Consider the following 60,948-nt stretch of genomic DNA (forward strand, 5'->3'; position numbering starts at 1 on the left):
GAATGGATAAAGATGTGGTACATATATAAAATGGAATATTACTCAGCCATACAAAGGAACGAAATTAGGTCATTTGTAGAGACGTGGATGAATCTAGAGACTGTGATACAGAGTGAAGTAAGTCAGAAAGAGAAAAACAAATATCGTATATTAACGCATAGATGTGGAACCTAGAAAAATGGTAGACATGAACTGGTTTGCAGGGCAGAAATTGAGACACAGATATAGAGAACAAATGTATGGACACCAAGGGGGGAAAGCCGTGGGGGATGGGGGGTGATGAATTGGGCAAAAAAAAAAAAAAAAAAGAATGAGGTAATTTTGGTAACACAAACATTTGAAGCATGGGTTTGAAGATCAGGTGATCAGCAAAACATCATAAAATTGATGTTGTTTGTCATCAACATCAGGGCATTTTTTAATTTAATTAATTAGTTTATTTATTTAAAAAAAGAAGAAGAAGAAAGCAGTCCTGTGAAAGGGTCAAAAGAGTCCCAAGAGAAATTGGAAGAAGGGAGAAGCTGTCTGCCACTGTTAGCTCCTCAGCTAGAGGTCCAGAGATACTGAACTCCAGTTCCAGACCACTGCGATAAAGCTACGCACACGAATTTTTGGGTTTCTCAGTGAATATTAAAGTTATGCTTTTACTATACTGTAGTCTATTAAGTGTGCAATAACATTATGTCTAAAAAGAACAATGTTCATACCTTAGTTAAAAGTGCTTTACTGCTAAAAAAAATGCTAACCATCATCTAACAATGCAGGGTTGCCACAAACCTTGAATTTATAAAATAAAAAAAAAATACTCAGCATCTGCACGGTGCAATAAACAAGTGTGCCTATAGTATTGCATCATCATTGCTGTTATTGCTAATGGGGAACATATAGCCCCAGAGTCTGTATCCCATAGGTTAAACACTGGGTGTTAACAGTTGGCACCCTTCTAAGAGTTCACCTTAAAAATTCTTGCACACCATGACCCAAGAAAGCCCAGTCACAAAAGGCTCAGAACACCCAGAAGACATGTCTCTATTCTGCAGTTTTGGCCTTATTTTTAATTTCCCTTTCCAAAGATAGAACGTTAGCCCTTTCCAAAGATAGAACGTTAGCCCATAAGAATCTGCTGGACTCCTCCATTGGGGATAGCAATTGTTTATCCATCAGCTGTTCTCTTCTCTATGCTGAGAGAGATCGAGCTCCAGTATAATCTACCCAACTTCCACTTGTTTCTTTTACTAATCTAGTCATTCTAATGGATATAATAATGGATCACAGATTTGTGATACCATTGCTTAGCTATTTTTATTAGTTAACAATAAGTTTCTTTAAGTTTTCACCATATTGTAAATGTTCTGAAGTTTCCTTGAATTATAAATGTAATTATTGTACCAAACGGCCTCTTTCTCTAGGCTTCTCTTGAAACATTCTTTTGGTCTCTTCTGTATAACTTTCCCCTTTGGGGCCACTGGCCTTTGATCCCCTTTGTAAATCCCCAGGCTTTGGAGGATAGACTGAGGTATATTCATTAACTTCTTCCCTTGTTTCTACCTATTTAACTGAACACTCAAGTTCGTATCCAACTCCACCTGTTCCAGGAAGCCTCCCCTAATCACCCAGCTCTGCCTTAAGCTATTCTTGGGAAGCAAGTGATAGTTTTTTGATCTTCGGTTGGTTTTGTTTGAGCTCGTATCCCAGAAATGGAGACTTTTCCTCTTTTGTAGCAGAGCTGCCTTTACTATTGGTGGCTATGGAATTGAGTAGGCAACTACTCTTAAGGACAGATTCATTAATTTCCATAATTGATATGTGTCTAAAAAGATAAGACAAGCAAAATTCCAGAATAGATATATAAAATAGTTAATGATATAAAAATGTTATAGATTGAATACAGCTTTCCATTAAGGCAGTCTATCATTAAGAAATTTTAATGCCCACATGTCTATATCTTCCCTACTTTCCCTTTTTATTTTTCCACTGAATGTCCATTGTGCGAGGCAGTTGGCAACATTGGCTATTTACTTTTCAAAGAAGGAGAAAGTGAGGCTAGAGAAGTGGGGGTAATTTCCCAAAGTGAAAAAACTGATAAATAACAGAGTTAGGATTAGACTCTTGGTGTGTCTGATTCCAAAGCCAAGGTTCTTTGTAATATGAATAATATATATATATGTGTATATATATGTATATATATATTTTTTTTTTTTTACAAATAAGATTATTTCTTCTAATAATTCCACCTGAATTTCCAAGATCTTCACATATTTTTTCTAGTGATACTAAAAATAAGTAGGGAATATGAATTCTTTCAGACCTTGTTTCCTAGCTTATTATTTGAATTTTGGAATTTTACCACAGTATCTCTTTCTGGGGGTAATTTAGGGACTGTGACCCTTCACTGGGACCCCGAGCTTTTGTGCAGAGCCTGCCCTACCCGTAATGGACAGCAGAGGGAGCTGTTAGCCCTCCCTCACTGAAAGACTGGTGGCTGCAAGTTGCATGCTGCCCTTCCTTCCAGTTTCAAAAGCACATACCTCAAAAAGAATATTGAAGGAGACAGGGAGGGAGAAGGAGGTGGAAGAGAATACTTGGACACTCCAGAGAGAAAAGTGCTGTGATCACTGGGGCTTGGTGTGGGGAGCAGGGAAGCAGCATGTGTGAAAACAACAGTGTCTGCAAAAGCGGCAGTGGGATGTGCAGTGGGGATGGCTCCAGACAGGATGCCTATTTTAGTCACATCTGCCTCTTACTCCCGAAGTTATTGTGGAAAAAGATGCTAAATCTACCTGAACCTCCGTTTTCTCATCTGTAAGACAGCAATAATATCTGCCCTGCCAATTTCATAGAATTGTAAGGATAAAATAAGATATTTAGTGGGTACAAAGGGCATGCAAAACCGGTAATGAAGGTAATATCTGGCATACACTGAGTGCTTATCCTGTGCCACATAAGAGCTTTACATGTATGAAAACACCTAAGATAATAATACGAGGTCCAGAGACACGGAGGATTTATGGACCGTCTGCTCTGCCAAGTCACCCAGATGAAAGCAGTGCTGTACCATTTTTAGTAAAAGAAAGAAGTAAAAATTACTGGCTTTGGAGATGGTCCTGCCGTTAACTGCACGGATCTGTTACTTCATATTTCTAAGTCTTACTTGCCTTTCAGTAAAATGGGAGTAACAATACCTACTGTGATTCACAGATTAGGAGAGGGAAACTAATTCCTTCCTCATTTTTCCATATCTTCTTTTGGCTCCCAGTAGTTTCTTACACACTTTTGATAGCACTGAGAACACAACTCCAGTCTCTGGAGTGCAGCCTCAGGCACTACAACCTCATCCTAGGGGGGACCATGGCCAGCCACTGATCCACAATTCCTTGTGGGGTCTAACAGCATTAATTCCTCAGCATGTCCATTTCCCTGCTTACATGAATCCCCAAGCATTGCACACACTCCAAACAAAAAACTTCTTAACCAGGAAACTGTTTTAAAAGAAAAACTAATGATTAGATTCAAAAAGTCTATATCCTTATACGGAGCATCATTCACAATTGTCTGCAAGTCTTGATTCCAAATAAGCTGCCTTACTGTTGATCCACTCTCATCTCCCAACTTGTCGTATTGGATGTTCGGATTTGGGGATTGAAAAATGAGGTCGCGCTATTATTTTTATCATTGGAAATCCCTCCCTCTGAAAAATTCTAAATTAATAAGTAGAAATCACTTTAAGATTAATTCGGTCTATGTCACTGTTAAGAAAAAACTTGGAAATAAGGCAGAAGGAGAACTGTGTGCCCTTTCAGTGTCATACTGGAGCTTCGTCTCACAGACCTACTCAAAAAGTGTCTAATTCTCTAGCAGACTTACCTTTGTTTGACTTGCTATTATTGATTGGGACCAAGATTCTTTGAGGTTAGAAGATAACTCGCAGATTTTCATCAGGTAGAACTGTAAATAATTTCTCTACTATGGAAAAGTGAACCACAAAGCTGTGGTTTTATTGGCCAGAATGATACTAACCAGGTTTGCGTCTAACCTGGTAGTCGACATTCTAAAAGTCATGATGTGCCTAAAAGTTCTTCAATTGCTCTTGACACCAACTTTACTACTGATTCCCTTGTTAATGCATTTAATAACTCTTTGATGTGTGTTCATTCCATATTTGTATAAAAATATAATTTTTAATTATTACTAAGTTATTCTTTGACATCCTTCTCCCTTCCCTACTCTCTACCACTGCATCACTGAATGGTAAGATAAAATTCCTGATTGTGTATCAAGAGCCAGAAGTGGCTGCAAAATACAAATGGTCTTACTCTCTAACAACTGCCACAAAACAAAAACAAAACTACTCTATACTGAAATGAAATGTATTATCCTTAGGACAAGCAATCTTCACAATCTAATAGATGTACAACAAGTAACTACTTTCTGAAGGTCAGCTTGTCCTGTTAGCTGAGGGTATATTCTTCAGATCTACATTCTAGTGTATATATTATGAGGCAGAGTTGCTTATGATGTCTTCGTCCATTCGACATTAATTGATTGAGTGCCTACTACTTGCCAAGTACTCTTCTGGCTGCCAGCAATGCAGCAATTAACAAAATAGACCAAGCCCATGCACCTATGGAACTTACATTCCAGTGGGAAAGCAGATGATAAGTAAGTTAATATAAAGGAAGGATGTCAGATAAATATAAAGAAGAAAATAAAGCAGACTACAAGAGATAGAAGATGTGGAATATGAGGAAGTAGCTGTTTTTTAAATGGTAGTCATGGGAGGTCTCATTTAGATGGTGACATTCAAATGGAGGCCTGAGGGAGTGAAAAAGAATTTTCCAGGGAAAAGGACAAGCAACTGCCAAGATTTTGAAGGAGGAATGCATACAGTGTGTTTGAGGAATGGCAAAGAGACCAATGTGGAGTGAATAGGAGGTAAGTAGGAGATAAGATCAAAAATATGTCAGGAGCAAGGCTTTCCTGGTGGCACAGTGGTTAAGAATCTGCCTGCCAATGAAGGGGCCATGGGTTCAAGCCCTGGCCCGGGAAGATCCCACATGCCACGGAGTAACTAAGCCCGTGAGCCACAACTACTGAGCCTGTGTGCCACAACTACTGAAGCCCACGCGCCTAGAGCCCGTGCTCTGCAACAAGAGAAGCCACCGCAATGAGAAGCCCGTGCACCGCATCGAAGGGTAGTCCCTGCTCATCGCAACTAGAGAAAGCCCACGCGCAGCAACGCAGACCCAAGATAGCCAAAAATTAATTAAGTAAATTTAAAAAATATATGGCAGGAACATAAAGACCTTAAAAGACACAGTAATGACTTTGGATTTTACAACGGTGATTGGAGGAGTTTGAGCAGAGGGGAAGACTTGCCTTTTAAAAATTCTCTAGGTGCTGTGTTGAGAACAGACTGTAGAGGAGAAAAGTGGAAGCATGACGACCAGCTATGAGGTTATCAGCAATAACCTAGGTAACGGTTGCTGGTGGTTCACTTCAGGTGGAGGAGGAACGACTAGGGATATATTTTGAAGGTACAGCCTACAGGATTTCCAAATGAATTAAAAGAAAAACACAGGAATCAAGAATAACTTGGCCAGAGAAACTGTTAGGATGGAACTGTTACTTGGTAAGATGGGAACAATAGAATAATAATTTGAGAGTAATATAGGATTTAAAGTTTGGACTGATTTAGTTTAAGATGCCTGTTAGACATACAAATAAGTATATTTGGTAGACAGCTGAGTGTGAGCTTGTAGTTATGTTCCAAGCTGGAACATAAATGTGGGTCTCATCTCAAATGTGGGAATTTAAAGCCAGGGGACCAGACTGAATAAGGAAATGAGTATAGAAAGAGAAATCTAAGAAATGAACTCTGAGGCATTCAAATGTTCAAAAGTGTGGCAGGTAAGAACGACAAAGAAATATGAGAAGAAGCAGTTAGTGAAATAAGAGAAAAAACATCCTGGAAGAAGGGGTTTTAAAAAGAAAGACATACAGGGACTCAAACAGATACTTGTGTACCAATCTTCATACCAGCATTTTCCACAATAACCAAAAGGTAAAGGCAACCCAAATGTCCATCAACTGATGAATGGATAACAAAATTTGGCATATACATAGAATGTAATATTATTTGCCTTAAAAACAAGGAAACTCTGATACATGCTACAACATGGATGAAACTTGAAGCCTTTATGCTAAGTGAAATAAGCCAGGAACAAAAGGAAAAATATATGATTCTACTTATATGAAGTACCTAAACTAGGCAAATTCATAGAAACAGAAAGTAAAATGATGGTTGTCAGGGAATAGGGGAGGGGGAAATGGGAAGTTATTATTTAATGGGTACAGAATTTTTGTTTGGGATGATGAAAAAGTTCTGGAAATGAATAGTGGTAATGATTTTACACGTGAATGCTTTTAATGTAACTGAGTTATGCACTTAAAATGTTTTTAAGTTGGTAAGTTTTATGTTATGTATATTTTACCATAATTTGAAAAATATATACATATAGAAGCATGATCAACTTTGTCAAATGCTGCTAATTAGTTGAGCATATCAGCTGTCTATTATACATTAAAAGCACCCCAAAACCTTGTGACTTAATCATTTTCTGCTTATGATTCTGTAGGTCAGTAATTTGGACTGGGCTCAGTAGGCAGTATTTTGGATTTTTTTACTTTAGGTTTATTGAGAAATAATTAACATATAATACTGTGTAAGGCATACAATGTGTTGGCTTGATAGACTTCTATATTGCAAAATGGTTACCACCATATTGTTAGCTAACACCTGCATCATGTCACATAATTACCATTTCTTTTTTGTAGTGAGAACATTTAAGATCTACTCTTTTAGCAGCTTGCAAGCGTATAATACAGTATTAACTATAATCATCATGTTGCACGTTAGATTTCCAAAATGTATTCATCTTGGAAAGAAGTTTATACTCTTTGACCAGCATCTCCCCTTTTCCCCCACTCCTTAGTCCCTGGTAACCTTCACACCATCATTTTAGTTTCTATTTCTTTAAGTTGGGCTTTTTAAAATTCCACATAAGTGATATTATGCAGTGTTTGTCTGATCCATCCATGTTGTTGCAAGTGGCAGGATCTTCTTCTTTCTCATGGCTATATACGATTCCATTATACGTATATCCATTCATCCACTGATGGACAGTTAGGTTGTTTCCTTATCTGGACTATTGTGAATAATGCTACACTAAACATGGGTGTGCAGATATCTCTTCTAACTCCTGCTTTCATTTCCTTTGAATATATCCCTTTGAAGTGGGATTGCTGGGTCCTGTGGTAGTTGTATTTTAATTTCTTAAAGGAGCTTCCATACTGTTTTCCATAGAGGCCGAACCAACTTCCATTCCTACCAACAGTGTACAAAGGTTCCCTTTTCTCCACATACTTGCCAGCACTTATTTTTTGTCTTTCTGATGATAGCCATTCTAATAGGTATGAGGGGATATCTCACCGTAGTTTTGATTTGCATTTCGCTGATGACTAGTGACACTGAGCATTTTTTCAGGCACCTGTTGGTCATTTGTATGCACTCTTTAGAAAAATGCCTATCAGCTTATCCACTTATCTTTAATCAGATTGTTTGGGGTTTTGTTGTTGGTGGTGTTATTGAGTTGTATGAATTCTTTATATATCATGGATATTAACACCTTATTCGATATATGACTTACAAATATTTTCTCCTGTTCTGTAGGTTGATTTTCATATTCTTTGTTTCTTTTGCTGTGCAGAAGCTTTTTTGTTTGATGTAGTCCCCCTTGTTGATTTTTTCTTTTATTAGTTGTGGTTTTGGTGTCATATCAAAAAATTATTACCCAATCCAACATCAAGGAGTTTCTTCTTTAGGTTTTCTTCTAGGAATTTTATAGTATCAGGTTTTATGTTTAAGTTTTTAATTCATTTTGAGTTAATTTTTGTGAGTGGTGCAAGATCAGGATCCAATTTCATTGCTCTGCATGTGGTTATCCAGTTTTTCCAGCATCATTTATTAAAGAGACTATCCCTTCTCCATTAAATATTCCTGGCTCCTTTGTCAAATATTAGTTGACCATATACATGAGGGTTGATTTCTGGGCTCTCTATTGTGTTCCATTGGTCTATTTGTCTATTTTTATGCCAGTACAATATTTTGTAAATTACTATAGCTTTGTAATATACTTTGAAATGAAGATATGTGATGTCTCTGGCTTTGTTCTTCTTTCTCGTGAATGCTTTGGCTAGTCTAGTTTCTGTAGTTCCATACAAGTTTTAGGATTGTGTTTTCTATTTCTGTGAAAAATGCCATTGGAATTTTGAGAGGGATTGCATTAAATCTATAGATCACTTTAGGTAGTGTGGCCATTTTAGCAATATTAATTCTTCTGATCCACGAACACGGGATATCTTTCCATCTGTTTGCGCCTTCTTCAATGTTTTTCATTAGGCCATGTCGTTTTCATTGTACAGATCTTTCAGCTCCTTGTTTAAATTTATTCCTAAGTATTTTATTTTTGATTCAATCGTGAATGAGATCGTTTACTTCATTTTTTTTTAGATGTTTTGTTGTTAGTGTATAGAAATGTAACGGATTTCTGAATGTTAATTTTACATCCTGCAACTTCCCTGAATTCATTCATTAGTTCCAACAGTTTTTTGGCTGAGTCTTTAGGATTTTCTTCATGTAAAATCATATCATCTGTAAACAAAGACAATTTTACTTCTTCCTTTCTTATTTGCATGTCTTTTATGTCTTTGTCTTGCCTAATTGCTCTAGCTAAGACTTCCAGTACTATGTTGAATAAGAGTGGTAAGAATGGGTACCCTTGTTCCTGATCTTAGAGGAAAAGCTTTCAACTATTCACCGTTGAGTATAATGTTAGCTGTGAGTTTGTTATATAGAGCCTTTGTTATGTTGAGGTATGTTCCCTCTTTACCTAATTTTTTGAAAGTTTTAATCATGCTGTATTTTGTCAAATGCTTTTTCCTCATCTATTGAGATAATCATAAGATTGTTATCTTTCGTTCTATTAACGTGGTCTATCACGTTATTAATTTGCCTATGTTGAACCATCCTTGCATCCCAGGGATAAATCCTACTTGCTTATGGTGTATAATCCTTTTAATGTGTTGTTGAGTTCAGTTTGCTAATATTTGGTTGAGAATTTTTGCATCAGGTGTGTTAGAGTAATTCTGGTCTCATAAAATGGGTTTGGAAGTGTTCCCTCCCCTTCAATCTTTTGGAAGAGTTTGAGAAGGATTGGTATTAATTTTTCTTTAATGTTTGGTAGAATTCACTAGTGAACCCAACTGGTACTGGAATTTTCTGTGTTGGGAGGGTTTTCATTACTTATTCAATCTCCTTATTCATTATTGGTTTATTAAGATTTTGTATTTCTTCCTGATTCAGTCCTGGTAGGTTATGTGTTTCTAGGAATTTATCCATTTCTTCTAGGTTATCCAGTGTGTTGGCATGTAATTATCCATAAGCGTCTCTTATGATGCTTTATATCTCTGTATTATTAGTTGTAATGTCTCCTCCTTCATTTCTGATTTTATGTATTTGAGTGCATAAAATCAGGGTTTAAAATTGGGGTTTAATCTGTCTCTGTACCTGCTCCAGTCTTCTTGCTCCCTCTTGTGGCAGGATTCTTAAGCTGCTATGTCTTCTCTGGTTCCTACCAGTCACTAGGCTAGCTAGTTGAAACCTCTCTTTTGTTTTCCAGAAGATGGCGCTATAGCTCAAGTTTATGGTTTCTCCTTGCCCACAGATAGTGGCTTGTTTTCTGAATGCTCCCAGTCTACTGGGGCTCTCTATCGATGCCTCGTGTGGAAGTGCACAGCAGGTGTCGGTGCAGAGTTGGGGAAGGTGTGGGTTTAGCACTTGGGGCCTTGGAGGTGCCCACGGATCTGATAGATTCCTGGGTTCGGTATTCCCAGAGGCTTGTGGGCAGACTTCCTGCTGAGTGCAATCAGCAGGAATGAAGTCCCTTCTCTGCTTCTTTCCCAATATCCTCTGTCCCCCTTGTCATGGAGGTCCCACCTCAAGGGGTGGGGGACCTGGGAAAGTTTCTCTTACCCCCACCTCCACTGCAATCAAACTCATTTTTTTTTCCTAGAATAGTGTGCTGGAATCTCTCCTTGGGAAAGCTGGACTTTTGCAAATTCTCCTTCATCCAGGGCATGGATATCTACCCAGGGCAGCACTCTCCAGGTTTTTTCCTGACTGTGCTGAGAGAGGTCTGGGCAGGTTTGCTGGCTCCCCGTTTCCACAGCCTATACCAAGGTCTGTCTGCCTATTACTGAAATCACCGGGGACAAGACTTCTCCCAGATTCCTTGGCATGTGGTGCTAGATCCCACAACACCCACAGAGGCCCTTATGTTCATGGATGGATACCTATTTCATTGTTTAAAAGGGGGGGATACAAAGGAGAACTGTCTTACACCACCGTGATGCAGACACCACTCCTAGGCAGCACTTCTAATGGTCTTGCTTAGGGACGCTTAAGCAGCTGCAGTCAGACAACAGGTTGGCTGGGAGTTGACTCTTTCCCGAGGGCCTCATTGATAGATCTGGTGGTCAGTCTGGCCTGCCACATCTTGATTCTCCTCCACATCACCTCTCCAGCAGGAGAGCACAGACTTGTTTCCTTGGCAACTGGGCTCCAAGAGAGCCAGTATCAATGCACAAATGCTTATCAAGCCTCTGCTTGCTTCAGACTTGCTGATGACTCATTGGTCAACACAAGCCCCATGGCCAGGTCCAGAGTAGATGTGGAAGGACATCACATGGGGGTGGAGCCTGAGACACATGACCTTTTGGGGACAGTAATGTAACAATGTACCATAGTCTAGTAAGATGCAGATTGAGAACTGGGGAGGGAAATAATCAACTCCAGCCCTGTCTTCCTGTCTCACTTAAGGAAGAAGGAGGGGGAAGCATGTAACATGCTTTTATGCTGATAGAAAAGACCAATAGATGATTCATGGAACTACTGTTTCTCCATAACCTCTATAGGACAACTAGTAACATCTGCCTGAAAGTTTTTCAAGGCAAAAATTATTCAGTACTTTACCATGCTTGAGGTTTAGAACTTTAAGGATTCCACCCAGCATGGGCTGAAACGGATCTAAAATTACTTTCATAAAGAAAAGTCTGGCTTTGCCCGCAGGTACCCTTCTATCCAGGTCACTTAATTTTTGTAATTTTGTCACTGAATGTCAACTCTGTCCCACCCTGCCCTTCCCCGGTGATGTGGATTCCTAAGCACATGGAGTCTTCCTGTGGGCAATATAAAACACCAGCGTTTCTGTTTCTCATTTGCAAATTGTCTCTCTTCAAGCTTCTAGCAAAAGCTAGGCTGGTAGCAATGCTATTCAGACAAGACTGACCCACAAATTAGCTTCCATCTACTCCTCCAAAATCTCTAAATTCACTCCTTACATCAAGAATTGGACACCTAAAGGATAAATAGTAAATGTCATCCATTTATCACCTTACTGATTCACCTTTACTGAGTTACATTTCTATGTTATTCCCTCAACTTTTCCTAAGAAACAACCATATTCAGCAGTTACATGTGTGTCATGAGAATTTCAAGCAATTTCTATTCTTTTCCATGAGAAAAAGTTTTCTTTTTTTCTAATAAGAAAAGCAGTTTCTCTCTGACATATAAAGGGCTTGGAGGTGGTCATTCCTGTCCTCCCAAGAAGAAAAGCTGAAAAAACAAAATCAACAACCCTTCTTAGATCTGTGAGAAAATTGAGGTCGTAAGGCAAGTCGCCACACTGAAAATTAGAGAGACAGGTGAATACAGAGAATCACAGCTTCCTGGGAGCAGGAATCCACCGCTGGAGCCAGTATGGGTAGAAACACTTGCTAGAGTCTAAGTGTGGACCAGCTATAAGTTAAAAATTCCAGGGGCTGAGTCTTAGTGGAGCCCTTAACATTCATAAGTTTTACCTTCAGGAGCCCCATCAGGTCCTCAGAGTAAAGATCAGAGAAAATTTCCCTCAGGTTTCTGGCAAGGGAAGAGGACAAGTAGGTTTTTTGAAACAAGTCCATAGTGTTCTGTTCTTTTTTGTTCTGTTTTAGTTTTTTTGAATTTTTTAAAATTTTATTTTATTTATTTTTTTATACAGCAGGTTCTTATTAGTTATCTATTTTATACGTATTAGTGTATATATGTCAGTCCCAATCTCCCAATTCATCACACCATGCCCGCCCCGCCCAACACTTTGCCCCTTTGGTGTCCATATATTTGTTCTCTACATCTGTGTCTCTATTTCTGCCTTGCAAACTGGTTCATCTGTACCATTTTTCTAGATTCCATATATATGCATTAATATGAGATATTTGTTTTTCTCTTTCTGACTTACTTCACTCTGTATGACATTCTCTAGGTCCATCCACTTCTCTACAAATGACCCAATTTCATTCCTTTTTATGGCTGAGTAATATTCCATTGTATATATGTACCACATCTTCTTTATCTATTCATCTGTCAATGGGCATTTAGGTTGCTTCCATGACCTGGCTATTGTAAACAGTGCTGAAATGAACAGTGGGGTGCATGTGTCTTTTTGAATTATGGTTTTCTCTGGGTATGTGCCCAGGAATGGGATTGCTGGGTCATATGGTAATTCTCTTTTTAGTTTATTAAGGAACCTCCATACTGTTCTCCACAGTGGCTGTATCAGTTTACATTCCCACCAACAGTGCAAGAGGGTTCCCTTTTCTCCACACCCTCTCCAGCGTTTGTTGCTTGTAGATTTTTTGATGATGCCCATTCTAACTGGTGTGAGGTGATACTTCATTGTAGTTTTGACTTGCATTTCTCTAATAATTAGTGATGTTGAGCATCTTTTCATATGCCTCTTGGCAATCTGTATGTCTTCTTTGGAGAAAGGTATATTTAGGTCTTCTGCCCAGTTTTTGATTGGGTTGTTTGTTTTTTTAATATTGGGCTGCATGAGTTGTTTATATATTTTGGAGATTACTCCTTTGTCAGTTGCTTCTTTTGCAAATATTTTCTCCCGTTCTGAGGGTTGTCTTTTGATCTTGTTTATAGATTCCTGTGCTGTGCAAAAGCTTTTAAGTTTGATTGGGTCCCATTTGTTTAGTATTTATTTCCATTACTCTAGGAGGTAGATCAAAAAGGATCTTGCTGTGATTTATGTCATAGAGTGTTCTGCCTATGCTTTCCTCTAAGAGTTGTATACTGCCTGGCCTTACATTTGGGTCTCGAATCCATTTCGAGTTTATTTTTGTGTATGGTGTTAGGGAGTGTTCTAATTTCATTCTTTTACATGTAGCTGTCCAGTTTTCCCAGCACCACTTACTGAAGAGGCTGTCTTTTCCCCATTGTATCTCCTTGCCTTCTTTGTCATACATTAGTTGACCACATGTGCGTGGGTTTATCTCTGGGCTTTCTATCCTGTTCCATTGATCTATGTTTCTGTTTTTGTTCCAGTACCATACTGTCTTGATTACTGTAGCTTTGTAGTATAGTTTAAAATCGGGGATCCTGATTCCTCCAGCCCCATTTTTCTTTCTCAAGATTGCTTTGGCTATTCGGGGTCTTTTGTGTTTCCATACAAATTGTAAAAATTTTTGTTCTAATTCTGTAAAGAAAGCAATCTATAGATTCAATGCAATCCCTATTCTGTTCTTTTTAACAAAACCCTGCCCTCAAGGGAAACTATTTTACCAGAGGCTAAACAACTTGGGGTTTTAGCAGAGCCCAACTGACCTGGGGGAAGGGAAATATCCAGCTCCATCCCCCTCTTCCTGTCTCACTTAAGGGTGAAGGGGTGGGAAGCAGAGAAGCACCTGAGAAAGTCAGAGCCCAGGAACACGGGCTCATGAAAAGACTGAGAGACCTAATCAGAGGATTATGGAATGCTTCTCCTCCCTGCCATGTCTTTATACCACATCATTTGGGCTCCTAATAACAGGAAGTCAGCAGAAAAGCAAATAAAGACAGCAATTTGTACTAAATTATTATGCGTTATTGGTCCCAATTCTTTATGCTCCTGTGGTATTTTATGCCCACACCCTTTTTTTTCCTGGACATATTTTATTTTATTATATGATTGTTCTACAATTATTTCATACTCCTAAGATCCATAGGATTCTAATTAAAATTATTATGAAAACATTTATAATAATGTTAGAAAAAAATTTTAATTACATACAATTCCACTGTTCTATCATATGAATCATTTTCATTTCTCTATGTTTTCTTCCAGTCTTTGTACCTATGCAGACATAATTGTTATGGCCTCAAGGTAGGCAGGGCGTATGTTTCTCTGCCCCTTGACTTTGGGCTTGGCCACGTGACTTGCTTTGGCCAACAGGATATGTGTAAATAAATGAAGACTTGAAATGTGCTTTCTTACAGATGCTCTTGCCTTCCTGTGTGCCTGTAATCCACCATGAGAAGAGTTTTCTTCCAGTAGCTGCTGTCCCTTCAATCTGGAACCTAAAGCAAACACACGTGAGCACACCTGAGCCCAGCCCACAAGCTGGAAACATGTGCAGCCAACCCACTGCCTAAGCACAGCTACCCAGGTGAGTCCAGCTGAGATCAGCTAAACAATAGTTGACATGCAGGCCCATGAGCATAAAAATAAATGCTTGTTTTTGTAAGACACTGAGTTTGGGAATAGATGTAATACAGTAGAAGCTGACTAACAGAAAGTTTGTGAGTAGAGGTGAGCTGCTGCTATAACAAAAGTGTAAAAAAATTGGACTGGGAAGCAGGTGGCCCAGAAACTGTTATAAACTGGAAAATGATGACGTTTTATATAGTGGTAAAATATTTGATAAAACTGTCACCTGTAGTTACTGGAAAGGCAAGTAACTAATGAAATGAGGACAAAGTTTTAAGGCAGACTGTTGGCTGTGGACTAGCTGTTACTAGTTACATTTGATAAAGTACTAGAGTAAAGACAGCTACGAAATGAGCTGAGAAAAAACTGGCCAGATTTCAAGCAGAGATTAGAGGGAATATAGAGATCACAGAAATTGCAGAGTCGGGAAAACGAAACTATTTCCCATCAAATCACAGGAGTGGCTATTAAAACACAGACTCGAGAAAAAGACCAAATCAAAAGTATGGCTCTTTTTAAGACCTTGGAAAGGACTAAAGTATCACAGAGCAGATCCTTCCAACTACACAAAAGGACCACTAGAAATATCAAAAAGCTTGGCCCAGAAGCCTGAAGTGCCCCACATTTCCTTAACTGTGTCGAGAGAGAGAGAGAGAGAGAGAGAGAGAGAGAGAGAGAGAGAGAGAGAGAGAGAGAGAGAGAGAGAGAGAGGGAGAGAGAGAGCGCGAGCTTATCCCCCAAAGAGTGGTAGGTGTGTCTTTGGACACATGATACAGATTGTAATCAAATACTTAGAAAATTCACAAAGTTTTTAGGAGGGCTGTGTTTGCAAAAGGTGCCTCACAAACCCAGAGTATAAAAACAAAGAAAAACAACCCCGAGGGTGTTCACAATGAATAAGGATCTGTGAGCCTCTATATTTTAGAGGCAGGGAGCAGGTTGAGAAGGCCACTCTGCCACCTAGATGGGCATGCTCCCCTATGGCCTCTTCAGAAGAGGTTAAGGAGAATGATGGAAAGTGAAGGACCTCCCAGAGTGTGGAGCCATAGTGGTAAAGGACATGAGCTTCGGAGTCGCTCCCAGAAGCAGACCCAGGGCCTAACCAAGAGACATTCCCAACCCCCCAGGACACTGAAACCTGACAACACTTGCCTACTGGGCTTTCAGGATTGCTATAAATATGACTGCTCAGGGCTTCCCTGGTGGTGCAGTGGTTGAGAGTCCGCCTGCCGATGCAGGGGACACGGGTTCGTGCCCCGGTCCGGGAGGATCCCACATGCCGCGGAGCGGCTGGGCCCGTGAGCCATGGCCGCTGAGCCTGCGCGTCCGGAGCCTGTGCTCCGCAACGGGAGAGGCCACAGCGGTGAGAGGCCCGCGTACCGCAAAAAAAAAAAAAAAAAAGGAAGACTGCTCAGCCTCTTTCAAATCAAAGTGTTCATTGTGGTTATCCTGTCCCTGTGCTCTCATTCTCTACAGGGTGTGCAGAGCTGGGGAGGAGGGTAACTTGCCTTCTTAAATCACAGCTCTCCTGATCAAGCAGACCTGATGTAGTCATGAAAATCTGGACTTGGAGCCGATGCTGTGAATAGATGAGACTTGGGGGTGGAGATGGATCTTGGAATGGGTGTGAGTATATTTTGCACAAGGGAGGGTCATGAATAATTTTGCAGATTGAATTATTGTTTCCAATGATTTATCCCTTGTGGTAGTATTATACAGTGACACCTACTATGGACTGAATTGCCCTCTAAAAATTCATATATTGAAGCCTTGCCCCTCAACGTGACTTTATTTGGACGTGGGGTCTTTGGGAGGTAATTACGTTTAAATGAGGTTGTAAGAGTGGGTCCCTAATTCAATAGGATTGGTGGCCTTATAGGAAGAGGAAGAGAGAAGGAATTCTCACTCTCTTTCCACATGTAGCACTGAAGAAAGTGCATGGGAACACACAGTGAGATGGCGGTCTCCTACAAACCAAGAGAAGAGGCCTCAGAATGAAACCTACTTTGCCAGCACCTTGATCTTGGACTTCCCGGACTCCAGAACTGTGAGAAATAAATGTCTGTTGTTTAAGCCACCCCATCTATGGCATTTTGTTAAGGTAGCCTGGGCAGACTGAGACAACACTCCCACCATGGCCTCATGGTGGAGAGAGAGTATTTCTCCAGCTCTTGACTTTGGGCCTGGCCATGTGATTTGCTTTGACCAACATGTTAGTGGTTATAATATGAGCAGAGGATTGACATGTACTTACACAGTGGGGCTCGCCTCTTTTGCTCAAGTGATCAGCCTGGTCCCATCTCCCAAAACCTAGTGGTTTATATTAAAAAGTATTTATTTTCATGTTCACTGGTCTTTAGGCCAACTATGGATCAGATGATCTAGGCTGGGCTCCACTGGCAGCTCTGCTTCAAGCAGTGAATTGGTTGGGCTTGGTTCCAGGCTGTGGGTTGAGTTAAGGTCAGATCCACATGTGGTCCAGAGACCAGGCTCAAGGAGCAGCTACCCAGGGAAAACTCTTCATAGCCAACCATTGGAGTATCAGAGGCAAGCCCCGCTGTGCAAGCACAGGTCATTTCTCTGCTCACATATGTCCACTAACATCCCATTGTGCAGCAAAAGCTGACAGCTACATTATTTGAATTTTGAGACTACATTTTCTCAAACAGTGTTGTTGAGGACAGTATTATATCATTCAGTTTCCCTTATACAAGACACATGAGAAACTGACCTAGCATTCACTGCTAGGGAAGAATTTGTTTTCTGCCAAAGAACTAGTTTGCTTTTTCCTTTCCAGTAAAAAGACTCTTCTGAATGTAGAGAGAAGAGAAAACTAAATACACACAAAAACATATGTGGGAAAATTACTTTGAGGATTATGGTATTACTAAGATCTCAGGAAAATCCTGAACTACAATAGATCATAAGTAATCTCAAAGGACAAGGGGCATAAGTAATCTCAAAGGACATAGGGCATAAACCATGCCCTATGAGGAACTATTGAAGAAAACAGGAACATTTAGGGGAGATTTGAAGGAACAAAACAGAGGTTTTTAAATATCAACAAGGCTGTTATGTTAGATTTGTTTTGTGTCACCTCAGAGGCTGAGACTAGGAGCAATAAATGAATATTACAGAAGAGAACGAGAGAGGGTTGTAGACATAACATATAAACTGAGAGATAAGAAGAACCAGCATGAATGGGCTGTACTGAGCTCAACTCCACTGGTGTAAAGGAAACTAGCTATTGAATTGTGTCATCTATGAGGATAAAGGTAAAGTAGGAGATTTGCCATAGCCTTATCTGCAAGTTAAAGATAAGTAGCTTCCCTATTTAAAGAAGCCCTAGCCAGTCTGACATGTGAAGAGCTTGGAAGTCATCCCTCCTATTTTCACAAAAAGGAAAAAAAAAAAAAAAAAAAAAAAGCTGAACAAACTGAAAATCAACAAGTCTTAGATACATCAGGGAATTGAGGTTGCAGGACAAACTGCTACCCCGAAAACTGGAGAGACAGACAAATATGGAGGATTATAGTTTATTAGAAGCAGAAGTTGCAGCTGGAGCCTTGCAGGAACATGTAAAGGGCAATTGACTAATTATTGGCGACTGGGCCCCGACTAGCTTAAGAGATAAATTTGCCTGGCAGCCCTCACAATTTCCTGAGTTTTATGTCCAGGAGGCTCACCAGGTTCTCAGGGTGAATATGGGAGAAAAATCCCTTCATACATCCAGAAGGGGAAGGGGAAAATTAACCATTTTTAAATAAGCCCAGCGTGCTCTGTTCTCCTTAACAAAAGCCTGCTTTTAAGGAAAACTTATTTTAACAGAACTTAACCAACTCGTGTTTTACCAGAGCCTAACTGACTTGGAGGAAGGGAAAAACCCAAGTCCAGCTTCTTCATCGTGTCTCAGTTAACGGGGAAGGAGGAAAAAACGGAGAAATACTTGTGAAGGTCATAGCTCAGGAACACAGTGAGCTATCCAAAGAGATGTGTGTCACTTTAGGGCTAAAAAAAAAGGGGGGGTGTACATTCTCCATTTTCTCTTTCCTCTTCACTCTGATGGATGAAGAAAATCACAAGGCCTGCGGGTGTGGCAGAGCCACAAGATGGAAGGAACATGGGTCTCTAAATCACAGCATGGAGGAGAGTCACCTGTGGACCAGGAACACCCACAGAGGACTGTTACATAAATGAAAGATAACTTTCTATTGTTTGAGCCTTTATACATTTGTGTGTCTGTTTGTAGTCTGTACAGTGTGCCCCCCTTATCCATGGTTTCACTTTCCACAGTTTTAGTTACCCATAGTCTACCATGGTCTGAAAATATTAAATGGAAAACTCCAGAAATAACTCATAAGTTTTAAATTGTGCACTGTTCTGAGTAGCATGATGAATTCTTGCACCATCACCCTCCATCTTGCCTGGGACAGTGAATCATCCCTTTGTCCAGCATATCCTGCCCATTAGTCACTTAGTAGCCATTTCAATTATCAGACTGATTTGTCTCAGTATCTCAGTGCTTGTGTCAAGTGGTACTTATTTTACTTAATAATGGCTCCAAAGTGCAAGAGTAGTGATGCTGGTAATTTGGATATGCCAAAGAGAAATCACAAAGTGCTTCCTTTAAGTGAAAAGGTGAAAGTTCTCAACTCAATAAGGAAAGTAAAAAAATCATATGCTGAGGTTGCTAAGATATGGTAAGAACGAATCTTCTATTCATGAAATTGGAAAGAAGGACAAAACCCATCCTAGTTTTGCTGCTGCACCTCAAACTGCAAAAATTATGGTCACGGTGTATGATAAGTGCTCAGTTAAGATGGAAAAGGTATTAAATTTGTGGGTGGAAGACATGAACAGAAAATGATCCAGTACTAACTGTGGTTTCAAGCAGCCACTGGGGGTCTTAGATCATGTCCCCTGCGAACAAGGGGGGACTACTGTACTACACTCAGTACTACAATTCTCTTTGCTTTTTTTCTAGAGAGACCTCTACCTGTCCCTTAATCCTCTGAGTTTCTCTAACAACACACTGCCTCTCCAGGAACCTTTTAACCCTTCCAAGAACTGTCCGGAGCAGGGTTTCCCTTACCATTTTATCAAGATCTCCCAGGAGTAGTTTCAGGCTTTACTGGCAATATGAATGTAGAAGTCATATCTTGATCTTCCTCTGAGGTGCCAGAATCCCAGGGAAGAGAAAGATACAGCCAGCAGTTGCATGCCCTCCCCCCATTTGGTTCTTTATGTCTCCACTCCCAATCTCGGAATCCCTTGTGCACATATCTGAGGATTTCCACCATGAAATGGCAACTCTCCTTTCCCCTGCCTCAGAGCATCCCCATGAGGGCCAATGATGGGAGCTCTAAGTCCAAGGCTGCCTGTTGTCACTGTCTCAATGAGCTTTCACCACAAAAGTGCTACCTAACCAGCCTCCTGAGGACTCAATAGCTTAAAACAAAACAGCGACCTCTTCTCATGTTCACAGGATGGCTGTGCAGCACAGGTCTCATTCTGGAGCCCAGGCTGGAGGGGCAGTGACTAACTAGGCATGATTTTGTCATGGCAGAGGACAAAAGCTACCGGAGAGATAAGTGAGAATATGTGAGACCTTCTAGGACCCATGTTCAGGACTCACATGTAGTCACTTCCACCTACATTCAATCGGCCAAAGCATGTCACATGGCCATGCCAAGTGAAGGGGCATTGAAGTACATTCTGCACAACTGAGACCTCAGCAAGGTGTGCTACGTAACAGCAGGGTGTACTACCACAGAAGCACAAAGAAGCAAGACCGTTAATTCAATCTACCACAGTCCCTGAGAGATGGAGCCATGGGGGCCAGGAGCTATGCTGTCTGAGGGCCATGGAGTCTGTACTGAAGGTCAGAAATGTGTATGAACCAGCAGACACTACAGTTCAAGAGGTATTTTGTGGGACTTGGGCTCTTTGGAATCCCTATGGTTTGTGTATTGCAAAAATTCAACAGAAGGAAAGATGAAGTCGGACCAATCACATTAAAGAACTATCATGTTGATGCCATGGGTGTTCTGTTCATAATTGTTAACCACTTACTAACAGATATCCATCCTACCTAAGTACCAAAGCCATGCACCGTTTCAAAGACTAGCTTCAGTCACTCCCCATTCAGACGAAGCCAAAGTCTTACGGAGAAAGGAATCACTGAATGATAGAGGTGAGGGGAAGCTCAGACAATAACTAGCTCAACCCCCTCTTTCTGAAGATGAGGAAACTCAGGCAGAGACAAGTGATGTGACTTAGCCACAAACATGGATGTCTGCAGTGTATTGTGCTGACCCCAGCACTTTGTTCCTATGAGTAAGTCGTGTTAGCAGTTGTGGACTTCTACAAAGGTGGGCCTGTGACAATCATTGAGATCATGGGGCTGTGGGTTCAAAGTCAAGAATTCAGGTGGGACACTGTTGGTTGGCCTCTTCCCAGGGAAAACCTAATCAAAGCAGCATGAGAACAGTGGGGCTCTCAGAGCCTAAAACCCTAGCATAATATTCCTCTTTGGTTATCTCATAACCCGTATCAATACTTTTTTTGTAAGAAGGTGAGCTGTCAGCAGTGCCCCTAGTACTCTTCTCCTTCCTGACTCCCTCACCTTTCCATTTGAACCAGCCATTTTCTCAGAAAAGATGGGAATGTCAATCAATTTGAGCTAAGATGTCACACTTGCTCTAAAAATGTTAACTTTATACACAAAAAGAATTGTGCATAAAAACAAACAAAAAATCCTAATATCTACCTCTCTACCAGTATTTGAGTTGACTGCTCTCCATCGATTAGACCTCTTTGGTCTTGGTCTTTGGTTGTCCGCCATAATTACACTTCAAAGATGCGATTGTCATACTATATTTTATATATTGAGAGCTCCACAGTTCCACTGTAGCCTCTCCACGGCAGAGAGAAACCAAAGTCACATATAAATAAATATAAGAATGGCGACAAAAACTTGGAGAAATCTTTCCCTGCAGGCACTCAGTTCTCAGGGACAGTCTGAAAATGTTGACAAAATTCTCTCCTTGACCAAATTTTAGTCAGGCTCCTCTGAACCCTCTTTTCCACTAGGCCTCTACATGGGACACATACACACCCCCCTCCGGTCCTCAGCCCTCCCAGCACAGAGAGAGCCCCCCACCCTGGATATCTGATCAACCTGGCTTGCCATCAGCAAGCATCTCGTTAAATCGGTTTAGCAAGAGTCCCTCTACCCTTCTTGTCTCCTCTTAGTATTCCACCCACTGACCTCCTCACTCCCAGGTGGGTGATAATTCCCCAACTGGTCTTTGCTGTATTCAGAGTTGAGCCGGAGAGCTCAGCTCTATTGCGATAGTCTTGCCAGCTATCTCAATAATCCCGAATAAAGTCCTACTTTTCCGCTTTAACAATTGCCAGGATAATTTCTTCTTTAATGAGTTCCCAACAAAAATACCAAACCCGGGATCTTTTTCTAGAATGAGAAGCGATTCAGGGCTTCTCCGCTCACTTTTGTTGTATTGTCCACAGAGCTGCACGCAAATTCTTTGAACATTTTGGAGAAGATCCTGCTTTAGAGTTACTTCCTCCATGGCATTACACACTTGGGATTTAACACGCAACAACTACAAAAATCAGGAAGTGCCTTCAACATGTGTATTACGTACAAAGTTCTGAACATATGCCTGCCAGAATATGCATGCTTCCCGAAAGATCCTAGACCCCTCCACACTCTCCCCAACCCCCTCGCTGGTCTACTCTTCATAACACATTCCTTGAAGCATGCCTTTGAGTGCCTCGAGTGCTCGTCCAAGCAAGTGCAAAGCAGTGGTTCATGCAAATAAGCGCATGAACGTGTGCACCCAGGCTACATTCAGTTCAAACATAAATCCGGGCTCTTCCTGCCTCATCTATGCCGAGGTCGCACATGGTGCACAGGAAACTGCACCAGGGGAAGCAGAGAGGGCAGAGAGCACTACTCCGGCCAGCGAGGCGGAGCCGGGCGGAGGGTCGGGAGCTCAGCCAAGTGGAGCGCGCGGCGCGGACCGGCCGGAAGCCACGCCGGGAGGAGGGTCGGGAGCTGGCGCGGGCGCCGTCCCCCGGCGCCGCCGCGGCCCGCTGACATCAGCCGCGCTCCTCCCCTCGCCTCCCAACACCCTCAGCTCCCGGCCGGACCCTCCCTCCTCCCACCACGTGTCCTCCCCGCTCCCTCCCGAGGGGCCGCGCGCACGGGAAGCCGGAGAGACGGAAAGGATGGCGCTGTGACAGCCGGGCCGGAGCCCTCGGCGTCTCCACCGCGGCCCCGGCCCACGCCCCGGCTCTCGGCCCGGCGGTGAGTGCGCGCGGGCGGGCGGGGCGGGGGCCGGGGGCGGCATGGCCCCTCCCTCGGGCCCCCGGCGGTCGGGCCGCGGCGGGGGCGGGGGGTCCCGAGGCTGCAGCTGCAACTGCCGCCGCCACTGCCTTTGTTGCGGGCCCGCCGGGGAAGGCAGGCGGCGCCGGCCCCGGCCGCTCGGCAGGTGCGCTGGGGCCGGGAGCGGGCCAGGCGGGGAGATGGGCCGGGCCGGGCGCGGGCAGGGGGGCGGCAGGAGCGCTCCCGGCGCGGGGCCGCGGAGAAAGGGAAATGGGACAAGATGGCTGGAGAAACCGGAGCGCGCCCGGGGGCGCGGCAGCGGCGGCGGGCGGGGCGCCGGGCGGGTGGGCGGTGGCGGGGCGGAGGATACCTCTTCGCCTGCACCTTCGCCGCGGGGCGGCGCCCCCACCCCCCCATCTCCCTCCCGGGAGCCGGCGGGGGAGGCCGCGGCCAAGTTCGAGCCCCAGCTCCAGGGATCTGAAGCCTGTTCCACCCGCCCCAGACCTATCCTGCCGCATTCGCCCGTCCTTTTTGAAAATATCGAAGGAGCAGACTTTGAACTCCGGAAGGATCTTTTCTTTGGAAGCCCGGGAGGATGCGGCCCACAAGATGCGCGCTCACTCCACACCTAGGAATTGCCCGCGCCCCTAGAGGGCAGGAGCGCGGCCCTTTGTACTGGCCTAGGAGCTGGGCGAGAGATATTTGCAGAAGAGAATTTGCGGCCCAGAGGCAGCGAGTCTTCCCGGTGGCGGTGGGCCCCAGAGCCTGGCCCCAGCTGATTTCTGCACCTTCCTGCGTGTCCAGGCATTACCCCTCACTAAGGATCACCGACTCCTGGGCTTGGAAAGTCGCTTATGGCAGAACCGTCTTATTTTCTGACCTGGCTTATGGACAGAACCTTTGAATCTGGAAAATCCAGGTACTCTGGGCCACCCAACCTCCTGATGCTGAACTGGCCCTGTAGGAACAACCCAGTTGAGCGAGTGTTCCATCTGTGTTCAAATGCCTTCATTGAAAGGAAGCCAATACCGCTGTCTTGCTGCCAATTCCATGTTTGGGTGGCACTGGCTGTGAGAAAGTTCTGCCATTTGATGCACTCTTTAAAACCTCTTCCTGGAATGTTTACTCAGTGGCCTGCTCTGCCTTTGGGTCTCTACAGAACCAGTCTGGTCTGTCTTACACAGATAGCTTTTTAAATATTTGAAGGCAGCCAGGTATGCTATCTGCCTGCAACCCTCTTCTTATCATAATTAAATATGTCACCTTCCAGCTTCCTGGTGCTTTCCCTGAAACCCTTCCTCCCCAGGCCTGGCCCTGTCCCCTTCCATTGTTGCAGCTGAACTGTGCTTGGGGCTAAAAAGGTTTGTGTAGCCTGAGCTGCCCCCATCACAGACTTTAAAGAGTTCACACTAGCACCTGATTTTTCTGAACTGAATCTTGCTTACAGAGATGGAGTCCACAGCCTACCCTCTCAATTTGACCCTGAAAGAAGAGGAAGAAGAAGAAGAGATTCAGAGCCGGGAGCTGGAGGATGGCCCCACAGATATGCAGAAAGTCCGAATCTGCTCAGAGGGCGGATGGGTAAGTAAGAAGGTGTGGAGTCCACACACAGCTGTGAGGGGCAGGCCTGGGAGCCAGGCTTGTATTAAGTCTCTTCCTCAAGCAGACATAGGAAGTAAAAATAGCCTAGCCCAGCCCGGTGTGTTTGCATTCCTGAGAAAACAGTTCTGTGGCTTTAAAAGGCACAGCGAAGAATGGAACTGGTTCTGGGAACAGTCCCTTCAGGCACGCAGCTTCAAGCACACCATCAGGATCGGGAGTCCAAGAGGCCACGACTGTGTCTCTCTCCTGTACCCATGGATTCCCTGTATCCTGCTCAATGCCAGGCACCTTGTAGACACCAACTAAATCTCTGCTGGCCTGGGTGAAAGAAAAATTGTCCTGGCATTTGTTAAGATGATAAGGAAGACTATTCAGGACTATTGAGATAGGTTTCAAGACTGTCACAATAGGGGAGAGAGATCGGGCTCAGCAAGTGGGGATTTATAGCCAAGGAGCAGCGCGGAGGGCTCAGTGGTTGGAAAATTACTAAGAGGAGACATCCACGGTGGAGGGTTCTTTCTAAACTGACTTAGCAGGATTCTTGCTAAAACTGGTCTGGGCAGACTGAGAAACGGAGGCGGGTGTGTATGTGTCCAAGATAGAGGCCTAGTGGAGAAGAGGGCTCAGAGGAGCCTGGCCAAAGTTTGGGTGAGGAGAGAGTCTTTATCACCTACCGCTGGTTGAAGGGAACCATTTAAACCATTTAAGTAAGTCTTGGGGCACTGAACTGACGTGAGGAGAGCTTTATGGGACGAGGCCAGTTGACACAGGAGAGAGCTGCATTTCCAGCTGGTCCTGGATGGAGGGGTTGCGATAGTAGGCAGCAGTGAATAGGGAGCATATCCAAACAGCATAGTGTGATAGAATTAGAGTAAACTTATAAAAGTTTAAATGCAACAGATATTAATAGTCATCGTTATGTACATTATTCACAGTACTTACTGGACTTCATGATAATTGGGCATGAATGGTAAACATTTTAAAGAAGCAACAAAATGACATTCCTTTTCTCTGCTTAGTTTTCCACTGTGTATGAATGTCATCGGTATACATATCCTTTGTTTCCAGTGAGAGATCTGTATTCATAGAATCATGGTCCTTCCAAACTATCCAGTCCCGCTCCGCTCCCACTGCATGGGGTACAGCAAGGTTATCTATTTTGCTCCTAGGATACACATGTACACTGACATTTGTTCTTAAAAACACCTCTTGAGCTGGAACCTTAAAAGTACTTCATTTTGTTGTATGTATGTTATACTTCAATTAAAAATATTTAAAGCAGTACGACACCAGGCTCTGGGTTTTCTCATCTAGCTATGGAGCCTGGATTGCATTTGTCTCTTCAGCCCACCCTGGCCTCCTCCCCAGTTCAGATCCATGCAGCTGGGGAGATTTTGGAGAGCAGGCGTCCGTCCTATCTAGCCCTGAGCAAGAACTCATGGCTTTGAGGCTGCATTGGCCAACCGAGAACATCTAGACAGAATGGAGAAGTGCGCAAAGCAGGTGCAGCAGAAGCGCACATAAGAGTGTATTGGGACAACACAGAGAGGAGCAAGGTGAAGCCCATGCTTGGCTGGGAAAGAAGGAGGTAACCAGAGGAGCTGGAGGAGGGGGACTGGCATGTGTGGCACCCAGGCAGCCTGCCATCCATCCGCAGCTACTGAGCACAGTGCTGGGTGTTATTAAGGCAAGATCCCTAGTCTCGCGGGGGTACTAGTCTTGTGAGGAAGATAGGGAAGTAAATGTAATTAACTGCACAGTATTTGGAGTTCTGTGGGGGAAGATGGGCTCTCCTGCAGGCTGGAGAAGGCAGGCAGGGACCTGGTTGGAGCAGTAGGCAGTTTTGCCCCCAGCCCCATCCCTCCCAGGGACGTCTGGGTGGAGACGTCTTTGGTTGTCATGACTCGGGGTGGGGCTTGGGGAGTGGGAGATCCTACAGGCATCTCCTGGGTAGAGGCCAGGGATGCTGCTACCCATCGGTGATGCACAGGACAGCTCCCACAACGAAGAATTATCTGGCCAAACATGTCAGCAGTGCTGAGGTGGGAAAACCCCTGCTCTAGAGCATTAAAACTAGGGGAAGAAAAGAATCGAATATGCATTTTGGTTGTTGGGGATTGTGTTAGAGTGATCAATAAAAGCTTTTCCAACCAAAGAATCAGGCTGTATATTAGGGTAATATTTCGTGGGAGAACTGGAGTAGAAATCCAATTTCAAGTAGAAAAAAGGGAAAGTGTACTTTGAACCAAGCCTTCGGCCTAGGTGGAACCAGCCAAGGGAAGGGAGGGTCTTGCCCTCCAGGCAGCCAGAAGCAAAAGCACTGGAGAGGAAAGCTCGTGTGTGCAGAGTCCGGAGCAGCTCCTGCAGCTGGAGCCCGCAGTGGAGTCCGGGAGTGGAGGGGATAGGCGAGAGAAGCAGAGGGGGCCAGGGGACCGAGCCAGCCCTGCGGGGGAGTGTGCTGCGCCCAGGAGTCTGAGCTCCCTCCCTAGCAGCTCTGAGGGAGAAGTCCTCGGCTCATCTTTCTAAGGGACGTTAGCGTTTGCTGCCGCCACCAGGCAGAGGCCACTTGGCCTAAGTGGCCTGCCGAGAAAGCACGGGCTTGGGAGTCTGACTTGCTAACTCTGTGACCTTGGGCAAGATACTTATCAGCCCTGTTTCCTCACCCATAAAACTGGGGTGGTGATCCCCGTATCCCTGTAGTATTTAAAGGATTCAATAAGGTAACACATTTAACCACGTAAGAGGGAGTGCCCTACACAGTGCCTGGCATACAGCAGGCGCTCTATCAGTGCACCGGTCCCAGCCCCCTAAGTGCTGTCTTCGCTGGGTGCAGCGAGCCTGGGCAGCATGTAAGTACTCTAGGACGGTTACCCTTGGAGATAAGCGTTGGAATGCCAGCTCGTGGGACCGAGTGAGGCAGCACACAGAAGCTGAAGGAAGAACACCTGTCTGATGAGTCCTTGACCTTCTGAGGGAAGGGAGGAAGGCGGGGATCGAGGGCCTCTACCTGTGAGGCCAAGCAAGGGTGTCCAGGGGTTGGATGGCGGCTGCCTGATTTCTGAGTTTGGCCCAGGGCTGGCCCTGTTTACCTTCTGCTGTGCTTGGCTAGATAAAAGGCCTCTGTGGAGAGAGGGGAGGCCTGCACAGCAGGGCCTGGCTGAAGGCTTGCTCAATTCTCACAGAAGGTTGCTGTGAGGAGAATTCCTAAGCCACTGCACTGCGCGCCTCTGGAACATAATGTGGGCTTGTCTGAGGATCCTCCGGGGCTCAGTCCTAAATGGGAGGAGATGAATCCAGCCTCAGCCTCCAGCTGCCTTCTCACCACTCCAGGGCTGCTGATATATTTACCAGGCCCAGGACGTGTTACCTTTTACAAGGATCGACGTGGGTAGCCCCTCTGCAATGACAGGCATAGCCAGTCCTGTGTCCTGTTTTATCAGCAAAGGGAAAGGGCCTATAAATAGGTATGGCCTAGATCTGGAATTTCCTAGGGAGAGAAAAGGCCAAAGGGAGAGTTGTTTAAAAGCCTGGGAAGTGGGATGGGGTGGGATGGAAAATTCCTGGCTGCCTGGCTTTCCAGATTGATGGAGTCTGAGCGGAGCCCAGAGACCAATCCGTTTGTACCTCCTGGTATTTGACACTAGGGATTTTTGTCCATTCTTACTCCAAAGAGTAAGTTCAGTCTTGTGACAGATACATTTTAAGGATTATTTGAAACTATTCCAAGCGGAATAAGAGACGTCCAGGGGTTATTTGCTTAAATCTTTGATTCAAAGAACACATTTTTAAGGGATTACTACCTACAGGAAGTATTCTAGGCTTAGGGAAACAAAACGGAATAAGCCCAGGTTCTGCCCTCAGTGAGCCAATATTCTAGTGGAAGAAGCAGACAGGTAAGCCAAGAGGACTCTGCAGTGTGATAAGTGCCACCAGAGCCTTCAGCCCAGAGCGTCACAGGGCACACAGCCTGGGTTGGGACCAGTTTCCCGGGGAACAGGATGTCTGGGCTGAGTCTTGGAAGGTGGGTGGGTGTCAGCCAGGCCAAGAATGGGGAGGACCTCCGAGGCAGCAGAGCACCATGTGCGGACACACAGAGGGTGCGAGGATGGTTTGTTCAGGGAACTGCAGCAGCTCAGTACTGCCGAGTGTGTGCAGGGTGGGAGCGGAGGCCTGCCAGTTGGTGACCTGGGAGACCCCTCTGCCCTCTGTGAGGGCGGGAGCCTTGAAGTCAGACAGTGCTGTGTCCCACTCTCAACCCTGCCGTTATTGGCTGTGTGACTTTGGGTCAGAAACGGGGCTGCTCTGAGCCAGTTTCCTCCTTAATTAAATGGGGCTGTGGGGGGAATAAGGGAAGCAGTTACAGGGCCTTTCCTAGGAGATTCTCCCTGTGTGGAAGGGGCTGTGATGGGGGGAGGGACGAGGTGGGCTTCGTGCATAAGGAAGAAGGGCCAGGAGATCTAGATGATTGATGGCCGGGGGCCTGAAGAAGCTGCAGGTGGTGCAGACACTGAACTTTTGTAAGCAGATGGAGAACAGTACTCTGATCCCCCAGGCCCTAGATTCAGCTATGGGGAGTAGCTGTGAAAGCAGCAGCCCAGATCCCTTACCATTGAATACGATGAACTTTGGAGTAGGATTTTTAATGACTGAAGGAAAGCACATAGTAAAAAGAAAAGCAGAGAGTTGAACAAGAGGGGGTCGGTCTGGGTGCCTTGGCTGCGTTTGGCTGCTCAGGAACCCCCGTCCCACTGGCCCATGGGGATGGGGAGGTAGGTGAGCCGGGAGCGGGCAGTAGAGCTCTCTTCTCTGGCCTTAGGGCTTCCTGCTGCGGGTCTAGGCACGGAAGCAAAGCAGTCTGCTCTAGTATCTCGTTACATACATTGAAGCTCTAATTAGCCCTTCTGTCCTCCTCCTCGTGGATTGGAAAAGGCCAGCTGAAGCCCCTTCTCTCACTGGCCCCTCCCTGGCAGCATTGGGTTCTGAGTCAAAAACCGGGGCTAGTGCCCTGCAAATGGAGACTAGTGCCCAGGAGGCCCCCAGCACCCTCCTGGGCTGAGGATCTGTGACCAAGGGAGAGAGCAGGGTTGTGTTGGTGGGGCAGCTGTCTCGGGGTGTTTCCTCGAGCGTGGTTGGTTCTGGCTCTGGATGGGGGCTGAGCCGTGATCGGCTCTCCCTGCTATATGTGAGGATCCAGTGTCTCCCAACCAGTATGGGGGACTTTTCTTCTCAAGGTGCTGCTCTCCTAATCTGTGGATGCCGGGGGAGGAAAGCACTCAGCAGGGCACGGGAGACCTTGTTTTTGTCTTGGTGTTGCTTCTCGGAGGAGCCGTGTGACTCAGGACAGACGTTTCCCCGGGCCCAAGCCCTCGCCTGTGAGATGCGGGTGTGTGATCTGTGTCTGCATGTGCCTACTAGTCGTTGAGAAAGGCCTGTTCACTGTTGCAGGTGCCAGCCCTATTCGATGAGGTGGCCATATATTTTTCCGATGAGGAGTGGGACGTTTTGACGGAGCAGCAAAAGGCCCTGTACCGGGAGGTCATGAGGATGAATTATGAAACTGTCCTGTCCCTGGGTAAAGCTTTGTTTTCCTTTGTCTCCTAGAAGCTCTGAGCCCAGAGAATTGTTTCCACGTCTCTCTTCTCTGGTGTATCCAACATCCCTCTCTCCTGAACTTGGAGTCTGTCCCCTCAATGCCTGTGCCCATTTAATTTCCTGTTTTTGATTTAGGCAGGATATACATATTGTGTCCTTCTACTCAGCGGCTTGTGCCAGCTCTCAGAACCATCCTCATTCAACCCAGGCATTCTCATCAAAAAAAGAAAAAATAAGACATAATCTAAGAAATGTCACCATGGGTCTGGGCCTGTGCTTCATATGTTCCTTAGGAGGGAAGGCAGGCCTCATTGTTACCCTGTCAGCCTTAGAAGCTTGGGGACATATCCTCAAAGAATCCTTGCCCCCTTCCCAGCATTGATATCCATATTATTGGAATGTAACCATATTATTAGAATGTAACCATTTGGAGGGATCTCCCCATTTGCTCATATGGGTACCAGAGTGCTCATTAGATCCGTGGCTGCACCCACCCACTTCCCTGCTAAATGCAGTTCCTTTTTGTTGTTGCTAGTACATTAGCAGAGATTCATAAATTCCCTTGGACAGACCTATTTCCCATCATATTTTTTCTTTAAGTATCCCTGAGCCCTTTCCCCCCACCTTTCATAAATCTGCATATTGAGAAGACTGTGGTGGGGTGGGAGTGGAGGGGAGGGTTTCTTAAGTATTATAAAGTACTTATTTTGGCAGTGTTCCAAGACAGTAACACACAGCTGTTACCTGTTCTATTTCCTATAAACAGAATTCCCATTCCCTAAGCCCGACATGATCACTCGGTTGGAAAGGGAGGAGGAGTCTCAGAATTCTGACGAATGGCAGTTCCAGGGAGGAACCTTTGCAGGTACTATGATTAACCCAATTCAACATCCATCCAATGGGAGAATAATGAAGATGAATTTTAAGTTTCCAGGTACATTCTGTGGGGTATTTAAGAGTAAGGCAAGGTTGTGAGGCAGAAAGATTATGGGCTTTGGAGTTTCAGAATCTCCTTTCCTATGCTATGTGACCTTAGGCGACTTCATCCACCTCTCTGAGCCTCCATTTCTTCACTTGTCGACTGTCAGTAATAAGTCTCAACATGCACCTTTGTATGCAGGTGAACCAAAGTGAAGTTTGTGTGGCTTTGCTCCAGCGCACATCCTGGGTGCCTCGGTGGCACACCACACACCTCTGAAAACTAAGGAAAATAGTGTGACGAAGCATGCATCCAGGGTTATTCACTTGGCTTCCTGTCTCCTTAATCTTGGATAGAAAAAGCAATAGCAGCTGTAGTACATACTTGAGCAAATATGTCTAAAGAAGCACTCAGTCTTTTATCAAGAAATATAGTTAGAGGGCAGGAGTTGGAAAAATACAGCTTCCCAACAGCCTGAGTGGTTTGATTTGCCTTCTCTCTATAAGTAATAGTTTAACATGCTGTACTTCATTGATTCCAAGACATGTCTTTCCCTCATCACTTTAACATCTCTGCAGTTGAGAATGCCTCTTAAAATTGATGGCATGCTATAGTTTCACTAGTAGCTTTTTCTTTTCTTAATGGCATGTAATGGTGCACCTTGCAATTGACGGCATCTTTGTTTTGGTGAGATATGGTAATTTCCGTGAGTCGTGTTCAGCTTCTGTGGCCACCTTCTGAACAGAAACATACAGTGAAACCCAGTTCTGACATTGGTATGCAAGAACCATACTTCTGCCTGATAAGCTTAACTTTGCTAAGTGTGGTATTGCTATAGATTTTCTTGGTTTAAGGGATATGATTCAGCCCATGATGATACAAATTCTGTAATATTACGTGGTAATATGGGTTATAATTGGCTTCTCGTCCAGGTAAAGGTTATTTTGACCCAAGCGTGGCCCACACAGCTGGTATGTGATCCAAGCTTGTTGCCTGTATTCAGTTTCCAGCTCTGCCACTTCCTAGCTCAGCTCCCTTGATGCATTACTTAATTTCTCTAGACTCACGTGCAAAGAAGAAATAAACAGTTATTGTGAGAATTAGATGGGGTAATCTATGGGAATTGGCACGGGGGTAAGGACTTCGTGTTATCTGTTATTAGAGCTACTGCTTTTAGTGAGTTTGAGATTAAGGTATTCTTGGTATTTCGACCAAAAAAAGAAAAAAAAAAATCAGGGAATGAGCCAGAAGTCATTTTACTTACGGGCACTATCTTTGCCCCTCCCTGTCTGTCTGCCAGAAAATGAAGAATCTGACGTGAAGCCCCCAGACTGGGTGGGCCCGATGAACACGGCCTCCCAGTTTCCGCAGCCTCAGCACCTGGACGGCTATGGCCTCCGTCTGCCTCGGGACATCACAGAGCTGCCCGAGTGGGGCGAGGGGTACCCCTTCTACATGGCCGTGGGCTTCCCTGGGTACGACCTCTCGGCAGACGACCTGGCCGGGAAGTTTCAGTTCAGCCGAGGCATGCGCCGCAGTTACGACGCGGGGTTCAAGTTAATGGTGGTGGAGTACGCCGAGAGCACCAACAACTGCCAGGCGGCCAAGCAGTTCGGGGTGCTGGAAAAAAACGTCCGCGACTGGCGCAAAGTGAAGCCGCAGCTGCAGAACGCCCACGCCATGCGGCGCGCCTTCCGGGGCCCCAAAAACGGGCGCTTCGCCCTGGTGGACCAGCGCGTGGCCGAGTACGTTCGATACATGCAGGCCAAAGGGGACCCCATCACCAGGGAGGCCATGCAGCTGAAAGCTCTGGAGATTGCCCAGGAGATGAACATTCCGGAGAAAGGGTTCAAGGCCAGCCTGGGCTGGTGTCGAAGAATGATGCGAAGGTATGACTTGTCTCTGCGGCATAAGGTACCGGTGCCCCAGCAGCTGCCGGAAGACCTGACCGAGAAGCTCGTCACCTACCAGCGGAGCGTCCTGGCTCTGCGCAGGGCACACGACTACCAGGTGGCTCAGATGGGAAATGCTGATGAGACGCCCATTTGCTTAGAGGTGCCCTCGAGGGTGACTGTGGACAACCAGGGTGAAAAGCCCGTCTTGGTCAAGACGCCAGGCAGGGAGAAACTGAAAATCACCGCCATGCTTGGTGTCTTGGCAGATGGGAGGAAGTTACCTCCGTACATCATTCTGAGGGGCACATACATCCCCCCCGGGAAGTTCCCCAGCGGCATGGAAATCCGCTGTCACCGGTACGGATGGATGACGGAGGACTTGATGCAGGACTGGCTGGAAGTGGTGTGGAGGCGGAGAACCGGTGCAGTGCCCAAGCAGCGAGGGATGCTGATCCTCAACGGCTTCCGGGGCCACGCCACTGACTCGGTGAAGAGCTCCATGGAAAGCATGAACACCGACATGGTCATCATCCCGGGGGGCCTGACCTCGCAGCTGCAGGTGTTGGATGTGGTGGTCTACAAACCCCTGAATGACAGTGTCCGGGCCCAGTACTCCAACTGGCTCCTGGCGGGGAACCTCGCCCTGAGCCCCACGGGGAATGCCAAGAAGCCGCCCCTCGGCCTCTTTCTGGAGTGGGTCATGGTGGCATGGAATAGCATCTCAAGCGAATCCATCGTCCAGGGGTTCAAGAAGTGCCACATCTCCAGCAACTTGGAGGACGAGGATGACGTCCTGTGGGAAATCGAGAGCGAGCTGCCAGGAGGAGGGGAACCGCCCAAAGAGTGCGACACTGAGAGCCTGACAGAGAGCAACTGAGGGAAAGCCAAGGTAAGCAGTCAGAGGAACCGCCCAGCGCCTACCCTGAGGGACGTGTTGGGTTCCACAGACACCTTTTCTCTTGCCATTATTTTCCTCTGTTTCCAAGAACTCTTCGAGCCCACAGTGCAGTGCTGTAGGTGACAGGCCGTCAGCCTTTTCACCTTTATGTGAAACTGGTTGCTTGGCTTATTTCTTGGGTACTTTGTATAATGCATGAAGTGAACAAGGAGTGAGCTCCCAGAACACTTAATCTGAGAGCTGTAATTATCGCTGAAATTATTTGGGCCTGAAAGCGCGTAGTCTGACATGGCCCCGATAAGAAAAAGTTTTGTCTGCAAAACCAAAATTTTTCTTCCCCTTGTAAATCGTGCTGAACATTTAGGGCCAGTGTGTGTACCTGATTCACTTGGAGCGGCCGTGCTCACCTTGGCTAGCCTGTAGGGCTGGGATGTAAGGACGCATGTGCCTTTGGACTGTGTACCCTGGGCCTCGGGTCTCCGTCCTGGGGTGGTCTGCAGTAGCCCAGTGGGGAAGGAAAGAAATAGCTTATGCCTGCTTCTCCCTGGGAGTTCAGAAGTGTGTTTTAAACCATCATCTCATTCTCATGACATTCACATGGAGTGAACAATTATAATAATTTCACAGACGTTTGAAGGGTGATATTTTTAAATTGAAACTGCACCAAAAAAAAAACAATGCTTATCTCGGACTACAGTGAGTAAAGTCTAAGGACTAAGGACCACAGGCCCGAGAATTTTCAGTTGAGTATAGAAGGGCAACAGCTTTAAAAGGAAGTGGGGGGCTTCCCTGGTGGCGCAGTGGTTGAGAGTCCGCCTGCCGACGCAGGGGACGCAGGTTCGTGCCTGGGTCCGGGAAGATCCCACATGCTGCGGAGCGGCTGGGCCCGTGAGCCATGGCCGCTGAGCCTGCACGTCCAGAGCCTGTGCTCCGTGATGGGAGAGGCCACAACGGTGAGAGGCCCGCGTACCGCAAAAAAAAAAAAAAAAAAGGAAGTGGGGAGTGGGGGGCTACCAGATATCACTAGTGGAGCGAGCCTCCCCACCCGGACCCCTTGAGAGAGAGTGAACGACCACCTACAGTGGGCAACATACAGAGAGAACAGACATTTCATTTTACCTTCTTGTTCTCATTTCCCTAATTGTCAGTTCATTTGTTCCTCCAGACAGTGTTTAATATGAAGACAGCACTCCTTTTACAGAGGACCTAAAAGTATCTTGACGGTTTTTCTTTCCTTTAAAGTATAATTAGGTATTTCCATCCTACTTGCTTCTTTCTCCAAATGAAATGCTAAGAGAAATCTTCTGTTACACCACCCCCCTTCATGCTGTGTAAGTTGAAGAGTGACTTATGTCTCCTTCCCTGCCCCCAAATCAAACTGTACTCCTAACATTGAACCGCAGTGTTATTCTGAGACCCCTAGAATTACAGAGACAAGGAGAAGTTCTTACTTTTACAGTCGAAATCACGAAAATTGCTTTTTCCCCTCATGTTCCCTTATTCTTCCACTCCGTGAATTCAGCCTCCCTTTTCTGCCAATCATTACACTGCCTCCACTGGATTATCAGACTTTGAATTATAGTGACTTTTTATCCTTTTTACCTTCCCGCCCCCCCTTGTTAGATAACATTTTTATGCATTTTTAATTTTCTAAGCTATTTGCTACCCAAAGGACTGGATCAAAAACCGCCAGAGGGCTTCCCTGGTAGCACAGTGGTTGAGAGTCCACCTGCCAATGCAGAGGACACGGGTTCGTGCCCCGGTCTGGGAAGATCACACATGCCGCAGAGCGGCTAGGCCCGTGAGCCATGGCAGCTGGGCCTGTGCGTCCGGAGCTTGTGCTCCGCAACGGGAGAGGCCGCAACAGTGAGGCCCGCGTACCGCAAAAAAAAAAAAAAAAAAAAAAAAAAACCGCCAGAAGAGGAAAGAGAAAAAAACAATGCCGGGCTACAGCTATGTACGTAGGCATTTATGTCCGATCCCAACCACTAGCTTTGGCTCATCTTGACAGCCACAGTTCTCTGTACAGCCGCCCTGTTTTTGAGCTGAGGAAGTGCCAGAAGTAGACAGGGATTCTCATCGAACAAGGCATTTTGGAGGCGACGTGGGCATAAAATGGCCTCTTCTCATCTGTTTGGAAATCTGACTAATCTGTTCTTGAAAAGTTATACAATGTCTAAAATCCAAGGGTTAACTCACACTTAGGTTCTCTCTGTTTTCCAGCAAATGAACTGTATTTGGAACAGCTGAGGAGGAAAATCCTCAAGAAGATTTCCTCGCAGCATAGGTACACAGGGAGCAGCAGGAAAAGGCCATGGGGCTCAGAACAGCCCAGGTCCGGACAGCAGCCTGAGCATCCTGTCTTGGGACACCGCCCACCCTCGCCCCACGTCCATGAGGTGTCAGAAAAGTCTAGGACCCTTCACTTCGTCAGAGACATGATTAGAAAAGAAACTGCTTCTGCCTCATTTCTTGTTTTAGAGATTACTCCATGTGTCCATCAAAAGAAACCTGTAGATAGGAATGAACAAAGGTATTTCCTGGAGAAGAGGCCATTTGTTCAGCGCCAATAAGAGACTCATCATACGGGCCCAACTCCACTGGTATTTTCTGTGGAGAAAACCTCAAGTCAATGTTTTTTCTTCTGCCTTTAAAAATGCTTCCATCAGTAGAACCTGTCCCCACACAGGTCAAGACTGCAGAGAAGGCTTTGTAGAAATGGTCATTTATGTACACCTGCTACTTACACATTCCTCTTTTGGAAAAATGAGATGCTAATAACAACAACAAAATTCAGACGTACTGGCCTGATGCCAGCAGATGGCTTTTCTGTAGACAAACTAGGTTAGTGTGGAAGATACAGATTAAAATAAACTATGCCGTTTCATTTATCTTCCCAATCTGGTTGGCAGCTAGACTTTTCTAGGGTCTCATTTAATGGCCCTGTTTTTCATTATTATTATATTTAATGATAGGGTAGCATTTAGTACACAAGCTCTTCTGTTTCTCAGGCTGCCTGCAAAAGTCACCATAAATTATCTGCTGTCTACATGGTACAAAGCTCATTGACTCATCTGATACTTGTTTTGTTAATTCCGATTCCTTTAATGTTTTTATTGCAAGGGTGGTGAGAGGGCGTGGGTCTTTGGCCACAGCTGTTTGAAGACTTCTTCTATCTTGCAGAAACAGGTGGGAGGTCTTTGAATTTTTACACTAAAGTAATGTGCATTCCCCACATACGTTGAGTGTTATGAAAACATTCCTTCAAAGCTACCTGTGCTACGAAAAATATGCCAGAACCTCATAGACAAAGCCATTGTTAGAAATGTCATTCCAATGTCAGATCTGGTTAACAGGCTACCATAACCACTTTTCCTTCCTGTCGACCCAGCTCATTTGTATATTATACTGTTCTTGGCATTTTGAAACACCTATTTCTACTCAGGTACTCATTTTCCTATTAGTGATTCACCTTCCTCATTTTTTAAAACCAGTTTTCCTCTAAGAGGGGAAATTTCACTTAACTTCTGGTATCTGAATAACTTTCAATGTTTGAATCATTTCCCCATTTGCTTTTACCTGTACTGTATTCTTTGTCATCTCAAACGGCATCTAAATCCAGCTACTTTTCATTCCAGAAGTTTTCATTCCCTCCAATTACACTTAATTTATCCTCCACTATCCTGGTTCCTGGCCCTTTCCTCCTTATGTCCTATTTTACTTGCTTTGGGAGCTTAAAGGATTTTATAAGACCTAATTTTTGGTTCCTGCATTGGAGCCATAGTTGTCTTGCAGGGAAGAGTAGAAAATGGGTTCAACTCCTGTTTCATTCTACCAACACCTCCTTGAGTCTCATCGTCAGCTGATAGATGATGCCTTACAGGTTGCTTAGCACTGGAACTTCCCTAGAGGAATGGCTCTACTGTCAGGGTTTTTCTGGGCTCATTCTTCCACTGACTTTATTATGATCTATGCCTAACAGAGCCCCAGTACAACTATTTTGCAGAATGGCTATTACCCTAGAGTTACTATAGCACATATTGAGACATAGTTGTACTCCCCAGTAGATAGGAACTGACTCCGACAATAAACTTTGATAATAAAGACAATAGGCTCTGGTGGTTTTTGCTAGCCTTGTGAAAAGTCACATTTCAAACTCTTCATTTACACTTTATTCTCCACTCAGTTTGGTACCAATATATTACACCCTTGAAATAAAAAAGTCTGTTCATGGGATGGCAGTGTAAGTAATGTTGGTGTCTTTAAAGACAAATGTTACATGTGGTTTTAAACTGGCTTTTAAAGGTGGGGGAAAGGGCCCTGGCAAAAATAACTTTTTCCCTCAATCAGTCATGTTTTGGATGCTCACAGGAAAAATCACACGAAGGAAATTCATAAAGGGATATTAATTTTAAAAGGATGGAAACATGCAGCTTGATGAACAGAAAACTTGTGTCCTGTTTTCATAAATTTCTCTCAAAATGAAAGTATGATGAACCTAGATGCCCTTTCACGGTGTGCTTTTAGTCTTGACAATTTACCATGCCTGTAGATTCAATTAAATATTAATCTACTCTCCAAGAATAATCTAGACATTTTTCCTTTTTTAAGCCGTGAGAATTAAATGCTGAACCAATCTGTTGGCCACAGCATCTAAGTCTGACCCCGAAAACCAAGCTTCCTTACCATTATTCAAACTGGAGGCATTCTGGTCCGAGTCAAAAGACATGAGGAAACACAGGTATTTATCTACGGTCAAAGTGAGCAATCATTTAGAAGACGCTTCATGAAATTCGATCAGGAACGTCGTGCTCACTTCAGACAATGGGAGAAGTGTTAGAGAAATTATGTGCTTGGTTGATCCCAGCAATGGGTGACAAAGGGGATAAGAATGTGTGCTAAGCCAGCACTCTGGTACCTGGTAGAAAATAAGGTGGGCCTTATCAAACCTGGTTTTGCACAATGATATACCTACAGCTAAAAGACAATTACTGAAATCCCTACAGGAAAACTAAGCTCTATTCTAAGCCTGAAATTATCTGGTTTCTAGTAGCTTTTTTCCTCTTTGAAATAGTTATTTTTCTAAATGATGCTTGATAATAAGCACTCATGATTTCTTAAGAACCTAATTATAGAAGAGACTGCACTCAGGATCCCACAGTTGACCACGGTGCTACGGCTGGAGGCCACCTTTGGTGGAACAAGGCATTTGAACTCTGGCTCTCTTGAAAAATCCTAAGTATCACTCTATCTACCTGCCTGCCTTGCCCTCAACCCAATCTCTCCACTGTACAAAATGATGCTTGAGGGAAACTGGCATGGAAAGTAGATCTTGGCATGTAGGCCCGAAACTTGGAGGCAAAAAGAGTCCTCTGGTGTCCTGTGGTCCCACCAGAGTAGGCAACTAGGGACTTAGGCCAGGTCCTACGGAGCAGTGAGGAATTTTTCTGTTTGGAGGTCCCTCTGCTATACAGATTTCTATGGAACCTGCCACTGCAGTGGGCAGCAGGGCATGTCTGAGGCTTCTTCTAGCTGCCTCTCCATCTATGGAACACATGAAATTTAACACATACTTAGCATTAAGACTCAGATACATGGATAGGCCAAGCCAAAACCACTATATGCAATTAGATACCAGTTCAAATTCTTACAAACCCTAAAAATTCTTGAGTTACTGAAAACTCTAAAGGACTTTCCAGACTTGTGCCAAGAATTGAAACTAGGCTGTTTATTTTTTCTTTTTAGTCTTAACCTACATATCACAAGAGGAAGAAATGACATGCCTTAATTGGAACCTGCTTTTAATCTTTCTCATGTAGTACGTTCTTTTGAAAAGTCTCTGCTAAGATCTCAGAAAGCAAGGTTCTTCATATTTCTGTAGAAGGTGGTATTCCTTATATGTTTACTTTAATAAACAAAAAAAGTTTTCTCCCAAAAGGTTTATTCGTCGCATTTAAAGTACAAAACCAAATACACAGATCCAGATATTGAACCATATATACATATCTATACATATATTATTCAGACCTACGTAAACCCATCTGTACATTCTAACGTATCCACCAATAACATCTCTTGAATAAAAAGCAACATATCTCTAAACAAACAAACAGTTACTAGTAACACTGCCATTTGAAAGTATAGAAAAAGATATTTCATAGGAATAGGAGAATTACCTAGTATAAATCCAATATGTTCACATGGACTCCTATAGGAATAATTAAAAGATGAACCTGCCAATCAAAGTCTTTGGGCATAACAACTCTATAAAAGAAACTTGAGTTATGAGAAGATATTTTATAAGGTTAATTACATTCTAAGAGATTGTTTTGATTTGATTTTTAATTTAAAGAAAGGACTTTATTTTCTCTAATAGCACAGCATTGCTAAGTCTTATTTTCTATGGAGTTGGAATGAATCTTTAGGCAACTACGTATACCTGTTAAAAATTAAACTGGTCACAAAAAAATATATACATATATAAAACTCATCACTAAAAATGATAACCGATTTTTAACACTGTGTTAAAAGCACAGTTCTTTCTTCAGGAGGAAAGCAGAAATTTTAGACTTGCCAGATACAGAATACGTGATGTCTCTAAACACAGAGATGTCCTGCTGATCGTGGGGACTAAGTTATAACAGCTTCTTTGTTCTAGAATGTCACCTACCTCACATGCAGACCACAGGATACTAGGCCTCAGATGCCTAAACAGCACCATTCCAGGCACAGAACTTTCTCAGTGCCTATTCCCATAACTGGGAACACACACACACATACATACAGAGATATGGGTCATTATTAAAATCAGATTTATTAATGGCTTCACAGTAGCAACACAAAATGTACTATCACCTTTCCATAGGAAAGGTTATATTTACTCTACACACTTCAGTCTTGAAATGTGGCCCCCAAAAGCATTCAATTCCCAATCATCAATGAATTTGCTGAGGGTCCCACACCCTCCAATCCCAATTCAGCAGAGCAAGAGCCCCTCCTTGGCTGCCAGGCGCTGGCAGTGGACTTTGTCTTGCTGCAGCTCTTCATGATTTGGATGCCAGAGCTTCATAATGATCCTTTCAATGTTGAGAGCATATACAGTGTGTGTAGGAATGACTTCCCTGTGTACCTGGGATTGAAAACATATCAGCACGTCTCCCATTATACTTCAGTATGCTTATTTTTCCAACACAGAAAATGAAAGTAAGATCTGTGTCAACAAAACACTCACACAAAAGACACACAAACCTGTAAGTTTTAAGCCAGAACCTAATTAATCCCAAATCAGATAACAAGAAAACAAGGAAATAACAAGGCTCTGAAATAGAAATAAGGGGACAAGGAGATTTTTTTTCTTTCACTGGGGAGGTGAGAGATGCGGGAGGTAAGTTAGGAAGGACTCTTGAGCCGGGGGTTTGAAAGATTAGGTTACTATTAATGGCTTTAATAACAAACAATAGAAACTGAAAAACAAAAGCCAGGAAATGGAGAAGCTAGTGAATATCTTTGTAGACTTGAAGAAACTTTGAGCCTATCCATAAATCCAGGTAAACCTTAAGGAGCCAAGAGTTACCTGCAAAGCTTCAAAAAGGTCGTACATGTTCACTGGAGGCAAAGTCGTGGGTAGCGTGTCCCCCGAGCACGCCAGCAGGAGTGCGGCCTGCTGCTCAGCATCGTCAGGAGGCAGGTGAGACGCTGGATTCTGACCAGTACAAGGAGCAGAAAAGGCTGGAGGGCTGGAAACAAAATGTTTCAAAAATATTCCCAGTAAGTAAGATGGAAACACTGAACAAACAGAATAGGGATGGGCTGCTAGAATACTTCCTATAAAATATATCTCAACATGAATCAGAAATCCAGTTATCTTTCAGCCAGTGTATACACGAGTAGTCTATAATTTTAATTTTTAAAGGCAGCCCATCTGTTGGGCTGGAAATAAAATGCAGTGCAACTGCATTTACCCTTCTCCCTCCACAGTGCTAAAATACTAAGTCAGGATACTGAGTCAAAATTGTTCCCTGCCCTTAAAGAGCTTCTAGTTGGAAAAAAGTAACAGACCTTCATTAAAGGAAAATGAAATTGGAAACAACCAACCTGGAGAGGAAGGTAGATGATACTGGAGACAAGAGGATCAAAAATAACAAGAAAAGAAAATAAAGCACAAAAAAAGCAACAGGCAAAAATGGAGGGTGGAGAAAATTCATCCAGATCTTGCCAATTTCCCAAAATAGAACCCAGATATAACATCAGCTGGGAAGTCAGACATAATTTTTGTATCGTAATACAGTAGGAGATAACCTATGCAATTCTGGAGAACACGCAGGAGGTGAAACAACAGTGAAGAGGGAACTAGAACGAAAGCACAAGTGGAGCATGAGCGTGGGCTCCGGCAGCAGACAAAGGCAGCGCTGATAGAGAAACAAGCGGCCGACGGTGAGACAGGAGCCTCACAGGGACAGGCTGGCAGGGGGAGAGGGCAGCTGGAGGCCCGGCAGGGTCACACACGGCTCCAGCGCTCGCCCGCTACGAGGGGCCACTCATTTACTCTTTTTGGTTTGTTTTTCTCTAGAGAAGAATGACTCACAAATGAGAACAAATAATCCCAAACAGATATGCCTGAATGAGATTAAGAAAGTAAATCTTCACCTATGGCAATCTAAATAGTGAACCCAGTTTAAGCCAGTGATCTTCAAGATGAGCCCTGTGAGCCGTCTCAAGGTCTTCGGGGCCATGTAACAGGCACCAGCACCATGCCCTCCCCATGGTGTCAGCACCATCTGCTCTCTTCAACTCCCTGCTCCGCTTTCCCATCCCACACCCCTCACTGTCACTCCTCCTGCCTTCCCTGCCCATTACTTCTTCCCCAGCATCACTCCTGCCAGCCTTCCCAATCACACTTTTTTCTCTGAAGTTTTATCTCCCTTGTCATCTCTTTACCTCTCTTCTCCCTGAAAAGGGACAACACAGGGATGAAGGTAATCCAGGTCACCTCAGAGGGATGACTCAGAATATCAGAGAGGTCCTGGGAGCCCACAGTGGAGTGCAGACAGAGAGGTTCCCAGAGATCGGAGCTGAGAGACCAGAACTGCACAAGAGGATGCCAAGAGCAACCTGACGACACCCAGCACAGGCCGCTATCTTGAGCTACAGCTAAAAAAGCCAGAAAAGGACCTGGAGAGACACCTACTGCTCCTCCTCCCACCATCAAGAAACCCAACCTTGACCCAACAAGCACAGGCCACGTTCCTGAGTGAGAGCCGGCCCACTCCCCCCACCAGTCAGGTGATGCCCCTCAGGAACCATCCAGACGCACTGCCCCAGGGACCTACTCCACTGTACTTCGGAAAGTGGGGGGCACTCACTTTAAACCACATGCAGCGGCCAAACTCTACAACTTCACTCCTAACATAAAGAGTACCATAAGAATTCACTGGTTATCACGCAAGGATGCAACTTAAGAAAATAAAACCATACTGCTCTCAGAGGTACCTTAGACGCACAGAGCCCCAGTAACCAACTTTAACAGTGGTCTATTACAAAAGAGTAGTGTAACCAATTAGGAAGGATGGATGCAAAGATCACAAGAAACTTCACATACCTTTCTATTAAGTTGTTGTAAGCTACTACACTGTTCTTCAGGTATGGCTGTGGGGTCACATTACTACCAAAGGCGTATTTAAAATGACCATCACGTAATCGATAAGCTTTCCTTCTTGACACAACTGATGTCAATATATCTTTAAGGTGATTCTGTAAAAACAAGAAAAAAAAGAGAAAAATAGCATGAACTCCTCTTTAAAAGCAAACCATAAAACTTCCTTTGACCAAAAAATGTTTATTGGCATTTAGTGGATGGAGATGTGAGACAGGCAAACGAGTGCTGAAACCAGACGAATGTTCACGAAACAGCCACAGAGCCATACATACCAGGGTACGAGGGTACAGAAAAGAGCAAAGGGAGACACGCTATTTTTATTTAGTTCTATTTAGGATGGGCTTGCTCTACTTTAAAATTTATTAAAGTTTTTATATCTCTGAATTGGCTCCTCTCCCTCAAAAATGATGTTCAGATAGCTTTAAATAAAAGTACAAAAATAAGTAATTTTTTTAAGCAGCAAACTACCTTGAAGCTTGGTTTAAAATGGTACAAAATGTTTCACCATCAGGAACATATTGGTTATAGTGCCCAATCTACTAAAATCCTTGCATAAAAAGAACCCTGGCTCTCTCAAAAGCCACATAAACAAAAGATATATAGGAAATAAACAGAAAGTTAGGTATTTAATATCTCTTCGCCCTTGTGAGAGCCAAGTACCTAAGAGAGGGTTAGAGAATGTCTGCGAAAATAGAGACAGAACCAGTCCCAGCCTACCCTTATTAACAGGGGTGCTGGGGTCAGGGATGATGTTTCAATTCTACCAATAAGATCAGCTCATGTCAGGACTTCATGGTACAACTTATGATTCAATGTTTATAACTTCTTGAGAAAGCTATTATAATCTCTGAGGTACCGGCAAGGAAACGGAGGCCCAGAGAATTGAAAGGAATGACCCAGCGTCACCGGTCAGTACCTGTGCACTCTAGACCCCAGTGTATGTTCTGTCGAGTAACTAAATGAGTAAAATGAATGAATGAAAGAGTGTGCGGAGACAAGAATCCCACAGTTCAGATGCCAAGTCTAATAATGCTCTTCAAATGCCGTACCACGGCAACATCAAGTGATTTTAATCTTTAGGATTCTCAATCTCATTTTTTTTTTTTTTTTGCTTAAAATCTGTCCCCTTGTTGAGAAATTAAACATCCAAAGTGTTATGCAAGTAACCTTTCTGAAAAGTTTAGTCTGTTAACTGAAGGCAATTGTTTGGATTGTGATGTTTCTCCCCTCAAAAGAAAACAACTTTCAATGATGACAATTCTGAGATCAGAGTCACATTTTAGTTCTTTTCTTGCAGTACCAGCTTTGAATAACTCACACAAGCTTGTCACATTCAATCTGTAAGAGTGTTTCTGCCACCAGCAAACCAACCTCCACTGCATAGACCACAGCTGAGACAGCCTCCTCGGTGACGTTGTCCAGCCCATGCTCGTAAGCAGTCACTATCATTCTCCCTTCAAGCTGACCCCGAGTGGGAAGCATCATTGTGTGGGAACAAAGTTTCAAGTCATCATCATCTTGGGGATCCTTGGCCACAAACTGCTGGGCTCCCGAGAGAGGATTTTGAGGCTGGAATCTATGCTATGGGTAAGAAAACTTTTCAAAATTATTCATTATGTGGCAAGTAATAAGACACAAACAAAAGTAACCTATGAATTGGACCTGAGATCCCACAAATTAATGCCACCAAAACTATACCACAAGAGTTAAAAAAAAAAAAAAAGTAACTCATGCACAACTAATCACAAATTCACACCCATTACATAGTAATAATGAAGACATGAGTTATGGGGAATAACAGTACTATGCATAGCAGTTTATTCTATTCAATTAATACCTCGGCAATCACAGAATATATGGCTCTGTGCTAAAAATAACAACTGGGGAGAAGGAGAAGATATAAAACTATTTTCAAACAAGTCAGAGTATTTTAAGTATACTTGTAAGTAAGCAGATTCTGAAAATAAAAATATATAATTAATGCTTAAGAAAAGCCCTAAAAAAACCTAGCTAACCAATATAACAGATCTAATAACAAATATCCCAAGATAATGTAGGGTAGTGTAACTTTTACCATTATCTTCTACTAACAACTCTCAACACAGAATCTTTCTAAGACACAGTCATTAGTTTTTTTAAAAATAGTTTTTCCCAATCTTTTCCGCTTATAAAATCTCAGCCTTCCTCTGGGAGATGCTGATAGCCCAATTATATTCTCCATAATCAGTGGGAGATATGCCTCAGTAGCTTTTGCTTAAGCCCAACTCACAAGATTTTGTAGCGAATATGGCTTGTCCTGTTTGAAGTTTGTACTATAAAAGCAATACTTGTTGTTTTTCCATTTTCCAAGTAAGTATAAAACTGTATTTTATATCAAACATGCTTTTTTAAACCAAGTATACCTCTCTGGAGATACTGATGCCCTCCAGATCGAATATTCTTGACTTAAAACATAGAGCCAAGGTAGAAATAAATAAATATTTGTTAATGTTAATGAATAAAGCTATCAATACCCAGTCAAATCTATAAAAGGGATACTTTTGGGAAACTGTGTTCCCTGGATATAAACCAGAAAAAAAAGCAAGTTATTCTAAAACGTTTACAAATTTTATAGCCCAATGCCTTCAAGATTTCTCTGAGGATCCCCAGAAGGCTCAAGGCCTAGTGGGGCATCAGCAGCATCCTGCCAGAGGCCTCTGGGCCTCCTGGACCCTTGGAACAGAAGTCTTCAATCTGAGAAACATTATTCATTCCACACAGATATTTAAGAGGAAAAAGAACACAGGCATAGTTGTTGAATTACTGAAAAATCATTAGGTACTAATGATAACATATTAATAATTACACAGTAACGAACTGGAATAAAAATTCAGACACAATCTTTGAAACCCTCTTCACCAAATTCAAATATAATAACACCGTTTTCTCCCCAAATCATGCCCTTTTTTTTCAACTTTACTACCAGAATTGTAATATTCATTAAAAAACTAAAGCCAGTTCCATCACACCAGTGCTTAAATCAGTTGTTACCAAGATCTACTAAACAACCTACATCAAATTTCTGACGAACAGAAGAAAGCTTTTTCTTTCCCTTTGGTTTTCCAGGTTTGGCTGCAGAACCCCCTGTCCAGGGTAAAGATCCAGCACCCTCTATAAGACAGAGAAGTAACAATCATAAGAGAAAAGAATGACAATTGATAACTGCTAAGTTTGTTTTCACTTTAGGCTAAAAAAGTATGAAATGCTCAAATGATGAAAACGAACAAATGCTTAAATTCAGATCTCTCATTCTCCTTCTCTAAACAAAACATTCTCCTTCCCTAAACACAACTTCTCTCAAATCACATTTGTTTCTCTAGCTATAACCAAAATTGTTCTTTTAGGAAGACAAATTTGTTTTTCACATTTTTCATTGTTTACTGGGTGTTTGTTTGCTTACTAGTAGCAGTACTATTATAAAAGCAGGACAGAATTTTCTAGTTCAAGATGGTGAAATAAGCACATGTATTTGACTCCTCTCTCTTCCAAGACCCTACTAAATATGATAGTAGAAAAAAGTAAATGGGGGCTTCCCTGGTGGCGCAGTGGTTGAGAGTCCGCCTGCCGATGCAGGGGACACGGGTTCGTGCCCCGGTCCAGGAAGATCCCACATGCCACAGAGGGGCTGGGCCCATGAGCCATGGCCGCTGAGCCTGCGCGTCCGGAGCCTGTGCTCCGCAACGGGAGAGGCCACAACAGTGAGAGGCCCGCGTACCACACACACACAAAAAAGTAAATGGCACACATCCAGAACACAGATAAAAAGCAAAACGAGTGGCAGACCAAGATAAGATATCAACAAATTTCAAAGATGGGCTAAAAAGGAGCCAACTTACAAAGCGGACACTTGGAAGCTGTGACCTAAGTTGGCAAGGTTGGTAAATAGGTGGAAGTAAATAAACCTGACTAGTAGATATCCACAAAGAATCTGGATTTGGAGAAGGTGAGTGCAGTGGGAACCAGAAGGGATAGTACAGCTTAAAACAAGATTAATGGAAGATCTATATTGAAAAGTCATCCATAGAAACCCCTTCCCTCACCCCCAGGACTGAACTCAGTACAAAACAAAAATGCAGGGTCCCTTGCTCAAAAGTTAAGAATTTCAAGACAACCACAGTACAGCACTAAACCAAGCGCAGGCCCTTCCAAGTTCATGGACAGTTCCTGGCCCCATGAAACCAGCCCCACTCACTCCTGTACACAGTGCAGTATAAACAGGTGGCAGGGAATGGAGAATGGAGAACTCTTCTCTAGTTAAATAGAACAAAATTTCTGGGATTTACTGAGGTAGCTGGTATGAATGTTGGTACCCTAGAGCACAGTTCTCTGCAGCTGGCATTTGAGGAACCTCACTGTAATGGCTGGCCTCCCGTCAGCTCACTCTAAAGCACAATCTCCAGGTTTTATGCTTCATTCGTAAATGTGGATTCTCAGACATTTGATGATAAGCTGTAACATGGTAAGAAAGACCAAAGTAAAAAAAAAAAAAAAAAAAAAAATTGAGATCCTAGAGATAAAGAATTCAGGCAACACAAAGAACTTAAGTAATTTCTAATTCATATCCTCAGAGAAGTCTGAGAAGATGGGTATCCATAAAACAAAAAGAAGACGCTATAAAAATTGCTGAATTAAAGAATGCACTGGACAGAAGGGCTGAAAGAAAGAATTGAGGAAATCTCACAAAACACAGAGCAATAAGGCAAGATGGATGTTTAAAACCAGTCAATCCAGAAAGACGTTTCAGCACACTGTACGGAGCCACTGAGGTCCCATAAGAAGAACAAAAAGCGAAAGCAGTTGTCTTTGAGAACAAGCTGGTCTAGGAGGGGGAAGCTTTTCATTCTAAGACCCTCTGTACTATTTTTTTTTAAACCATGAACATATATAGTTTAGTGTTAAAAAAAATCAGAAGTTATACAAGCTCATTACAGTACACTTGAAAAAAATATCCCAAAGAATTTTTTTAGGAAAAGAAAAAAAAAAATCACCCATCATTCTAACAAAACATTATTTCATCTTGATGTTTTTGGAAGAATGAGTTCGTAAAGCTTTGAAAAAATATTCCTGGTTCCTCAGCTAAAAAAGAACTGTTTGGAAAGTCAAGTTCCTCTTCTCCATCGCTTTAAGTATCTTTGGCACACCTAGATCACACCTGGTAAGACCAGTCAATCTTAGATGATTTCCCTGATGAATGGAACTTGATGTTAGGCGATGCTGCTGCTGAGTGGCCAAATATACCTCGGGTGAGGAAGCAAAGCATGGCAAGGACTGACTCTGACCCCAAGGAAGGAGGGCTTCACAGCAGCAGTCAGATTTTGGTTTGGATCCAACACTTCTACTTACTAGCTGAAGAGGGCCTCAGGTAAGTTTTTATTTTGTTTTGTTTTCTCTCCTCTGAAGTTTGTTTCCTAGCATACAAAAAAAGAGGCTAATACTTCTGAAGAGTTGTTGTGAGGATTAATGATAACGCACATAAAGCGTCTAAGGCACTGCAGTTACAGTATTCAATAAATAACATTATTAAAATCAGCTTTCCTGCCTGCCTTAGAAAAACAGTAACCAACCTGATCACAATTATTAAAGTACAAAAAACTGTACTTCTATACTTTACTTTTAATAGAAATCACCTCTGTTGCCAGCAAATATTAATTTCATTTTAAAGGAAGACATTTTGGGTATTTGAGAAATAATCTCTAAATTCTAATGTTTCTTCATTTATTTTTAACCAACAACAAATATTCAAGAATATCAAAGGCTTTATTTAATTAAAATCAGCCACCTATACTAATACCACTTCGTATTTGTTTGGCATTTTTTATTTTTAAGAGCACTTTTTGCATGTTCTTTCATCTGTTTTTTTTTTTTTAATAATCCTGCAGGGTAGATATTACTGTCTCTGTTTTATAAATGTGGACGCTAAGAACACTCAATAATTAACTACATTATCTAAGCTAGTGGCAAAACCTAAACTTGAACCCAAGCCCCTTGACTCCTATCAACCAAGGTTTCTATTTTTATTTTTTTGCGGTACGCAGGACTCTCACTGATGTGGCCTCTCCCGTCGCGGAGCACAGGCCCCGGACGCGCAGGCTCAGCGGCCATGGCTCACGGGCCCAGCCGCTCTGCCGCATGTGGGATCCTCCCGGACCGGGGCACGAACCCGCGTCCCCTGCATCGGCAGGCGGACTCTCAACCACTGCGCCACCAGGGAAGCCCCAACCAAGGTTTTTATTTCCGATCATCCCACTGAACCTTTTGGGTGAGTGCCACTTTAGAATATACCTACCTAAAAAGTAAGATCTAATCCTCACAATGTTGGCTTTTCTGATCAAATTAAACTTTATACAATGAAGTGGATTATCTTTATGATCTAACTGGCGAAAGTCCACTTCTATTTAAATTAAATAAAACATTAGAAATGTGACACAGTGTAGGATGTGCAGTGAGGGGTGTGGTGAGGAGTGGAAAACTGCCTTCCCTCTGTAACACCAACCTCCGTAAACAAACGCTCACTGCTTATTATTCTTCACACCAATGGCGACTTCTTTGAGTGTGGAGAACAAGCCTTTAGGAGATCTCATCTGAACTCTCTATCTTACAACAGAGCTTAGCAGAGGGGGATGATACAAAATACTAGTCACTTCTATGTAAACATGGGCTTTTAATAAATGATCATCAGAATCACCACAGGCCCTTTAAACAACAAAAACTTCAATTTAATCTACAGTAGGAGGTACCTGTAAATTCAAGTTTTTAACAAGAGCCCAGGATAAGCTTTATCATGAGGCAAAGTTTTAATGCATTTACCTTTTTTTTTGACTGATTAAAATAAAATTGAAAGAGGGGACTTGTACCACTTAAGCTCCAAAAAATTAGGGACAAAGGAATCATTCTGTCTATACCTATTTATTTAGGTCGAAGTGACAGACTTAGCATCCACATACCTCCCCACCATGCTGCTATTACTACCTTTGTTCTTCACCAACAGTTTGCCAAACACATGCTGAAGCTCCAACCTTCCAGGTGCTAATATCTCACTTAATTAAGAATAGGAGAAAGTCCAGGTTCTCAACATATGCTGTGGTTTCCCCTCCACGTACTTTACCTTCCCTATATCTATGGAAACGCTCTCCTAACCACCAAATTCCCTCCCTTCACTCCTCAGCTTCTTCCTCCTGACCACCTACCCTCCTCCTCACTTCTCATTTATTTAAGTAATCTAAACCCAGCTGAATGGGGGGTAAAGACCAAAAGTCAATGAAAGGACAGAGAAATCACCTGCTTTAAAAAGGTTCTATAGAAGAATCTCTATTACACAATAAAATGTTTCTTCTGAGCAGTTCAAAGAACATTTCATTTGCAAACAAGTCTGTTAAAGGAAGTGAAAGTCTAGTAAGCCCAGCATTCCGTGGTTTTGCTGACTGACATCCCTGGAGGTGTTCCCACTCCCTTACCTGGTGTAGACACCAAAATCTGACAACGCGTGAGAATAGCCAGGAGGAAATCGTTGTGAGAATGGACTGAAAAAGGGAAGATTGTCACAAGTCAAATACAGAATATTTACAACATAAGGAACCCACTGTTTCAGTCTAGCTTTTAAGAACTTTGGATATCCCCTACTCTGCCATTCTTTCCATTTAATTTTAAATATCCACATTATTTAAATGACCTTATACCACTAAAACCAAAATTTTTAAAAAATTTTAAATAAACTTTTAATTTATTGCAAATCTGGGAAAACTTCAGAACAGTAAAATAACTCCCCAGATAATTATTTTACCATTATCCTGTGTGAGAAGTCTATGAGCTTCAAGGTCAAACTCTTCTTTGCTGATCTTCTGCTTGAACCACAACTTTAAGTTAGCCCAGTATCTGCAGAGGCAGAAACAATATTAAGAGCCTCAGGTTTTGCTTCTTCCCCAAGTTCACCTTATCTGCCTCAACTCCCAGAAGAGGAAGGAAATTTTGCATTCCCTAGTGTTATGGACTGGGTTGTGTTCCCCCCAAATTCATTTGTTGAAGCCCTAACCCCCAGTACCTCAGAATGTGACTCTACTCGGAAGTAGGGCCTTTAAACAGGTAATTAATGAAAAATGGAGTCGGCAGGGTGGGCCCTAACCCAGTGTGACTGGTGTCCTTATAAGAAGAGATTAGGACACAGAGAGAGAGACAGAAGGCAAAAGCCAAGGGGAGAGGCCTCAGAAGACAACCCTGCTCACACCTTGATGTCAGACTTCTAGACTCCAGAACTGTGAGAAAATAAATCTGTTGTTTAAGCTACTTAGGAGTCCGAATACCATCACAAGAAGGAAAGTCCTCCCTAAAAGGGACTGAGCAGTAGTCATAGAATCAGACTCATGAGTCAACCAGCCAAAAACCACTGCTGTACCTTTCCTTTCTCACTGCTGCCCTTCTAAAAGACCTGCTCACCAGAAACCTACACTTAAGATTTATATTTTAAAGTATTATTAAAATTATCAAATATTGCATATTTGAAAATTGCTGAGATCTTAAAAGTTCTCATCACAAGAAAAAAACTTTTTAAACTATGTATGGTGAGAGACGTGAACTAGAGTTACTGTGGTGACCATTCTGCAATATATACAAATACTGAATCATTATGTTGTACCCCTGAGACTAATATACAGTTATATGTCAATTATACCTCAATTTTAAAAAGATTTATATTTTAAAATGTGTATGTGTTTTATGGGCATTAATACCAATTCTGGGCAACCTCTTTCCTTTCAAATGAACTCAAGTTTTAATCTATCCTGGCTGAATGGGATTCTAAAACAGCTCGCCACAAAGAAAAACACCTGAGCATAGGAGAAACTTAGTGGTTTTTAAAGTGAAAATCAACCACTAATCATAAAAATTACTAGTTAACTAGTAGGAAGAAAGGATCCAATCTTTTATACCTTAACAACATTATTAGAAATAGGAGTAAAATACTTTACTTTTCACATCCACACCCCTTGTTTCTGTGCTGAAGAAAGCTACTCCTCCTTCAAGAAACAGGGCTAAAAATTACTTAGTATGTTTTACAATCACTTTCAATTCACGATTAACTACTTTCTAATGCTCATTTGAGTTTCTAACAGAAAAGAACAAAAAAAAGGAGCGATTCCTAAACGAGATGGTTTAATGCTCTCACTGACCTATTATACCCATGGCAGGGTTTCTCCTGTTCTCCCATATGTAGACTAGCTTAAGTCTGACTAAGTATATATGTAATTGCCTGGGTTCCTGTGCTTTGCCCTCATCCCCCCCTTCCCCCCACACCGGAGAAAACCCGTAGCTTTAGTGGCGTCTTAAAGCTTCCCAAGACCCATTTCATTCAACAGCAAAACATGTTAGTTCTAGAGCCTGGCACCATGTTCCACGTGACTAGTCACACCCAGCAGTCAATAATAACTTCCCAACATCAAACACTTAAATGCCCCAACCTCTGCTTTTTTTTTTCAAAGAACAACTAAAAAATGAAATAAAGCTCCACAGAAAAACAGAAGTCTTTTCCTATCCCATTTTATACAACAAAAGAAAATAGTAACATGAGAAAAACTTCATTATTTTAAAAGCCCTGTGTTCCTATTTTATAAGAAAGAGGCAAATATATTTATATTTGGTGTATGAACTTGTTCCAGAACTAAGGCAAGGCTCTGCCAACATGATGCTGTCTATCTTTTCCAGTGGCAAACTTTCAAATAGCCAGCACTGGCTATCAAGTTGAAGACTCGCTCCCCAATCCTGGTCCCTGTATTAACTTGCTGTATAGCCATGTGCAAATGACTGTTTTCCTCAAAAATACCAAAAACAAACTTAGTCAACCTCTATGTAGGTGAGGATGATGGGTGATGAGTATAAATGGGTCAGACTAGGAAGCACTTGAGATACCTGAAGAAAATTAAATAACATATGGCTAAATCATCCGAAAACCTAGGCACCCATTTGAACCCAGAACTCTACTGGGTACTATACAAAGTGAGTTAGCCAGCAAAGCTCATTTCTTTCTACAAGCTGACATGGGCACACAACCTGACATAAAGAACATTAGGGCCACTGCATAAATAGAAAGCAACTCATATCTGAGTTCCTTATACACCTTATCATATATTTTACCTACAAACAAGGACCACATTTAAATGGTCACGTTGTACAAACCAAAGCTAACTACTCATGGAGGAAATGTGAGAAATTACTGTATAGCAATATCACAGACTGTTCAACCAAGAAGCGTGAATTTTCAAGGAGCAGAAGGGGGGAAAGACAATGAGAGAACGGAAAAAACTAATAGAGAACAACACTGTACCATTAACTGTTCCTGGCACAAAAGCGTATTTTGATTGCGGTGTTAGTGGAGATTCAGCTAAAGATGCACCAAATTAGCTTTGGCAGCTCTATGTGACCAACGTTTGACAGCCAGTGTTGACCTTTAAAGACCAAACAGGAAATGCTAACTTCAACATTTCTGGCGACCCCAAGCTTGTGTGAGGAGTGTGGTATCACAGAGTTCACCATCGCATCTAATCAATCAATTATACACACAAGCCAGGTTTATTGTAACATGGAAACATTCACTTTCAAATATCTGTAAGCATCTTAGATGTAACCGAGTGAAAAGTCTTTTGTGCTTAAAAAGTGTAAATTTTAGCTGTATTACAAAAATAAGCTATAGTAATTAATGAAGGTAAAAGCTGTCAATTTTACTCATTAAAATAATTAAGAATTTTTAATTAAGTAAGCAAGGAAAGAGACAAAGTCAACCTGAATATTAAAATATAACTTTAGGTAGAACATTTTATCTTTGGGAATCAATGTTTACAAAAAATTAAATAATTATGCCAAAATAACAGATTAGATGATTAAATTTTAATTCTAGTGTTTGTAGTTTGATTTATTAACGTTCCTAATATTAAAGTAATCTTTAAAAATTATATTTTGTTCTTAGTTATTCCATTTAGGCCATGAGTGTTCCAAGAAGGCTTACATGGGAATTCTGCATATCTATCTTGCGAGGACGAAAAGTAGATTCTGCCACCCCAAAATTTCACAAGAAGGAAAAACTCCAAAGATCACGTATGACATCCAAGTTAAGTAACTTCAATCTCCAGTCATAATGAAAAGTAGAAAGATGAGAAGGAGAAAGTGCTGGAGAAAAAGAAAGATCCCCCAAACACCTTGCTCCTCCGGAAACATCATTTCAAAGTGTCTGTTGAGTAATGCAAACGTGTAGAATATCACAGAAACCATCTAGCAACAACAACACAAGACTTATACTTTTAAACGTTTAAAATTTGCTTCTTATATTTTAGAAAAATAAAATTGTAATGACAATGTTTTGAAAATTTCCAAACTTGACCTTGTACCTCGGAGGGTTCCTTCTATGACTTCAGCCTTGTATTGAGTTATTGATTTTACACTCGGCCATTTCAGCATCTGACCCCACTGTGTACTCGGTCCCCTGCTATAACCTGGGTGAAAGTCTGTCTGAGAGTCTCTGGGGTCCTTTGCAACCCTCTGTAAGGTATCAGAGCCAGAAATCAGATGCAAAGGCCCCAATCCTGCCATGACTTTGAAGAGTTACTTAACCTCTCAAAATCTCAGTCTTCTCATCTATCAAACGGGAATGATAACTGCACCTACCTCACATCTCTGTTGTGAGAATTAGATGAGATAGTACATTCAGAGCGCTTAAAAGGTGTTCAGTAAATGTCTGCTACTGCTATCATCACTATAACTGCAGCATTGTTCGGTGACTATTTCACCGGAGGGTCTGTCTGCCTTCCGAAATTGCTGTCCACGCTCTTACCGACAGTGCCTCCACAACACCCGCGCTCAATAAGCCTCTGCCTCCAGGAAGCCCTTCGGGAGCGGGCCGCCTGCGCGGCGCCGACTCAGACCAGGCCGGTAGTCAGCCACATGCGTCCCGCACCCTCGCACGGGCCGCAGTCGCCCAACAGGCCCTTGGGCGTGAAGGCGTGGAGTTAGCTTTTCCCGCCCCACCCAGGGCACAGCCTCGGGCGAAGGCGCCCGCGAGGTTCCGGAGGGAACCAGGGAGGCCCGGCCCCTCCAGCCGGGTGAGTCGGGGTTGCCCGCCGGCCCCTTCCCGGGCCCGAGAAACCCAGAGGCCCCGCCACCCGCTACGCGAGGGCTGCACAGGCCTCGCGGCCGCGGGGGACAACTCCATAGTGGGTCGGCAGCCCGAAGCTGGGGGAGCACCCGCGCGGAAACCCGGAGGCTGCGTCCGGGGAGTTCTTACTGTTTCACGTTGTCCCCCAGGGCCTCGCTCAAGTTCTTCTTGGCCGCCTCCAGCTCGCTCACAAAGGTCGCCATTGCTCCCCACGTCTCAGCCCGACCTCAGACCCCTCGGCCACAACGACCAGCAACCGAAAAACCAACTCCGCGAAGGCTTCGGCTCTGGAGGCTCCGTCTTCTCCCGCCTGCCCCGCCCCCAAGCTCTGAGAAGACGTTTGTTTGGTTTTCGGCTCCGCCCGCCTTTCTGGAGAGAAAGTGCTGAGCCAAACTCGGTGTTTTTGTGGTCCTCCTGCTCCCGCCCCCTCACATCACGTGACCCGCTTCACCTAGCGCTCCCGCGCCCCACCTAAACCCGCCGCGGCCGGCCCGGGCTGCAGCGTCACCTGCAGGGCTGGCGTATCCCGGGCTCTCAGTCTTACCGCTGCGGAAGTTCCGAATTCGGTCCTTTTAGCTGGATGAGTATCTTCCCCCTCCAGGTCAAAAAGTAAATGTAGTATTGACTTTATTCTCTTTCTTTGCCTTATTTTTTTTGCCGATCACTCATCATCTAACATGCCACTTAATTGACTTATCTTTTAATTTTCTGCCTTCTCCAACTAAAATGTGTAAGTTCCGTGAGGACAGGATTTGTGTTTTGTTCACTGATGTTTCCCCAAGTTCCTAGAGCAGTGCCTGGCACATAGTGGGCTCTCAGTAAATATTTGCTGAGTGAATGAAGTAATTTTGAAAAACAGGAAAATGCACAGAAGGATAAGAGGAAAAGAAAGAAAACAAAATGTTACCACCCCGGGAAAAACCCTTTTAACTAAGAGAGATTCCCCCTTCCCATAATTTATAATCATACTCTATCTTCAATTGTGCATCTTGGTAGAGTTTTGTTATATTTATACTTAATAATATAAATGTTTTCCTCTGGTATTGTCTTTATAATCATAATTTTGGTGACAGCATATTAAATACCGCACAGGAGGAAGGCACACAGTAACTTGTTTCCCAATTGTTAGGCTGATTATTTCCATTTTTTTCTATTAAAAGCAATATTGTAATACACTTTATACATAAAGCTTTTCGTCATTTAGGATTATTACTTTAGAACAGAGTCCCATAAATAGAATTACTGATTTAAAGACAGGAGTATTTATAAGAGTCTTGGTGCATATGGTCAAATTGCCTCCCCCAAATTTGAAATAATCCTAAATGGCTTTTAAATCTTGTGTAATTTCTCCACAGAGACTCCTTCAGGCTTCTCCATTCCTTCAGCAAATATATAGTGAATTCCTATTCTGCGCCTGGCAATCTTTTGGGTCCTGGGGATACAAAGATGAACAAGTCAGGTAAAGTCTTCCTATCTGTGTCATAAAACTCTAAAGAAATTTTGACTTTTTAAAAAGTAGTTATCAACTTATGCTTTCCATGGCTCCCCACTGACTACTGAACAAATTCCACACTCCCTAACCTGTCATTCAAATTTTCTTATGACCTGGACTCAGCCGACCTGTCCACCTCACACACACCCAGGCCTGTCCATCACCCCTTAGTATGCACTCCGCATTCTAGTTACTTCACTTTCTATAACAAACCACATGACTCAGTCCTTTTATATATATCTCCCCTCTGCTAGTTTTGAGACCTATGGGTGGCTACCTACATTTTTTGCAATCAGGTTCAAGTTTGTTTTTTGTTTTTTTTTTTGCGGTACGCAGGCCTCTCACTGTTGTGGCCTCTCCCGTTGCGGAGCACAGGCTCCGGACGCACAGGCCTAGCGGCCATGGCTCACGGGCCCAGCGGCTCCGCGGCATGGGGGATCTTCCCGGACCGGTGCACAAACCCGTGTCCCCTGCATCGGCAGGCAGACTCTCAACCACTGCGCCACCAGGGAAGCCCAGGTTCAAGTATTTAAGGACCCATTCAATAGGACTAGGAAGGGGCACAGATGTTTGGGTATATCTTCCAGGAACTGTCCCCACTGTATGGCTACCCCATCTCTCTGGCTACCTGTCCACTAAGAAAAATATGACTCTTATCTCTTGGAATCGATGCTTGAAAACATGCATACCTCTACACATTTAGCTCAATTAAATAGTCCATTCTCCTTCATCACTTTGTATACCAATTAGCATTAATTTCAGTATAGTGATTCAGGTAAATGTCCACTTAAACTGTAGTGTTAGACAATATAACAAACACAAACAGACATCTGACCGAACAATATACTTAATAGAAATCAATACTAAAACCATTTGTAATTTGGTAGTTTACTTTAAAGAAACTAATTTTAAATCTTTTAGTTATAGACGTGCTTGTAAAAATGTATACCACATATAGACAACTATTAAATAGCTTCAGAGAATGTGTGTGAAAGTCGTTTATAAAATGTAAAGAATTCTACAAATTGTTAGTTTAATCTAGTTTTTTACATCTTTTTAAAATCATTATTCTATAGGAATTTGCTCTTCCCCAAATGCAGGCTAGTCTGAGAGTAACTAGTAAAGTCAACTCAATAGGATATTGGGCACAGACTATATAAAATAAGAGTTCCCTTTATTTATATTATCCATATTTTTTCCATGTCGTTAGGATGAACTGTTGAAGGTTGGTAGTATTATTCATATATTGCCTATTCTTATGCAACATCTTTCAAAATATAATTATATAAATTATAAATATAATTGTGTACAAACACAATGCAAAGGAAAACCCCTCAGAAAGGCTATTTTCATAGCTATTTTACTTGCATATCCATGAAAGCTTGGCCTCTGCTTGCTTAATTCTTCCCAGTTCTTTATTTTATAAAGCACTAGTTTGTTTGGTTTTTTTGGTGGTAGGATTTGATGTTGATGGAGTTGTGAGATATCTCAGATCTGGAGGTGACGATGATGATGATGATAATGATTTCTCCCAGATATGATATTTAGGTTCCTTAGACCTGTATATAAACCACTGACTCATCCTTTATTCTGGCTAGCACCTAGTGCAGCAGAGATATTTGATTGACTTTCCTGGTCTGCTCATTGGCATTGATTCATTAGCTTTCTTCTCGAAGCACTGACTGCAAATGTGTGAGTTGTTTCCATTTCAGACGTCAGCAGCTCTGCTTTATTGGAAGGACTCTTACAGTTCAGCTTTAAAATATTATTGATAATATTTTAGTTGCCCATTGAAATTACCCTCATAATGTTCACAACAATTTGTAATGCTTATTATGTAGTATACTATGGTATGTATGGTACACACATATGGTACCTATATATACAGTTATACTATAGAACATAGTGGCTCGCACTCAACGTATCTGGTAGAATTAAATATTTTAGAAAATTCTACATAATAGTCTTCCTCTTCTATATCTATATTGATCTACAGATATTAATATAGTTAAAGGTTATAGACTAGCATGTACTAGGTCCTAGTAAAATTTATGGTTGAAAACACTTGGAGAGGCATATCACACTGACACCACATATACTTATTTTATGTCTGCCCAAATAAGATATAAAGAGGTTCTTGATCTTTTATTTTGTGCCATGGGCCTCATTGGCAGTCTGGTGAGCCCTTCTCAGAATAATATTTCTAAATCCATAAACTACATATGATTACATTTAAAACAGTTTTATAGAAACACAGTACTATCCATGGGCCCCAGCTTAAAATCCTCTGAAGCTTTATAGGTACTTAGTTTGCTCAGGCTGCGATAACAAAACATCACAGACCAAGTGGTTTAAACAACATACATTTATTTTCTCACAGTTCTGGAGGCTGGAAGTCCATGATTAAGATGCCACCAGCAAGTTTGGTTTCTGGTGAGGACTTTCACCTGGCTTGCAGACGGCCACCATCTCTCTAACGTCCTTACATGGCCTGTCCTCAGTATGTGTTTGGAGAGAGAGGGTGATTGAGAAGGAAAGAGGGGAGGGGCAGAGAGAGAGAGAGAGTGTGTGTGTGTGTGCTCTGGTGTCTCTGCTTGTAGGGACACTAATCTGTTGGATCCGGGCTTCACCCTTATGACCTCATTTAACCTTAATTACTTCTTTAGAGGCCCCATCTCCAAATATAGCCACGATGGGGTGGGGTGAGGCAAATATTCAGTCCATAATAGTACTACAGAGAGTTAATTATAGTTTCTCTTTCCTTTTTTTAGAAGCTCTTGGAGATTAAACTTTTAGGACTCTGAGAAATGGAAGGCATCTAGGGATTCTAGTGATAAAAGACACCTAAGCAACCCCTAACAATACTGAAAAGTGAGCGCTGTTTTTACAATGTGTCTTGGCACTATCATGGTTGTAATTAACTTGATGAAAGCATTTTCCCTGGAGTTAGTGAGTCTTACAATAGAGGAACAGACGTTTAAGGAATAGAAAGAAGAGGCATGATCTGTAATGTAGATAGAAGATAATTAGAAGCCAGTCAACAGTACAGTACATTAAAAAATTTAAACTCTACAAATATTAGCTTAGTCTAGTTTTTTAAATCTATTTTTAAAATTATCCTAGCAATTTTTCTTCCCCCAGTTAGAGGAGTATAAGTAAAAGTATAAGTATTGTTGCAATTAAAAGAAGAGGGCTTCCCTGGTGGCGCAGTGGTTAAGAATCTGCCTGTCAATGCAGGAGACACCAGTTCGAGCCCTGGTCCAGGAAGATCCCACATGCCGAGGAGCAGCTAAGCCTGTGAGCCACAACAACTGAGCCTGCACTCTAGAGCCCGTGAGCCACAACTACTGAGCCCGTGTGCTGCAACTACTGAAGCCTGTGTGCCCTAGAGCCCGTGCTCTGCAACAAGAGAAGCCACTGCAACGAGAAGCCCGCGCACCGCAACAAAGAGTAGCCCCCGCTCACCGCAACTAGAGAAAGCCCGCACGCAGCAACAAAGACCAGACACAGCCAAAAATAAATAAATAAACTTAAAAAAAAAAGATTTAGAATTACGACAATCAACTGAGAATAGAGATACAGTAGAGTTTACCTTTCAGCTAAGAGCGCAGACTACGCGGCCGAGGTGGATGACTAATTAGCTTCCGAGGACACAAAGAACCAACCTTGAGCACAGTTCCATAGGTATCCCCAGGATATTTCTATGCCTTGAAGGGAATCTCAGAAACTCTCTTCATTCTGTTGCC

General features: G+C 43.2%; 2 protein-coding genes and 1 long non-coding RNA gene across 5 annotated transcripts; 2 read left to right on the forward strand and 1 right to left on the reverse strand.

The window, feature by feature from the left end:
• Nucleotides 1–22,775: 22,775 nt before the first annotated feature.
• Nucleotides 22,776–39,859, forward strand: POGK (pogo transposable element derived with KRAB domain). 3 transcript variants are annotated; one of them, XM_060033454.1, is made up of 6 exons: nt 22,776–22,959; nt 24,425–24,558; nt 30,025–30,151; nt 30,938–31,036; nt 32,391–33,874; nt 36,107–39,859. In XM_060033454.1, the coding sequence occupies exons 2-5, from the start codon at nt 24,427–24,429 to the stop codon at nt 33,860–33,862; spliced, it is 1,830 nt and encodes a 609-aa protein (XP_059889437.1). In that variant the 5' UTR covers nt 22,776–22,959; nt 24,425–24,426; the 3' UTR covers nt 33,863–33,874; nt 36,107–39,859. The 3 variants fall into 3 exon arrangements, with proteins under 3 accessions (XP_059889437.1, XP_059889439.1, XP_059889438.1); XM_060033456.1 differs by lacking the exon at nt 22,776–22,959 and adding an exon at nt 23,032–23,143; XM_060033455.1 differs by lacking the exon at nt 22,776–22,959 and adding an exon at nt 23,820–23,896.
• Nucleotides 39,860–40,678: 819 nt separating this feature from the next.
• Nucleotides 40,679–56,137, reverse strand: TADA1 (transcriptional adaptor 1). Its single transcript, XM_060033457.1, has 8 exons — nt 55,840–56,137; nt 51,358–51,449; nt 51,032–51,097; nt 46,591–46,688; nt 44,910–45,119; nt 43,482–43,633; nt 41,457–41,619; nt 40,679–41,012 (listed from the first exon to the last, which is right to left on the reverse strand). The coding sequence occupies exons 1-8, from the start codon at nt 55,911–55,913 to the stop codon at nt 40,860–40,862; spliced, it is 1,008 nt and encodes a 335-aa protein (XP_059889440.1). The 5' UTR covers nt 55,914–56,137; the 3' UTR covers nt 40,679–40,859.
• Nucleotides 56,138–56,236: 99 nt separating this feature from the next.
• On the forward strand, nt 56,237–60,571 carry LOC132439122 (uncharacterized). Its single transcript, XR_009522327.1, has 3 exons — nt 56,237–56,311; nt 57,066–57,169; nt 60,440–60,571. It is a non-coding gene; the product is annotated as an uncharacterized lncRNA (long non-coding RNA).
• Nucleotides 60,572–60,948: the final 377 nt, after the last annotated feature.

This window comes from Delphinus delphis, chromosome 1 (genome assembly GCF_949987515.2).
Source record: "Delphinus delphis chromosome 1, mDelDel1.2, whole genome shotgun sequence".
NCBI lineage: Eukaryota > Metazoa > Chordata > Mammalia > Artiodactyla > Delphinidae > Delphinus > Delphinus delphis.

Excerpts from the sequence above, each read along its gene's own strand:
- POGK (XM_060033454.1), top strand. The coding sequence starts at position 24,427 with ATGGAGTCCACAGCCTACCCTCTCAATTTGACCCTGAAAGAAGAGGAA. Across the intron at positions 24,559-30,024 it reads TCTGCTCAGAGGGCGGATGG|GTGCCAGCCCTATTCGATGA; the intron begins GTAAGTAAGAAG and ends TCACTGTTGCAG. Across the intron at positions 31,037-32,390 it reads CCAGGGAGGAACCTTTGCAG|AAAATGAAGAATCTGACGTG; the intron begins GTACTATGATTA and ends TCTGTCTGCCAG.
- TADA1 (XM_060033457.1), bottom strand. The coding sequence starts at position 55,913 with ATGGCGACCTTTGTGAGCGAGCTGGAGGCGGCCAAGAAGAACTTGAGC. Across the intron at positions 46,689-51,031 it reads GATTTTGGTGTCTACACCAG|AGGGTGCTGGATCTTTACCC; the intron begins GTAAGGGAGTGG and ends TCTGTCTTATAG. Across the intron at positions 45,120-46,590 it reads CTGTTCGTCAGAAATTTGAT|CATAGATTCCAGCCTCAAAA; the intron begins GTAGGTTGTTTA and ends TCTTACCCATAG.